The sequence below is a fragment of the Triticum urartu genome, chromosome 1, assembly GCF_003073215.2.
Source record: "Triticum urartu cultivar G1812 chromosome 1, Tu2.1, whole genome shotgun sequence".
In the NCBI taxonomy this organism is placed as follows: Eukaryota; Viridiplantae; Streptophyta; class Magnoliopsida; order Poales; family Poaceae; genus Triticum; species Triticum urartu.
The window spans coordinates 226,740,087-226,812,175 of NC_053022.1; positions in this window are offsets into that span (position 1 = coordinate 226,740,087).

Consider the following 72,089-nt stretch of genomic DNA (forward strand, 5'->3'; position numbering starts at 1 on the left):
TTCAACCCATGAAGGGTAACGGTTGCGCGAGTCCACACAGGGCTCCACCCAAGGGTAACGGTTGCGCGAGTCCAAAAAGGGCTCCACCCACGAAGGGTCCACGAAGAAGCAACCACCCACAAAGGGTCCACGAAGAAGCAACCTTGTCTATCCCACCATGGCCATCGCCCACACAGGACTTGCCCCACTAGCGGTAGATCTTCATGAAGTAGGCGATCTCCTTGCCCTTACAAACTCCTTGGTTCAACTCCACAATCTTGTCGGAGGCTCCCAAGTGACACCTAGCCAATCTAGGAGACACCACTCTCCAAGAAGTAACAAATGGTGTGTAGGTAATGAACTCCTTGCTCTTGTGCTTCAAATGATAGTCTCCCCAACACTTAACTCTCTCTCATAGGATTTGGATTTCGTGGAAAGAAAGTTTGTGTGGAAAGCAACTTGGGAAGGCCAGAGATCAAGATTCATATGGTAGGAATGGAATATCTTGGTCTCAACACATGAGTAGGTGGTTCTCTCTTAGAACATATGAGTTGGAATGGTGTGTGCGTCCTGATAGCTCTCTCATCGAATGAGAAGGAGGTGGAGGGGTATATATAGCCTCCACACAAAATCCAACCGTTACACAGTTTTCCAATCTCGGTGGGACCGAATCAATAAACTCGGTCGGAGCGAAAATTTAAACCTAGTGACCGTTAGTGATTTCGGTGGGACCGACTGGATCAACTCGGTGGGACCGATGTGCTAGGGTTAGGGTAAATCCAAAACTCGGTTTGACCGATTACTCAAACTCGGTGGGACCGATTTGGGTAATAAGTGAAACTGAGATTGGTTCAAGCAAACTCGGTGGGACCGATTGCATATCTCGGTGGGACCGAGAATATTGCAATGGGTAACAGAGAGTTTGCAAGCCCATCTCGGTGAGACCGAGATCCCATCGGTGAGACCGAACTAATTAGGGTTTGGCAGTGGCTTATGACAAGTGAAACGCGGTGGCGCCGGATAGGAAGAATCGGTAGGACCGAGTTTGGCTTAGGGTTTAGATCATATGTGGATATGGGAATGTAGTTGAGGATTCTGAAGCATATCATTAAGCACATGAAGCAAGAGGCTCATTAAGAAACACCTGATCCCTCCTTGATAGTATTGGCTTTTCCTAAAGACTCAATGTGATCTTGGGTCACTAAAATATAAAATGAAGAGTCTTGAGCTTGAAGCTTTAGCCAATCCTTTGTCCTTAGCATCTTGAAGGAGTTCCCACAACCTTTAGTCCATGCCACTCCATTGTTGAACTTATCTGAAACATGGTAGATCGAAATGTTAGTCCAATAAGAGATATGTTGTCATCAATTATCTAAACCACCTAGGGAGCACTTGTGCTTTCAGCGGCTGGCCCACACCGTCTGGTGAAATGTCAAGTTTTTCATCCCCGACTCGCCTCCCACCCCCGCTCCCTTGGCCGCCACTAGCTCTATCCCGGCGCCGCCCGCCGCCCTTCACCGCTAGATAGCCAATCCCCGCAGGAAAAATAGCAGAGGTTCGTCGAGGCAGCCCCTCCACCAACAGCTGGGCATTTCCGGCCGCCATTTCCGGCCGCGGAGGGGCAGTTTAACGGCGGGTACATGCCCGCTGGGTCCAAGGTGTTCAGCAAGTTGCCTGCCTTTGCGATGGAATCAGATGACGAGGAAGCCCTCGCCACGCTACTGGAGGAGGAAGCCGAGGCCGACGTCCAGGAAGAAGAACACCTCATGTTGCTCGCCGCCCCTCGCCCAGCTGCTGGCGAGCAATGAAAATCTGCGGCGAGGTGGCTCGGCACCGGGGCAGGTGAAAGCAAAGAACCGGCATCATCTCGAAGGCTACTGCATGCTCTACTCCGACTACTTTGCCGACACTCCACTGCATGGGGACAAAACATTTCGGCGCCGTTATTGGATGAGCCAAAAGCTTTTCCCCAGGCTTGTGAATTCCATCCGAGAGTTCGACAACTACTTCAAGTGCAAGAAGGATTGCACCGGCAAACTTGGATTCACCTGGATCCAGAAGTGCACGACAGCGATGAGGATTCTTGCATATGGAGCTCCCGGTGATTCGCTCGACGACTATGGGTGCATGGGCGAGTCCACCATCATTGAGTGTTTCTACAAGTTCTGTCGGGCAGTCGTGGCATTGTTTGGACCACTTGCGAACACCCAATGCGGAAGACAATACTCGGATCCTAGCATAAAATGCAACAAGAGGATTTCCTGGGATGCTTGGAAGCATCGTATACATGTATTTGGAATGGAAGTACTACCCATTTTCTTGGCAGGGGATGTACAAAGGAGCCAAAGGCGGTTGCAGTGTGGTACTTGAGGTGGTGGCCACACAGGACCTCTGGATTTGGCACCCCTTCTTTGGTATGCCAGGAACTCACAATGACATCAACATGCTGCAGTGCTCCCCTGTTTTTGCCAAGATTGTTGAAGGTCATTCTCCTCTGGTGATCTCCAAGGTCAACGGGCGACACTACAACAAGGGGTACTACCTATCTGATGGCATCTATCCGAGATGGTCTACATTTGTGGAGACTATCTCAAACGTTGTGCCAGGAGGTGTCACATCCCTAGTTCTGGTCTGCTCTGGGTTAGCTAGTCTTGTGTTGCATCATGTTTAAATTTCTCTTAAACCTGAAATGGGGATCAACAAACCCCAGCACCCCCCTGAAAATACCAGGTTCAACTAAAAAACATTTCAATGAACCCAAAATGCCCTTCATAAAAGTTCATCATTTTTGATTTGGTATAGAACCTCTCCCAAAAATGGTGCACATTTTCTAGGCCATTTTGGATTTTTGAATTAAATTATATAGTATTTGCATTTGGGCATTTAATTGCTAATAATATTTTAAATGCTCAAATAATCACAAACTGAAATGTTTGCTGTTGGAAATATTCCAAACAGTGACATTGGGAAGTTTCATGATTTTTGGAAATACCCTGGAATTTTTATTAAAGCCAAACACAATTACATAAGATAGAAAAACAGAAATAAAAGAGAGAGAGGCTCACCTAGCGCAACTTAACTGTCGCCCACCAACCGGCCCAGCACTGTAGCTGGTCGGCCCAGCCCACCACCACCTCCTCTCTGTCGTCTTTCCCCATGCCAGAAGGACGAGTGCTTGGCCGGCGCGCATGAGCACGCGTCTGTGAAAGCACAAGTGCTCCCTAGGTGGTTTTGATAATTGATGACAACATATCTCCTGTTGGACTAACATTTCTATCTAGCATGTTTCAGATAAGTTCAACAATGGAGTGGCATGGACTAAAGGTTGTGGGAACTCCTTCAAGATGCTAAGGACAAAGGATTGGCTAAAGCTTCAAGCTCAAGACTCTTCATTTTACATTTTAGTGATCCAAGATCACATTGAGTCCATAGGAAAAGCCAATACTATCAAGGAGGGATGAGGTGTTGCTTAATGAGCCTCTTGCTTCATGTGCTTAATGTTATGCTCCAAAATCCTCAGCTACTTTCCCACTTCCACAAATGACCTAAACCCTAAGCCAAACTCGGTCATACCGATTCTCTCTATCCGGCGCCACCGAGTTTCACTTGTCATAAGCCACTGCCAAACCCTAGCAATTCAGTTCTACCGATAGGGATCTCGGTCTCACCGAGATGGGATTGCAAACTCTCTGTTTCCCTTTCGTAACTTTTCGGTCTCACCGAAAAAGCGAATCGGTCCCACCGAGATTGCAATGTAAATTCAGTGTTTCCTTTTTGTAACTTTTCGGTCTCACTGAAAGAGCAAATCGGTCCCACCGAGTTTGCCTGACCAACTCTCTGGTTAGCTAATTACCAAAATCGGTCTCACCGAGTTTGTGTAATCGGTCTCACCGAGATTACGTTATGCCCAAACCCTAACCATATCGGTCCTACCGAGTTGCATGTCAGTCCCACCGAAAATCTCTAACGGTCACTAGGTTTACCTTTTCGGTCCGACCGAGTTTGTTGATTCGGTCCCACCAAGATTGGAAAACTGTGTGTAACGGTTGGATTTTGTGTGGAGGCTATATATACCCCTCCACCTCCTCTTCATTCGGGAGAGAGCCATCAGACTAAGCCTACACTTCCAGCATCCTATTTATGAGAGAGAACTACCTACTCATGTGTTGAGACCAAGATATTCCATTCCTACCATATGAATCTTGATCTCTAGCCTTCCCCAAGTTGCTTTCCACTCAAATCTTCTTTCCACAAAATCCAAATCCTATGAGAGAGAGTTGAGTGTTGGGGAGACTATCATTTGAAGCACAAGAGCAAAGAGTTCATTACCTACACACCATTTGTTACTTCTTGGAGAGTGGTGTCTCCTAGATTGGCTAGGTGTCACTTGGGAGCCTCCGACAAGATTGTGGAGTTGAACCAAGGAGTTTGTAAGGGCAAGGAGATCGCCTACTTCGTGAAGATCTACTGCTAGTGAGGCAAGTCCTGTGTGGGCGATGGCCATGGTGGGATAGACAAGGTTGCTTCTTCGTGGACCCTTTGTGGGTGGTTGCTTCTTCGTGGACCCTTCGTGGGTGGAGCCCTTTGTGGATTCGCGCAACCGTTACCCTTTGTGGGTGGAGCCCTTTGTGGACTCGCGCAACCGTTACCCTTTGTGGGTTGAAGTCTCCATCAACGTGGATGTAGGATAGCACCACCTATCTGAACCACGGGAAAAACATCCGTGTCTCCAATTGCGTTTGAATTCTCCAAACCCTTCCCCTTACATTCTTGCAAGTTGCATGCTTTACATTCCGCTGCTCATATACTCTTTGCATGCTTGCTTGATATGTATTGTGTATGTTGAAATTGTGCCTAAAACTCCACTCAAACCAAAAAGGCCTAAAAATTGCAACTTTAGCACTAAGTGTCTAATCACCCCCCCTCTAGACACATCTACTTCAAGGTCCTACAGTCTGGCCACCTCTTGCCTACTTGCCGCTGCTGGAGTCGGCCCCGAGCGCCACGTGCATCGGCCCGACCTCTCCCTGGACCTCTCTCACTCTCCCTCGGCCTCCTCCCCCTCCTCTGCTCTCTTCCCGCAGCACCACCGAGCACGGACGCCGCTGCCGCTCGCCGTAGCCGCAGCCACCGTCGTCCTCTCGTCGCCTCGCCGTGTCTAAGAGCTCTGCTGTCGCCCACATCTACTAGCAGGCCGAGCCCCGAGCGCTCGCATGCCCTGTAATGCCTTCACCGAGCCGTCTCCGACCTCGCGTTGTCGGAGATCCCCTTCGCCACCCCGACCGCTCCGGTTCCTCCCCGACCTCGCCGACCCGTTCATCATGACCGCTGTGTGCTACTGGCGGTTCTCCCCATCTCCTTTCTCTTCCTCCCACTCCGTAGCGACTTCAGCAAGCTTGGCCGCACCAGCCACAGCCTGCGCTCGTCGTCAATGATGCTCTGGTGACCATCTGGTCCCGGGCGTGTGACCAACGCGCTCCCCGCAAGGCGTAGAGCCTTCGTAGCACCTCGCCTCGCTCATTTGCGCACCGCTGCCCCATACCCGCTTGCACCCGAGCTCCGGTTGCCGCAGCCAAGCTCGCCGGCGTCAACTCCGGCCACCCCAGCACCCGCCGTTGCCATTGTCCAACACGCCTCGCCCCACCGGCCCCGCAGAACCCATCCACACGGCCTCTCGTCGCCGGAAACGGCCGGACGAGGACCTCCGCCGAGTCCTGCTTAGCGTCGGCGGCTAATCGCCGGTTAGCCGACGTGGCCGTCATTAGATTAGGGACTAACTAACCCTATTACTTTAACCCCTAGACACTTACAGCCGGGATCCACCGGTTCAATTAATAGGCTAACTAAATTAGTTAGATTTAATCTAATCCGATGGACCCACGGGTCAGCATTGACTTTGCTGACATGGCGTTTGACTGGTCCCACCTGTCTGTGAGAATGACTAGCCCTGAGTCACTGACAAGTGGGACCCGCACGTCAGGTTTGACCTGGAGTGACCCTGTTGACTGCTGACATCACAATGAAGTCATGCTGACGCAGTTAATTATTTTCTGGATTTATTCTTATTCAGGAAATTCCAGAAAATGCCCAAAACTTCTAAAATTCATTGGAACTTATCTATAACTCCAAATAAGATAAGTTATATATGAAAAATGATCATAAAAATGCAATCTATCCATCTGTAGCATTTCCATGCATGTTTAAACAAATTAACCTTACTGTTTAGATCAAGACATGATAATGCACTTTATAAGTTCTTAGTTTGAATTTGAATTTGAACCTTTGGTTCAAATCAACTCAGACCCTTCTGTTCTTAGCTGCATTATCTCAAATCACAGCATATCGACCTGTCATGATCATGCAGCATATTGTGCATTGCATTGATTGTGTTCTTTCTGTGTTTGCCGGTGGTTGTCCCCTCTCGATAGATGTGGTTCCTACAATGAGTTCGATGACACCGATGAAGAGCTATATTATCTTCAGAAGTGTCAGGCAACCAAAACCCCCTTGTTCATTCCGATACAATCCCACTCTCTCGCTCCTGCTCTCTTTTACTGCATTAGGACAACAACGATTCAACTGTTACCTGCTGCTATAGTTGAACCCTTTCCTCTACATGACCTGTCATTGCCACAGTAAAAAGATGAAACCCACTAGCATGAGTAGGAGTTGTTTGAGACCTGATGTGCCTACTCATTCATGCTTGTTTGTCATGCCTGCTACTCCTTAGAGTTGTGTCAGGTCTGATTCATCGGGGATGAATTGGAATGGCGATGAACATGTCCTACTGTGTGTGAGCTAAGTGTGTGAACATGATTTGGTAAAAGTAGCGGTGAGAGGCCATGTAGGAGTACATGGTGGGTTGTCTCATTGAAACCGTCCTCATGAACTGAGTTCTGTGTTTGTGATCCATGAACAACTACTACCACTCATTGGGATCCTTAATTGACCCTCTCGACTTATTAACTACCCTAGTCCTTTGTCTAGGAGTTGCAACTAGTTTCTGGTGTCTGTGTTGGCGGCCGTGCGCAGCGCTGACCCTAGGGGTGGGCTATGATGCAGTAGATACACCATGGCACGGTGTACCGGGCGCCCGTTTGGTGTCTCGGGAACCCTGCACACATCGTTTGGGGCTATGAGCGAAACTCCGGCTGGATGTCATTGCAGATGGAACCTGAATAGGCAATAAACCGGGACTAGAGACTTGTGTGGTTAGTCAGGTCATGGCGGACTCTCTCGCTAGGCTTCTGCTTGAAGGTTGCCGAGATACATGATGTGTACATTGTGGTAAGTGGCGAGAGCATGTGTGAAGAAGTACACCCCTGCAGGGTTATAAATGAACTATTCGAATAGTCGTGTCCGCGGTAAAGGACTTATGGGTTGCCTATAACAGTTCATAGACAAGTGAAAGTGGATACTCTAAAATGCGCAAGATAAGCGTGAGTAGTATGGATGGCGTTCTCGTAGGGAGACGGGAGCGGATCCATAGTGGTGTATTGATATGGTGAATATGAGGACTCGTGTGCGCCACCTCAAAAGAGTTGCCTGCAGTCGTAGTTCAGGTTAGCCACGGAGTCAGAGCTGGCTTGCTGTACTTAAACTCCACTACCCCCATTGTTGATACCGATGCATATGTAGTTAGTTCTGATATAAGTCTTGCTGGGGACATCTGTACTCATGTTTGCCTATCTTATGTTTTTGCAGAGAGACGTTAGTCTCGCTAGTAGTTCCGTGTGGACTTCGAAGTTTAGCTTTTTACCCCAGCTACGATCTTGTGCCCTCGGCAGAGTCTTGTAGATAGTCAGGCTTCTCAGCCTTCTTCATTTGTAGTTGTCTGTACTCAGACAAGTTAAGCTTCCGCGGGTTCTTGTTGCTTGTATGCTCTGTATGTTGGGTCATGAGACCCACATTTGTAATCCTTGGCTCCTCGGAGCCTAATGAATAAATACTTGAGTCGTAGAGTTATGTTGTGATGCCATGTTGTATTTACACATATCGAGCATATTATGTGTATGATTGAAATGCTTGGTATGTGTGGGATCCGACAACCTAGTTGTTTATCCTTGGTAGCCTTTCTTATGGGGAAATGTAGCCTTGTGCTTCCATGAGCCATAGTAGTCCGCTACAGCCCGGTTCACCGGAGTCCTGCTAGCCCAGCACTGCTGCTCCGAAACACTTGACTGTCCGGCATGTGATTCACCTCGTTCCTGTGTCTGTCCCTTCAGGGAAATGTCACGCGGTGACATCCGAAGTCCTTCCTAGCCTGCTATAGCCCGGGTTCCCGGAGTCCTGTTAGCCCAGTGCTACATCCCGGATTCGCACGCTGCGGACCGACATGCTCGATGTTGATTCATATATGCCTGTCCCCGTAAGTCAGTGCAACTTTGGGTTCATGACTAGTCATGTCAGCCCAGGTTCTTTGTCATATGGATGCTAGCGACACTATCATATACGTGAGCCAAAAGGCGCAAATTGTCCCGGGCCTTGGTAAGGCGACACCCGTGGGAATACCGTGCGTGAGGCCGCAAAGTGATATGAGGTTTTACAGGCTAGATCGGTGTGACTTAGAATCGGGGTCCTGACAGGAGGCAAGAAGTCCCTCTTTACCAAGGTGCAGGAGGCTTCCAGGAAGGATGTCGAGCGGGCTTTTGGTGTGCTCCAATCTCGATTTGCTATTGTCCACTACCTTTCTCAGATCTGGTCGGAAGATCAAATGTGGGAGATCATGACTTCCTGTGTCATCTTGCACAACATGATCATCGAGAGCGAGCAGGAAGAGCCAGTCTTTGACACTGAACCATACAACAGGCAGGGTCCTCTAGCCGAAGTTGATCACCAGCTACCAGCAACCTGGACTGCCTACCTCATTGTGCGTCAGGAGATCCGAGACCCACAGGTGCATCATCAACTGCAGCAGGATCTGGTGGAGCACCTATGGAGGCTCAAGGGCGACGCCGGGCTCGACGTGTGATGAAATATGAGGTTTTATTTGTTGAACTATATAATTTTTATTGAACTACTTGTTGTTGCACTATTTTGTTGAACTATTTGATTTTCTGTGATGGACTATGTGATAAAAAAATATTTATGTTCATAATTGAACGCCGAGCCACAACAAACCACGACGAATATGGGTCGATTCTCGCCCATATGGGACCTTTATTTGCCGAAAGTGGGCTGAAAACTGGGCCAATCTCGGCGCCTGGGGGCGACCTGGGGGTGATGACTGGATGCCCCAGCGCCCCCAGCGCCGATTGTACCGCCGGCTCGCCCTAGGGGCGATTTTTATGCCTCCTGGGGGCCAACGGCTGGAGATTCTTTTACGACGGAGGAGTGTGAAACATGGAGGCCACTTGAACATACACAGTGCTCCTACTACTAGGCATGTGCAGTGGTTCATACGCCAGTACTACATAATCTTGTTGCTACTGTAGTAAGATATGATGATAACAAATGATGGTGTGCACATGTCAACTATATGAATAGTAATGTAACATGGTACCGCTATTTCGACTGTCCGGTCGAGAATGAATGGTGAGATCGATGTTAACAGAACTAGGTCTACAGCGCACGGAGAGTATGGTGCTACAGTACTCCATGAAACACGAACCATATGAAGCATGAATCAGTGTTAGGCAGGGTGTATGAAGGGTGCACGGGACGGGAGCAAAAATTCCCTTATTGACCCACTTTTGGGTGTTTGGCAGAGTGCATGAAGGGTGCATGAGTCCACAATAGTAGGTTAACACAAATACACAAAGAGGGAACAACTATATTGAGATGAGAATGCAATCAAATACACCCACATGCTCTGTGCTACAGTGCTTGATCTGCACCATCTGAGTTTGATCCAACGGTCATGTCGCACGGAGACATGGACATGGACATGCAGAGGACACCTAAACACCACTGAAGTCCCTCTGCTTCTCGAGGCGCACGACGTTGGTGATGTAGGATGCAACCGCCCGCAGAGCCCGCTCCTGGTGGACGGGAGCCCGCTGATCAATGATGGCATCCAATGTCACGAATGGTTTCTAGTGACGTAGCCCTGAGAGGATTCGCCTAGCAACGGCGACGGCAGCCCACAACCCCTCCTTGTCCAGCTCTACCCCAACCATCGCGTGGAGACGGCTCAACTCCTCAGAGATAAAGGTGAAGAAGGAGACCAGGTCAGGAAGCCGCAGCTCGTTGAAGTCGAAGGGGTGGTCGAATGGGTTTAGCCCGACGACCGGCATGGTCGCCCTGGCACGATGGTAGGCATGGCGCAGCCACAACATGTGTGTGGCAACTTGGTCCACGAAGTGGCTGAGGCGATCCTGGACCTCGTCACGATCGGCCCGCTCGTTCTCCAGCCGGTTCCCCTGACGGCCTATCGTAGCTCTTGCTTTCTGCAGCAATGCCACCGACGCCTCGAGCATCTTTTTGGTGGACGCCTGCCGCTTTTGAAGCTCCGTGAACTCCCCCACATATCGGAGGAGCATGACACTCCTCTCCTCCTTGAGCTCATGGAGCTCCACGTCCTTGGCCCTCCGCATCCTTGGCCTAGAGCTCATGTGTCAGGCGCCTCACCTCAGACTCTGTGATCTGCTACGCCGCCATGGCACCAGGTTGAAGCAATGGGGAGAGGAATCAAAGGGGGCGAAACGGCTGAAAGGCAATGCAATCTACGGGAAGTCATCGTGACTAAATTGCTGTCGTGCCTGCTCCCGTCAATCAAAAAATTAAAAATACTGCCGCGCCTGCCGCACCCGAACACCAGAGCAACACCGCGGTGGATATTTAAATTCACCTGCCGGCAAGGAGATAAAAAAAGGGGTGAAAAAAGAAATGTGTTGGCGGCCTAGCTAATCGGTCGCACTAGCCCAACTAGCTAGCCACGGTGCTTCAGTGATGTACTCGGTGGGAAAGGTGGCCTTTCGTGATTTGACGACTCATTTACTTGCTTCGGTGCTATGACCGAGGAGGACCCAGAAAACGTGCGGTAGGGCGTCCCACGTCTCGGCAAGGAAGAATATATGTGTGCACCACCTGAGAGTTCCCCGAAACCACGCGGTAGGGTGTGCCACGTCTCGGCACGGAGGAAAAAAGTGCGTGTAAAAATATAATGTATCAGACGTAGTACCTATGGTTCGACCTTGGGACCCAGCCAGTTGGTCGAAACTACCCCACTAGCCATATAGCATCATCATGCTAACGTGGTACAGGGGATAGGTGTGGTTAGCTCCATCTCGACCAGCCATAACGTCTCTTGTTCTAGGCGTTTCTTCTATTTTCCAAGCTTTTTTAGTTATAATAACACCACGGCAAGGTAGTGCCGCTCTTCGTGTGTGCCCCTGTGTCTAAAGGAGAGGAGAGAGAGATCGCAGACCTGGGACCCACGAGTAAGTGGGTGAACGGTCATGCACCTATTGACGAGCCACTCCCTCTACTCTACTCAATGTAATACTGTATAAAATCAAGTTATGGGACAAATCCAACAACCGTTGTTGTTTCAGGCTATTGACTTACGCTTTGTAGTGCAGGTTGCCAGTTCGAATCTCGTCTTTCAGATTTGTTAGTTTTAGGTCCAAATTTGATCAATGACAAGTGGGAGCCCCATGTGTTGTTACGATATTCCAGTGTAGGATGTTTTTTTGAACAAACACTTTGCACGGTTAGACAAGTAACGGCACGAGTTACACGTATTTTGCAAGTTTACGAACAAAAATGACAGCGGCATAGAATATCACATCCACCCTGCAGCTTAGATGCTATGGTGATACGAGTTTTTTCATCGTTGGAACTAAGATCCAATGGCTTTGGAGTAGTCTTTGTAATTATGCGCAATTTCCAAACTCTCAAAGGTTTTTTTGCAAATAAAACATTCACGCCTCGTGTGTGCCGCTGCATCTTGGATCCAATGGCTCACCGTTGCTCATATTAGGTGCTCCCCATAGATTCATTAGCCGCTACGATGATACAAGCATCTAGGTTGTATGATCTGTGATCAGATGCCACATGCGTAGTACTTGTACTTTCTACGCAATTCCCAAACTCTCTTAGGCGTATATGCAGAAACACTCAAACCTCCTACCGTGATCTGTTAGATCTCCGTGAAATCGTATCACCATAGAATCTACGGTGCGGGAGCACCTCATATTCTCCCGTGCGAGAAAACATTAGGTGCTCTCGCAGCTTGTATGCTATGGTCGTTTGATCTGAGATCCAATGGCATCTGAGCAGTCTTTGCGCTTGTAAGCAGTGGCCAAACTCTTTGGGGGCTTTTCTATAAAAAACATTCGAACCACCCAGGAGTTGTTGGGTCACAAATCCAACGGGTCCGAAGAGCTTGTATCACCAAAGCATCTACGGTTTGGTAGCACAAGATATTCTTACATACATGAGAATATGATGTCCTCCTTCATCTTAGATGCCACAGTGATACGAGCTTCGAGGTCGTTGGATATGGGATCCAAGGGCATCTGAGTAGTTTTTGTACAAATTGTGTGCAATTCTCAAACTCATTAAGGTTTCCTATAAAAATATTAAGACATCATGTGATCTGCTATATCTCATATCTACAAGCTCCAAGCAACTCCTATCAGCATATATCATCTAAGGTGTAGGGGCACATGATATTCTCTCGGGAAGGAGGGGGCATGCAGAACCAATCGGTGTTACGGAGTGTGGGGACAAATATAATCTAAACAATCCTAAAGACAGCTTCACAATTTTATCTAAGGTCGAGGGGTTAACCCCCAAAAATCTACATAGCTCTGCCTGACGATGACATGTACCTACGGTAGGGTAATGGGCCTGACCTAGACGCCATTCCCAAGGGCACTACCTAGAGATCAACGGCATTCAGAGCACAGTAATTTCCACCGACTGGAATCTCCTTAGAGTGCAACTCACTTGACCAACAACTCCACTCGGATAACCCAATTCCAATCGACCAGTATATCACCATTCGACCATACAAGAAACCATTCGGAAGATAGAAGACCTAAAGTCACTCGGGATGGCAACGGTCATGCATTCACTCCATAGTGTTAATGATCATGTATATGTCATTATTACTGGCGTTACCAATAACGCCCCATCTTTATGTAGATTGAACTCTATATAACTGAGGGCTGGAGGGGTCTGGCACACTCTATATAAGCCACCACCCCTCCCTAGGTACAAGGGTTCGCACCCCCTGTAATTTCACACATAATCCAGTCGACCGCCTCAGGGCACCGAGACGTAGGGCTATTACTTCCTCTGTGAAGGGCCTCAACTTGTAAATATTGCATGCACAACCGCATCGTAACTAGGATCTTGCCTCCTCTTACGTACCCCCTAATCTACTGTCAGACTTAGAACCACAACACCGCCTAAACACAACGTTTTCATGTACTCTAGTACTAGAATTAATACTCATGTTTCAGTTTCCTATTCATTTTGAATATTGAATTGACGACCATGCATGTCTTACATTTTGCTCCCATCGTTCCTAAATATTAGGCCTTCTTTGGTTCATAGGGTAGGAAAATCGTAGGAATTGGATAGTCATAGGAAATGAGATGACATGTATCTCAAATCCTATGAGTAGGAATAGGAAAGGAGACGGCCTTTGATTCACATCATAGGATTTTTTCCATTAAGACTAGGCTAATGTTTATTTTCCCATGAAATATGGAGGATAGGAAGAATTTCTTTATAGGAATAGGAGTCTATCCGTACAAGCCAAAGGGCTCTAAAGGAATTTTTCCTATAAAAATCATATCCTATGAAATTCGTACAAGATTCCTCTAAACCAAAGGAGGCCTTAATCTTTTTAGAGATTTCAAATGGATTGCCACATACGGATGTATATAGACATATTTTAGAGTGTAGATTCACTCATTTTGCTCCGTATGTAGTCACTTGTTGAAATCTCTCAAAGACTAATATTTAGGAACAAAAGGAGTATTTTCGAATGCGTGTCATAAATGCATGGTTTGGAAAAATAGATGCACTATACTTATTGGATTGTTGTTGTGGTCGTGTTCGTGTGTGTGTGTGTGCATGCGCGCGCGTGCGTGTGTGTGTGGACGTATGCTTGATACATACAAAGGTTGTTGGTGTCCTAGGAACGGTGGTACCCAGACTTGCCTACCTACGGCCTAGGGCGTGGCTCCACCAGCGGCCTCGTACGGCCCATCTTCATCAGCAACCATTCAAGACCCTCGTGAGGGGCCAAGCCTCACGAGGCAGACAACGCAAGACCTCCTCAGGGGCAGCCTCCCTAGGCTGGATCCCGAGGCACACAACGCAAGACCTCCTCAGGGACGACCAAGGCCAGGTGGTCGCCAGTGGGCGCAGAGTACGCATTGCCTCTTTGGTGTTAAAGGGGCAAGCACAGGCGAGGAGTCCCGAGGCATCATGCAAAGGTTTCCATATTGGTGCAACAAGACCAAGACCAGGAGGATGACATGACAGAGGTCACCGCGGAGCCCACGATGGCATCACCACCAGAGCCTTTGGCAGGCGAAGACCACCTTTTGTCAGGATAGCTTTTACTAGTTGTAACCCTTCAAATTGGCCATTGTGGGATCCCTTCCCACCTAATATTTGGGAAGAGGACCATGGCCTCTATAGATAGGGCTAGCCACCACTTTTGCAAGGACGGATCATCCAGACCATCCACAGACACACACAAGCTCATCGAGCTCAATAACACCTCTCCTCAGGAGGTTGTTCATCCCTTGTACTTGTTCATCCTTAGCCTACAAGGCAATCCACCACACCACACTAGAGTAGGGTATTACACCATGATGGTGGCCCAAACCAGTATAAACCCATGTGTCCATTGTTCTTCTGGTTCGGCGAGCTAGGCTTAGTGATCGTTGCAAGAGTGGGCTCGCGGGGAAGAGAGATCTTCGTGCGCACCCTAGTGTTTGAACCTCAAGGGTTTGCCGGAACCTGTAATCTGACATTTGGCGTGCCAGGTAGGGGTGAGCTAAAGTTCCGCTCCTCCACCGGCTCCACTTCCCCGTAGTCCGACATCTGCAATGTCGCCATGAACAAGACTCTCATCCACGGCAGAGTAAGCCTCAACGTGCTCTGCATGGAAGCTTTCGGCTTGCTTCACGTACCGTACGACCGACTCTACCCCACCAAGCCTTTCTCGGGAGTCGGTAGTGGGTCCACCAGCCCCCTAGGGAAAATACGCCTCCCGGTCACCTTCGGGACCCGGGACAACTACCGCATTGAGCTAATCGACTTCGACATCGCCTGCATTGACCTTCCATACAACGCCAACCTCGGGTACCCTTCCTTAGCTCGGTTCATGGCAGCGACCCATCCGGCCTACAACATCATGAAGATGCCGGGCAGTAGCGGCGTACTCACCTTGGCTGGAGACACCAAGGAGGACTGAAGGCCGTCAAGCTCACCTTCAGGGCCGCAGCGGCAGCACGCCCAGCCGACGAAGCCGCCCCGGGGATTAAGGAGGCTGCACTGACGAAAAGGAAGTAGTTAATCACTCAGGATTGGGCCGAAACGAAGCAAGTTCAGGTCGAGGAAGATGGGTCGTCCGGAGCCACCTTCACCATAGGTTCCAACCTCGACCTGGGCCAAGAGGAGGCGTTGGTAAAGTTCTTGCGCATGAACAAGGAGGTATTCGCCTGGGAGACCAAGAAGCTGGTGGGAGTCCCTAGGGGGGTAATCGAGCATCATTTAAGGGTGTGCCCCAATGTGCGCCCCGTGAAGCAGAAGGCGCGACGGCAATCCACGGAGAAGCAGGCCTTCATCGTCCAATAAACTCGCAAGCTAGAAGCAGTGGGTGTCATTCGCGAGGTACGGTACCAGGAGGGGCTGGCGAACCCCGTCATTGTGCCCAAGAAGGGCGGGAAGGAATGCATGTGTGTCGACTTCACCAACCTCAACAAAGCCTATCCCCAAGACCCGTTCCCGCTCCCGCGCATCAACCAGATCGTCGATTCCACCACCGAGTGTGACCTGCTGTGCTTCCTGGACGCATTCTCGGGCTACCACCAGAGCAAGATGGCGGTGGAGGACGTGGAGAAGACGACCTTATTGACCCTGTGCGGGGTATATTGCTACACCTGCATGCCGTTCGGACGACGCAACGAAGGGCCGACCTTCTAGCAGCTGATGCACATCGCCCTGGGCGAGCAGCTAGGGATGAACGCAGAAGCCTATGTTGATGACATCGTGGGAAAATCTAGGGAAGCAAGAACCCTCATTCAGGACTTGGAGGAGACTTTCACCAGCATGTGTCTTTGGTGTCCCTTCCGGCAAGCTGTTGGGCTTCCTTGTGTCGCACCGCGGGATTAAGGCCAATCTGGAGAAGGTCCAGGCAATAGAAGACATGAGCCTGCCGCAAACCCTAAAGGAAATGCAGAAGCTCGTGGGCTGTGTGACCTTGTTGGCGCGCTTCATTTCGAAGTTGGGTGAGCGCGCCCTGCCATTCTTCAAGCTGATGCATTGGAGGAGCTCGATCGAATGGACCCCAGAAGCCGACCTGGCATTTCAAGACCTCAAGAGATACTTGACTAGCCCACCAGTGATGGTCGTGTCTTGTCCCCTCGAGCCTCTCGTGCTCTACCTGGCTGCCACACCCCACTCCACCAGCACGGCGCTTGTGGCTGTCCAGGAGGAGCTCCAAGCCAAGAGCCCGCCGAGAAACACTGCACCTTCGGCGGGTACGATGTGGCGCCAAGGCGGCATCACCGAAGCCACGACAACATCAGTTGATGATCAGGCCTTGCGAGACGGCACTCCCAGGCCTGAGGAGGCCCTGATGGGTGACCGGGCTCCTGAGGTCCCCCCACCTCAGGAGGCACCATAACCTCAGGAGGACACAAGCTCCATCGACTCTCTCGCCCTCGTCGAGCACCCAGTATACTTCATCAGCACTGTGCTACGGAATGCGAGAGCACGGTATCCCATGCCATAGAAGCTCGTACTCACGCTATTGGTTGCCTCACGCAAGCTACGCCATTATTTCCAAGGCCACCCAATCAAGGTCGTCTCAGCCTACCCCCTGGAAAGGGTGCTCCGGATCCCCAATGCCACGGGGGAGAGAGATCTTCATGCGCAACCCAGTGTTCGAACATCAAGGGTTTTCCGGAACCCGTAATTGGGGAGAGTCGCAGAATGGAACATTGAACTACAAGCGTTTCAGTTGGAGTTCAGCACGACCAGGGTCAACAAGGGAGCCGCACTCGCTGACTTCATTGCGGAATGGACCGACGCTCGGGAGCCCGAAGTGGGCGAGAGCCGATCCCTCTCGCCTGGACATGAAGCACCGAATGGCTAGGTCATGTACTTTGATGGAGCTTTTGCACGGCAAGGCATGGGTGCTGGCGTTGTGCTCATCTCGCCCACCCAAGACAAGTTATACAATGTCGTGCAACTTTTCTTCTAGTGGGGTGAGAATTTCTCCAACAACATCACATAATATGATGGGTTGATCACTGGCCTCAAGGCCACCGCATCCTTTGGGGTGAGGCGTCTTACCATCAAGGGTGACTCGCAGCTCCTCGTCAACTTCTCCAACAAGGTGTACGAACGAAGGGACGAGCATATGGAGGCGTACCTCGCAGAGGTGCGCAAGATGGAGAAGCAATTCTTGGGCCTAGAGCTACAACATGTGCCACGCGGCGCCAACAAGGAGGCTGATGAGATTGCCAAGAGGGCGTCAAGGCGTCTACCCCAAGAACCTGGTGTCTTCGAAGAGCGACTCATCAAGCCTTCGGCGACCCCCGTGGCTGTGGAGACTACATCATCTCGAGAGGAACTCCCCCAGCCACAAGCCTCGGGAGCCCCCACTTGCGGTCCAACCTCAGGAGCACGTCTGCTCCTGGTGCTCGAGCTTCAGGAGGGTTGCTAGACTGAGGAGTTCAACGCATACATGGTGTAAGGGACACTTCGAGAAGGAGGAGGACGTGGAGCATGTGGCCCGGCAGGCTACGACATACTGCATATAGGATGGTGAGCCATACAGAAAGCGACCAAATGATGTTTCCTTGCAATGCATCTGCAGGGAGCAGGGGAACAAGCTGCTAGCTGACATACATAGTGGAGACTGTGGGCACCACTCTTCGTCATGTATCTTGGTTGGCAAGGCGTTCCGCAGCGGGTTCTACTGGCCCACGACACTCAGCGACACGACCGAGCTGGTGAGGTCCTGCGAAGCCTGCCAATTCCATGCCAAGTAAATCCACCAGCCATCCCAGGGCCTCCAGACTATCCCGCTCTCGTGGACATTCGCGGTCTGGGGGCTAGATATATTGGATCCCTTCCCGTGAGTGACATGTTCACCAAGTGGGCACCGGTGGAGGCCACCCGCACCATCCCAGCCAGGTCGGCAATTAAGTTCATTAAGGGCCTCGTGAGCCGGTTCGGGGACCATAACTGCATCATCACTAACAACGGCTCGCAGTTCAATAGCAATCTCTTCAAGACCTATTGTGCTAACCTTGGAACGCAGATTTGCTACGCTTCGATGGCACACCCAAGGAGCAATGGCCAAGCCGAGCACGCCAACGTCGAGGTCTTGAAAGGCCTCAAGACCTGGACCTTCAAAAGAAGCTTGAAGCCTATGGCAGGGGCTGGCAGGACGAGCTCCAGTCCGTGCTGTGGTCCATCCACACCACCGCCACCAAGCCAAAAGGCGAGACCCTGTTCTTCCTCATCTATGGAGCAGAAGCGGTTCTCCCTCATGAGGACAGGCATCGCTCCGCACGGGTCCTGGCGTTTGATGAGATGCAGCAGGATGCCATGCGGGTGATGGACCCTTGTGTTGGGGGAGGAACGCCTCCGTGAAGCCTCACTCCGAGCGGCAAGATACCAGCAGGCGCTATGATGGTACCACGGTCGCGGCGTCCGCTCCAAGACGCTCGACGTGGGCGATCTCATCCTGAGGCGTGTGCTCTCTAGGGAAGGGCTGCATAAGCCCTCACCCATGTGGGAGGACCTGTTTAGGATCGCCCGTGTGTCCAGGCCTGGAGACGCAGGACGGGATCCCCATCCAGAATGCTTGGAACATCCAGCACCTCGAGAAGTTCTACCCATGAAGCAAGGCCCAGTGCCTATGAAGGTCTCCGCTCGTGACACTCTCACGTAATAATGAGTGGGGCTGTACACGTCCCGGAGTCTTCGGAGTGCCGCCCTCGGGCCTCGGGGGCTCCCTCCCATGTCCTAGTGGCAGCACTTAGCTCCGCGCTGGTGAGAAGACTAGACTAGGTGCCGGACATGGCTGTTCATTTGCTTTCGATAGTTGGCTTGCCTCTTTTCCTTTAATGAAATTTGGAGTTCGGGCATTTCTCGTTGGCTTCGTTGAACCCCCTCTTCTTTCCAATTCTCCCCTCGATTCTTTGTTTTGCACTAGGGTGGGCTGCAGTTGCCCAACGCTCTCCCTCGCGTGCCTTGCGAGGGGACTGGACAAGTTTGCAAGCGTGCGCACTCCCCTTGTCTCCGCGAGGCGTCCTCGTTTGAGCTCATGATAGGCGCATCCCATTTTTAGTCCGTGCCCCACGGGTATCACGACGCGGTGCGTTTGGCCATGACCAACCAATGCCTCAGGCTTCGCGCGAGAAGGGATAAGGATTTCTTAACGAATTTTTGTAGCTTCGCGATATCCCTCAAGCCGACAGCGGGGAAGCACCACCAGGTGCCTAGAGGTATGTGCCACCACGAGGTCAAGTCTACCCCGGATACATCAAGCTAAGTTACCCCTCTACACCCGGATGAGGCACAGATTTCACAACACAACCCGAAAACAACAAACACACCACAATAGCAACATAAGCACCATGGTACAATACTGTGGGGACCCGACTCATAAGTCGTGATCACCTAATGCACGTGTACATTGATCCCAGAGATCAATTCTCACTGAACACACAGAAGCTAAATAACAAGAGTCTTACATCCATACATACCATCTTACATAAATTATGACCATTATGGTCGAGTCTTGAGTATAACTTCGCAGCGGAAATCTTCGTCGATAACTTAGACCCATGCCATCTGCCTTAACCCTACAGGCATTCTGACTGGGAAGCGTCCTAGCTCGCATGTTCGTCACCGAAGTATTCTTCATCATATCCTGTTCTTTCATGCCTGGCCAATAAAATAACCAGTGGCAAGCCAATGAGTACTTTGAATGTACTCGCAAGCAACCCAAGGGTGATAACATAATAATTATGCAAGGCTCTACTGCTAATTTGGCATTTTTGCGAAAAGCTAGTTTTTCTCATGCAAGTTTGATCATCATTTATCAAGGACATGAATGTGTCCGCAACCAGTATCAGGAGGTTACAGACATCAACATCGAGAAAGGGTTATGAACAACTCATGCTCAAGCTCACCGTGACTTTCTGATGAATCACGTCAACAGATTTACCAAACCCTGTTGTTTTCTAGAAACTTATGGACATAGTCTAAGAAGCACCACCCAACTGTCCTTGACCGTGGACACGGCTATTCGAATAGTTTTACACTCTTCAGAGGTTGCATACTTTACCCACAAGATCCGGGGAACTTCCGTGTCATCCACGACCCGCAGTACCTCAAGTACCCGGGGTATGCACCCGATCACTATCTTTCCCTAGACGACACTAACATAGAGTCCACTCGATTGGTAGTAACCCCCGTGTCCAACATTTCACATCTCAAAATTGTGGAGCCTCGCTCCCATATTCATCACATACCACAAGCACGGGGTACCAACGGTGTGTCCGCTGCCTTGTGAAAACAGTCATGGCCGCCCTACCTGGCACGACCCCGTCCCGAGAGAGCGCAACAACGACTCCAAGCTAGTATCAGCCTACATAATCAATAATGCCCTTTCCCATATAAGGTTAGAGTGGTCGTGCATGTTCGGTTGGGATGGTCGACAAATCTTAAATCTAATCCATATCTGTAAACAACACTTTTATCAAGCCTCGGTACACTACTTCTCCACCAAGTAGTGACCTAGTTCATCATCATCTCCCAGGGGCATCAGTGGCACCCACTGGGGCTATTTGCAAGTATGTCAAACCACACTTGTTTCTTTCCATGCATAACCCTGACCCACTTTGCGTAGCCATTTACTATAGCATATTTCTACAATCCATCAACACAACTCTAAACAAGGATAGAGTCATGAACAATGCAAGTATCAACGAGTATGCAACAGAGGCAAGCCCATCAAGGTTGCCATTCAAGAACCATCATGCACTTGATGAAATAGTGAAAATGTTCTCATGATATAAAAGGGTTCAACATGGTCAAAGGGCTGCTTGCCTGGTTCATCAGAGTCTTCAAATCTTCTGGTCCATCTCCGAGTATTTTGTCTACTTCGTTAACTAACGTCGGAAACAATCATAGTAAGCAACACAACAAGGCAAAAAATAAAAGTGCTCCAAAAATATTAATTGGACTTTTCTAGGATACCTTTGGTCATATGAGGAATGACCAAAGTTGTTCCATTGGGAATGGGTCAGTGGATATTTCTGAACATTACAATATGATGGAATCAATGGATTTATGGATTTGCAAGAAGTGTACAGAAATATATTTTTGAAAAATGATCAGAGGCACCCATTTAACAAAGGATTATTTTAGAAGCATCTAGGATTTGGTTTCACTGGATTGGGAGTTAAAATTAATATTCTATGGATTTGCAAAGTTGAGAAACATGAAGAAATGGCTCATTATTTTGTAGGGCACGAAAAGTATTAATAAAAATGTTCATAACCTAAGTTATGAACTTAGATATATCTGCAAATTTGAATCATGGCATTTAGATAAAATTTGAGCTCTCTGTGATTTTCGAAAGTTCATCACAGAAATGAAAAATGGGGTTTTAATAAATATTTATGAAGAGAAAGTTTCTGGAAAAATGTGCAAATAGCACCATGTGATAGATTGGGATTTATGGATCCCCTAGAAACTTGAATCATCAAATTTGGAGTTAATTTGAATTATTTACGTGCTTTCGAAGTCTACTGGGAAAAAGAAAAAGAAAAATGAAAAAAGGGGCCTTTAGCCTTATCCTGCGCGCAAGGCGAGAGATAGGCGGCGGGGCCGGCCCAGCTGCACGACCGCGCACAGGCTGTCGATGCAGGAGGCGTATTCTCATGAATACGCATTCCTTCGGCGAAGGCGGCACCTGGCGGAGCCTGTATCCACTTAAACGCGGTGGGGCCCTCATGTTAGTGGCTCAGCCACGCTGCCTGGCCAACAGGCGGGGCCTGCTGGTAGGTTCGTCCTCCACCTCCTGTGCGGGTGCGACAAGAGATAGAGGAGGCGCTCGACGCCGGTCATCGGCGCTACAGGGCGTCTCCGGCGATGTTCTACCTACCGGCGTGCTCAGGAGACCCGGCCGCGTCCAACCGTGGGTGGCACGGTTGCCCAGGGGCACCGGGTAGAGCAGGGTGCTGGCCGCGGCGGACGGGACCGGCGATGAGATCTGGGCACGGTGAGGCAGGCACGGGGAGGAAGGACTGATGTGCGGGGAGAGTTGGCGGTGGTGCTGGTGCTGCTCTGGAACAAAGAGGTCGGGAGGAGGGGCTCTCAGTGCCGTGAATTTAGGCGGAGGCCGACGGCATTGCTCCGGCCATGGAGATGCAAGGAGGGCACGAGGAGGGGAGTGGGTTGGTCCAGGGGCTGCACGGGAGGGAGAGAGAGCCAAAGGAGTAGAGAGGGGGCTCAGGGGCGGCCTTAAGTAGCCGACCCGTGGCTCACCATGGACGCGGCGCACGGGTGGCCGTGGCAACAGCTCGGCCGGCAAGGGGAGAGAAAGAGGGGTTGTCTGCGGTGCTCGTGGAGGTGGAGTAGGGCACCAGGAAGAGAGAGAGAAAGGGAGCGGGGCGAGCTCCGGGTTGAGCCATGAGCTCGCATGTGCATTGGCGGGCTCGTGCGGCTCTGGGCACACGCAGCACGGGCAGGATAGAGAGGGAAAGGAGGGGGCCAGCGCGGCGGCGTGTTGCGGACGTCGAGGCACCTCGACTGGCGCAAGGGGGAGGCTCGAGGTGGTCGAGGGACGCGGTGTCAACGGTCGAACGCCCTGCCAGGCGCTCCAGAGCGCGTTTCTAGACGGCATCCATGGCTTTTCTGCACGCAGCAGCGCGCCAGTTGTGTCTGGCAGATGCATGGGGGAGTAAACAATGTGGAAATGGCATCGGATGCCCTGGGGATCCACTAGAGGAGAGAGGGTGTTGAGAGAGAGTGGGAATGATGATGTCCAGAGAAGAAAAATGGGTCTCTACCCCCTTAATCATTTCTCCTTGGGCAGCAAGGCATGCAGGAGGTAGAGGACGAGCAGGTGAGCCCGTGGGAAAAGCTTCAGCTCATGGAGATTAGTGGAAGGGGTTGAAACTTGCATTTTGAAATTCTACCACAAGGTGTTTGATGTAGGTTTGGGCAAGAAATTTAATTTCACTTGACATGAAAATTAACAGGATGAAATGGTACATAGAAGTAGAGTGTTCCACCAAGTTTGAGCTCAGTTGGGCAAAGTTGCCAATGTAACTTTGGTAAACCGTAGAAACCAACAGAAACAACTTTACCAAGATTTAGTCATGCAAATCTATTCTCCTTGATGCACCACTTGGTGTAGAGTCATCATTTGAGGACTTGAACATGTCCACAAAAATTCAGATCACAAGGACACACTTGGCAATGTAGAGTTGTTCAAATTTGGTTCTGGGCAGAAAGGGTTTTAGAACACTTTGATCATGATACCCTTCTCTCCAACTTGTGCAATTTGGTCTAGATGCATTATTACACCATTTGAGCATGTGCACCAAGTTTTAGAGCATTTGGACATGTTTGGCGGTGCAAAGCTATTCAAACTTGAAAAAAGGACAGAAATTGCTTTGAGATGGTTTGGTGGGGCTATATTGTTCTCCATGACATGAGACTTTGTAGGATCCTCAAGTAGGTCATTTTGGACATGATAGAATTTGCCTGTATTTAATGGAGAATATTTCCTTTGTAAACTTTTCAAAAGCTTGAAATGTCCAGAAATAGTTTTTGATGGATTTGACCAATAATTTGAACCTATCCATGTGTTGAAACTCTTACATATGGACAATATATGTCTACTAAGCTTCCCTAAAGTTTCTCAAATATTTTTGAATCTTTAAAATAATTTTAACCTATTAAAGACCATTTCAGGACTTAAGAAAAAGCCCTTAAATAAAATAGGAAAATAACTTTTAAAATTATATTTTTGTGGTTTCTGGGTGTCCTATATCTAATAGGAGTCAAATATATTTTTAAAGGAATTTTACTGCCCTTAATTAAGTACTTGCAGTGCAAATCTCAATTTAGGGGTTTTTGGAAAACTAATTTTAGAAAATACTATTTGGCCAAATTATTTTTCTAAGAAATCATTTTTATGTCCTATACACATGGCATGATCATTGGGCAAGGTTTTGGATCAAAGAAAAGGGTATAAGATTTTGAGGATTTATTTGATTTTTAGAGCACTTGCAAACAGGGTGTGACAATTACGCGCCCTCGCAGGGCCCCATATTCATTTCTGACGATGCAGGGTAAAGGGAAGGAGAGGACAGGCAAAAGAGGCTCCTACGATGCGGCTGCTCACGAGTATCGGCCCCTCGGACTCAGACAGATTCCTCCTCATGCTTCACCAGGGCGCGATGACGGGATGACCCACCACCATCCTCGAAGCGAGCCCGACGGCGTGGCGGCTGGTCGTAGCCGCCGCTGCTGGAGCTCTCGCCAGAGGAGAAGCTGCAGTAGCTGGGCGAACCGCGGCCGCCTCCGACGGCGAGTTCACCCTCATGCTCGTAACGGCCATCGCCAAGGCCAAGCACCTCGCCACCATCGTCGTCGTCTTCAGGGCAGCATCCGCCGCGGCGACCGTCTTCCCCGAACACCCGCATGAAGAGGGTCGTTGCACCGTCGTACTTGAAGTGTAGGGTGCACCGCCTATTCAGACCGCGCGCACGGGCGAACGTCTGCCAGCCGCGGGCCAGGGCTACGTTGCCCGCAACGGAGACCTCCACCGTGACTCATGAAGCCTCGCTGCAGCAGCTGTCGGCCTGCAGCCAGAGGCCGCCAGGACCGGGGGTCGGCAGCTCACCAGCAAAGGTGCGTGGAGGCTGAAGCCAGGTGCCGGCCAGGTTCTCCGACCACATGACGAACTCCGGCAGCACCTCCGCCGAGTGGAAGCGTGGCCGAGGAGACCGAGCGACCATGACGTGCCTCCCCTGATCGACGGGGCTGCCACAACCTAGGTGGCTCCCACCGCACGAAGAGGCACCGCCATGGCTGCCAAAGAGGGCGCCGGACCCGGAGGAGGTTTGCCCACGCCCACGAGGGACCACATCAGGGGGCGCGGCAAGCTTGCGAGGGCGACCACGCCCCTTCTTAGGCGGTGGCGAGCCAGGCCCCTCCTGGCGAGCTTTCCCCTTCTCGGCGGTCGAGAACCTCTTCAATTGCGCCACGAGTGTCGCGACAAGGAGGTAGAAGAAGAAGTGGGCGGAATGGAGGAAGAAATGAGTGACGGGGGCTCTGACCCTCTCCTCATTTATAGCCAGAGGGAGGCCAACTGCCGGCCTCCATGATCATAGGTAGTGATGGTTTTTCTGCATGCAGCAGGGACTCATCCAGTCAGGCAGTTGCCAAGGCAGCATGGGGAAGCGGAGACGCCCACGACTTGTCAATCGCTATTGGGGCACACGGCACTCCACACTTGACCCTTGGCTTCGCCGTGAAGCCAAGTACAAGAGCGCCTTAGGCTCGGGGGCTACTATCGGCGTCCTGGGAACGGGGGTACCCAGACTTGCCTGCCTGCGGCCCAGGGCGTTGCTCCACCAGCGGCCTAGTACGGCCCATCTTCATCAGCAACCATTCAAGACCCTCGCGAGGGGCCAAGCCTCGCGAGGCGGACGAGGCCGGACCTCCTCAAGGGCAGCCTCCCTAGGTTGGATCCCGAGGGCCGGAGATATCTATGCAAGGGGCACCTCGCGAGGATCACGTGACATGAGCCATGACGACTAAGGACAGGCGGGCGCCAGCGGGTGCAAAGTACTTGTTCCCTCTTTGGTGTTATAGGGGGAAACATAGGCGAGGAGTCCCGAGGCATGAGGCAAAGGTTTGATATTGATGCAACGAGACCAAGACCAGTAGGACGGCAGGACGGAGGTCACCGCGGAGCCCACAACGGCGTCACCACCAGAACCTTTGGCAGGAGAAGACCACCTTTTGTCAGGATAGCCAGTACTAGTTGCCCCCGTTCAAATTGTCCATTGTGGGATCCCTTCTCGCCTAATATTTGGGAAGAGGACTAGGGCCTCTATACATAGGGCTAGCCACCACCTTAGCAAGGACGGATCATCCAGACCATCCACACACACACAAGCTCATCGAGCTCAAGAACACCTCTCCTCAGGAGGCTGTTCATCCCTTGTACTTGTTCATCCTCAGCCTACAAGGAAATCCACCACACCACCCTGTAGTAGGGTATTAGACCACGACGGTGGCCTGAACCAGTATAAACCCCTGTGTCCCTTGTTCTTTGGGTTCGGTGAGCTAGGCTTAGAGATCGTTGTGAGAGTGATCTCGCGGGGGAGAGATATTTTCGTGCGCACCCCAGTGTTCGGACCTCAAGGGTTTGCCGGAACACATAATCCAACAAAGTGTTCTCACCAGCATACCGTTCATCTATTAAATTAGAATTTGCAATGAAAAACTTACTAGGGATACTATGAAATGTGAAATCCATGTTGAGATCACTATATCACAAACTCACTCTAATTCAAGAACTCGTCATAAATCAATTACCACGTTGAGATTACTATTTGCAAGGAAAATACGGGCATTGTAATACACATAGATTCATTCGGCAATTTAAAAGATTCATTTCGTATTCTCGAATGGTAGGACCCAACGGCGTACCAGCCAGACCGTGGCTCGTGTTGATCCTAGAAAAAAGGGCTCGTGTCCTTCTGGTGGCATGTGTGGTACGCACATTAGCCAACCCCAACCAGTCGAGCCATCGCATTTCGGGTCGAAATATCTGGCGGCCAGAATTCCAGCCCTAGGAAATTCCCCTCATGTCCCCGGTCCATAATGACTACCAAAGAACAATGGAGGGATGCTTTAGTAACTAGACAACATTACCTACCATGCCAAGCACAGTTCAATTCCCTTGGTCGCTGCTACCCAAGGTCACCCGTCAACTGCATTGCCTAGTACTAATAGGAGTACTAAACAAGGATGAGCATAGAATTGAGCCCGTTTGTTCGTCCATAGTACTTAGTTAATATATCAGGCAATGCACTGGTACGGAGGGATTATCCTTTTACTCTTCATATACAACTTGTTTGAAGTCTAACTAAGCAAAATGTTTGACCAAATCCTTTCTTAAGAAATACAATAGGAAAGATGTAATTCTTGAAAATTTATTGCATGATGTGGGTTATGATATTGTTTCAAATCCTGGATTGTAGATTTCAGAAAATCCAAAAAGTGACCAGAAATTCATGAAACTGAGCATGGTCACGTGATATGGCACAAATATTCCTACGTGATTTTTTTCTTCAATTTGAGACAAGCTGCTTATGAGAAGTTGCACAAATGAAGATCCAAGGTATTTTGGAACAAAGACCTGTCACGTTAAGGAGAATGCTTTCACTATTGAAACCATGGGCGTTTACGTGCCGCCACGAGTCCCGCTTCTCATCAGTAGGTGCCGTCCGAGCAAGGGTGTAAGTCGAAGGGAGGCATGCGAGCAGACCGCTGCACGGGCTAACAGGGAGGCATGCGAGCAGACCGCTGCGCAGGCTCACCGGGAGGCGAGCCCTTTGACCAGGCTCCGCCGCCCACCTTCGTCCCAACTGCTCCCACTTTTAATGTCACCGGCACTGCAGTTTAAAATCAACCACACACTACCCAGTATCGCTACAATCTTCTCCCTTCCTCTCCGATTCTCCTGCCGTCTACCTCCAACCAGCTTGACCTAACCATACGCCATGCCGCATCACGATGGCCTCCCTTAATCTTCTAGTTTCATGAGGAAGACACCCAGTCGGAGCCTCAAGACCATAAGGAGCTTTGGGACGAGCTTGAACTGACCTTGCAGGACGACGCCGTGCCTGTCCCCACTCCCATCGCCCTGACTACGCCAGCGCCCATCCCCATGGCATTGATGGGCTGGGAGCCGCACATTGTCGCCGAGCTTGATGCCACAAGGCTCCACGAGGTCCCCGCCGACTTTCACGCGCCCGTGCACCTGCCAGCGCATGTGCCTGTGAGTGCCCTGACGTGCACACCCGTGCACCTGCGCATACACTGACGTGCGCGCTCGTGCCGGTGCCCGTGCACACGAATGTCTCCGTTCCGCCATTGCCAGCGCATGTCCCCATGCTTGTGCTATTGCCCCCCTTAGCGGCATGGATGGCTGCCATCGACCGCTTCCTTGCACCAATGCTAGTCGCCTCCTCCCACCAATTGACTCTCTCCTGGAGAACAAGTCCAGAACATTGTGGCCATCCTTGAAGCTAGGGCCAACATCCACGAGTATGCCAACGTCCAAGAGTACGCCAACAATGGCCCAAGACGCCGCCGTTGTCGGTTTCAAAACCGGCAGATCTCGAGTAGGGGGTCCTGAACTATGCGTCTAAGGATCGAAGCTAACAGGAGGTAGGGGACACAATATTTACCCAGGTTCGGGCCCTCTTGATGGAGGTAAAACCCTACGTCCTGCTTGTTTGACTTTGATGAGTATAGGGGTTACAAGAATTGATCTACCTCGAGATCGTAATGGCTAAACCCTATATGTCTAGCCAGTATGATTATGGCTACCTCTACGGACTAAACCCTCCGATTTATATAGACCCCCGAGGGGGCTAGAGTTTGTACAGAGTCGGTTTACAGAGAAAGAAATCTTCATATTCGAACGCCAAGCTTGCCTTCCATGCCAAGGAGAGTCCCATCCGGATACGAGGGGAAGCCTTCTATCGTGTATCTTCACGGCCCACCAGTACGACCCACGTCACATAGCCCGGATGCCTGAGGAACCCCTAATCCATGACTCCCTCAGTAGCCCCTGAACTAGGCTTCAATGATGATGTGTCCGGCGCGCAGATTGTCTTCGACATTGCAAGGCGGGTTCCTCCTCCAAATACTCCAAAGTAGTTGATCAAAAGAACTATATCCGGCTATGTACAACAGTTACAACCCTGGACCACGAGGTCGAAACACTTTAAACAAAAATAGGTTATGTCTTCTGACAACTTTTTCGGCGAGGTATTGCGGTCCGGCCTTATTATTATTTCGAACCATTTTCCAGCCACCCACTCCGTGTTTCGAGACGCGGTATTCATTGACATGTCTTGTCAAAGAAGAGATCATGTCCCCTTATTGCAGGATTCTCATCAATACGGATTTGGGTAATCCAACCGTGCCACTCGCACGACTCGTAGGGAATAGGCGAGTTTTAAGGCTCGTGGGGAGGGGGGCGCTTGATATTCACTACCTTTATAAGGAGACAAGGATACACTTTTTAACCCCACGCCTTCTTCCTCCTCAGCCCATCTGCTCTCAAGCTCCAGTGCCCAAGCTTCAACCCTTTCCGTCCCCATCAAATACTCAAACCATGTCCGGATCTGGAGCGCAGGGTAAGTGGATGGCCTCCTCCATCACGAAGGAGCACATCAAAGAACTCCGGGAAGCGGGGTATTTAGCCAAGGAAATCGCCCAATCGCTCTATGCCAAAAAGTAGATCATTCCCACACCAGAGCCCAATGAGAGGGTAATATTCATCCCACACTTCCGTCGCGTGCTAGGGTTTCCTCTCCACTCTTTCGTCCGCGGACTCACGTACTATTACGGGCTAGATTTCCATGATCTAGCCCCAAATTCATCCATCAACATCTCGGTGTTCATCGTTGTGTGCGTGGCGTTCCTGTGCATCCCCCCCAATTCGGCCTATGGCTCAAGGTCTTTAATGTGAAGCCGAAGGTGGTCGAGGGTCAACACGTGGAGTGCAGTGGCGCCATGGTGAGTAAGCTCCCTAACGTCACCTGGCCCAAGGGGACCTTCGTAGAGATCGTGAAGGGTGGCAACAGGAGTGGTTCTACATTACTAAACCTCGCGACCCAACATGGGACACCACTCCTGAGTTCCAAACTGGTCCACCAATGCGGCTCACATCATGGCTCAAGAAGGGACTAGATTGGGCATCATCTGACGAGGTGATGATGATGCAAAAGCGCATCAAGTGCATGGTGGACAAAAACACCGGCCTTGCCAGCGTGATCCAGGTGATGCTGCCGGATTCTCCCCTACCAACGCCGGGCTCTCCATATGTGGGAATTTGACCTGGCAAGTCCCCGTACCTTGCAGCGGTTCTTCGGCATGAGGCACGAAGATATATGGAAGATTCTTTTTAAGACCCAAGAGATGTGGCCACCGGCGACCAAAGACCTTCACTACAAAAAAAAATACACTTCCGTGATGATACATGTTTGTCATAGAAGGTCGCGTTTTTTGTCATGCATGTACATCCATGACAAATTTATGACAAAATCAAGATAGTCATACCTGTGCTGTCATAGAAGTGTTCCATGACATTACCAAAATTATCATCACGGAAGTGTGCACTTCCATGACGATAAATCGCGCGTCACAGAAGTGCTTTCGTTAAGGGTGACCGACATGTGGCATCCACCGTAATGCAACGCCGTTAAGCTATCGGGTTGGGTTTTGTACTCGATAACCCATTAACAACCCCAATCAATGGGGATTTTCCACGTGTAAAATCATCATTGGCTGGAGGAAACACGTGTCGGCTCATCGTTGGGACAGATGTCATCCACTCATTGGACAGAAGGCGCCTATGATACGTCGACACGTGGCACGGCCCAACAGAGGCCCATTCCTGTGAAAAGGCTGGCCTGTTTGACTTGGTTAAAAGGTGGCGGGCCGGCCCATGGAAAGCCTGTTAACGGCCTGTTCGCATATTGCCCATTTACATCCCGCTAACCCAAGGCCCATTACGCCCTATCCGAATTAGGCCCAGTAGCGTCATCTGGGCCATCCAATATGATTCCAGCCCATTTTCACTTCTGGCCCATGTATGGCCCACGACGACTTTCGGCCCATATGAGGCCCTATGTAACTCTCGGACTATTAACGGCCCATGGTGAAATTGGCCCGTAATGAATAGTGTATCACTTTACACCCATTAACGGCGCTTGGTGAAACTGTCCCGTAATGAATAGTGTATAACTTTATACCCATTAACGGCCTGTTATTCCGTTGGGCCGTTTCCAGCCCATGTTATCTTTCGGCCTTCTCAGAGCCCATTTATTCTTGGGCTCATTTCCAGCATTCGTTTACTTATGGCCCGTTATTGTCATTTTCAGCTTGTGAGCCAAATTCAGCCCGTGGTTACAGTCGGCCCGTTTATGGTCCGTTAATACGTTGGGCCATTTTCATAGCATCATCAAATACAACCTATTAATGATGGCCCGTTTACGGCCATAATGCGGCCTGTTATTGGCCCATGTTTGGCCAATCGATCATACGTCCCGTATAAGGCCCATTGATGATACGGCCCGTAGAAGGCCCATTGTTTTTACGGCCCGTAGAAAGCCCATTGTTTCTATGGCCCGTAGAAGGCCTACTATTTCTACGGCCTGTAGAAGGCCCACTATTTCTATGACCCGTAGGAGGCCTAGTGTCACTACAGTAAATATTAGCCCATTGTTATTGTGGCCTGGTTTTAAAAAATAGGTTATTGCAGCACTAGCAAACCGCAGAAAAAGAACTCCACTGACTACAAGCAAACAAATAAACAAGACAACAAGGAAATAAATAAGCAAGCAGCTTATGGTAGGCTATCACAGCTATTACACATATTACATTCACTCGGCATCAAAGTTCGCCACCAGTGCAAATATAGGTTACAAAGAAGCATATAAACGCCTTAGCAAAACAAGTCCAGAAGTGAAACCACTTCAGAAGAGTTCAAGAAACAATATCCTAGGTACCCATAATGCTGGCAAGATGCTTAGCAAGCTTATTAACTTTCTCTTGTTTGGCGCTCAAATCCTCCAGCGCTTGCTGTTGCACAATAAAGGACTAGTGTTTATCAGCCATAGTAACTTGCTGTTCGAGTTACTGGCCAGTACCGCTGGCACAAGCACTTGTAGCTAGCCAGTACCGTTGTCTTGTTCAAGAACCCCCTCCAATTCAAATGGCTGATAAACAAGAAAAGAAATTGAACGTACAGACATTGTATGATAGACATATGTGGTAATTCACATATATGTTGTCTAACCAAACAAGATAGCATGACACCATTTCACATATATGATGCCTAACTAAACAGGATAGCATGACACAGTTTTAGATATATGATGGATAAATTAACAGGATATAATGGCATAATTCAACATATGATGAATACCTAAACAGGATGACATGACACAACTATATGATGTCTTTCTAAAATAGGTTGGGATGAAATAATTCACATACATGTTGTCTAAGTATACAGGATGGCATGATATAATTGACATAATTGATTCACATACTAAGCAGCTGGCACTCGCATGTATGATCTCTAAACTAAGCAGATAGAATTCAATATTGTGCATATGATGTCTAAACTAAGCAATGCAAGACACCATATGCATCATATGAGAAATATAAACATTGCAACTTAGAACATACACCTCAGGTGGGATATAAGACTGGTCATCTATCTCTGAATCCTCCTCTAAGGAGCTCCCTATAACCATCGAGATATATGCTTCAACAGGTACCATTGCCTGCTCTGAAGACCTTGTTTTCACTCCAGATTTTTCCATAACTGGCTCAAATGGCTGATACACATGAAGAGTAGTTCAATATACATAGATTGTCGACAAATGGAATACGTAATGAAAAAAAAGATGGCATGAGATAATTCACATATATGTTGCCTCGCTCCATGGCGGTGCATAATTCACATATATGATAACTGGCTGAAAAACATGGCATTGCATAATTCACATATCTGATATAGAAAGCAAACAGGAGGCATTCACACAAAGCATGTCTAATCTAAGCAGATGGCATGGCAATGCAAGACACCATATGCATGATATGAGCAATATAACCCAGCCAAGTTAGAGCATGCACCTCGGGGGGGGGGGGAATACGACCAGTCATCTCTCTCTGAATCCTCCTCTAAGGAGCTATCTGTAACCAGCAAGAAATCTGCATCGACTGGTAGCACTGACTGCTCAAAAGACCTTGTTTTCACTCCAGATTTTCCCATGACTGACTCAAATGGCTGATGCACAGGAAGAGTAGATGACTATATAAACATTGTTGACGAATGGAATACATTATGGAAAAAATATGGCACGATACAGTTCACATATATGATGACTGGCTAAACAGGATGGCATTGCATGATTCACGTATATGATGCCTGGCTAAAGAAGATGGCATTGCATAATTCCCATATACTCCCTTCGTTCCTAAATATTTGTCTTTTTAGAGATTTGAAATGGACTACCACATACGGATGTATATAGACACATTTTAGAGTATAGATTCACTCATTTTGTTTCATATGTAGTCACTTGTTGAAATCTCTAAAAAGACAAATATTTAGAAATGGTGGGAGTATGATATAGAAACCAAACAGGTGGCATTCACACAAAGCAAATCTAAACTAAGCTGATGACATATAAGATGTATAACATAATCAATGCAAGGCGTCATATGCATGATATGACCAACATCAGCATGCCAGGTAAGAGAAAACACCTCAGGTGGTAAACAGGCGTGGTCGGCTCCTTCTGAATCTCCATCTGAATCTCCATCTGAACAGTTATCTTCCTCTAGAATACAATCTGGAAATGCAAGAGGGGGGGGGGCACTTCGCCCACCATGGAGCAGCGTCTGCATGACATTATATTTGCATGCAACGGTCTTCTCTTTTTCTCTACATGTTCAGTACGATTGTGTACAATATTTGATATGCATAATAAAAAAATAGTTAGATTTTGTAAGGCCTAAGGGGTGAATGCAAAAATCAAGACTGATGGTAGCAAACGAGTGGATGGATCCAAAACTAATGATAGCAGGTAGATTATAGCTTCAGTTTAAAAAGATAGACAATGGATCATCTATTGTTTGTTGCCCACCCAACATGAACCACATAGAAGACCCAGATGAACCAGATAGTAGACAGATACTATTCGTTGCTGGCTCGATATGAGACCCATGGGCAATTCAAAACTCAAGATTGAACGATAAAGTAGCAGGTAATAATAACCAATGTATAACGTAAGCAAACATGAAACACTGTGACCTCTCTTCTGGAATTGTGTAGTCCTTAGGTTCATCTGCTCAAGTCGATGATGGTAATGCAGTTGGCGTGGCTGCCGGCAACGGGGAAGATGATCTGAGGCGGTGAAAGGAAGTCTGCAGGGGGGATCTCTGCTATAGTGAACGCTTGTGTCGATGGTGCACCTTAGGTGGGGTGGATGACGGCACGGCAGGAGCAGGACATAACACACATAGTTTTCTTTGACGCCTATCTGAAAATGAAGTAAATTTGTAAGGGCTCCTTAGAATTGGAGGATTCTATAAATGCAGGGACAGGAAAAACACAGGAATAGGATAGGAATGCATGTGCAAAACAGAGCATTTGGAAACATAGGATTTCAGTCAACCTGGGTGTTTGGCTCACATGAATTGGAAGAAGAGAGGATTGGAGAAACAAAGTGATGCGACGAGTGTACAACCTCTTAGGCATAGACTTGTGGACCTCAGCATCATTGGGTTGGACGTGGAGGATGGTGATGATGCTGGTGTGACTGTCAGAGGCGGGGAAAAAGATCTGAGGCCTCTGGAAACGGCGCCGAGGGTACTGCTCCACTATGATGGACGGTTCCGTCGTTGGAGCAGCTCCGCTAAGGTGTACGATGAAGAGGTTGAAGCATGACAAGACAGACAACGTTAATCTGAAGTGGGACCCTAATATCATCTGCAATAGATGATGTAAAATACATCACCAAAAAGTGCTAGTTGTAAAACGCATCAGCCGCGCCACGGCCTCCGACAGATGTTGTAAGTACTGTTCACTCTGAACTTAACTGAAGAAAATGAACTTCACAGTCGAAACTGAATTTTACTGTCGAAACTGATTGAACTAGTAACAGAGCATTGCAATAGATGTTTAGGGCATTCGAGCACTAGTAGCAGAGAAGCAGTGATCTAAATCAGCAGACGTTCGAGCAGGGAACGCACTAGGCGAGCAAGTCGTGCAGTAGCACCGCGAGCGAGTGCTAAAGCAGTAACTCCTTTAGCTTCCGGAGGTCGTGCAGCAGCAGCGCAAGCGAGAGCAAGAGCAGAGCAGCAACACGAATGAAAGCAGGAGCAGTGCTGCAGCGTGACAGACAACAAGAATAGAGTCGCGGCTCGATCCAGAGCCGGAGCAGCTGCAGCTAGTGCCGTTGTGGAAGTCGCCGCCGAGGAAGCAACGACATGGGGAGAGACGTCGTGGATGATGTGGCCGGTGATGGCGCCGTCGATGGAGACACGCCATGTCTGCTTAGTATCGAGCACCGGCAGCCCCGTGAGATCGAATAAAAGATAAAATGCAACAGTGAGTGCAGAACCTCCTTGGTGGCGTCGAGCTGGCCTCGGCTTCATCGGAGGAATTGGTGAGGGTGTTGCGGTTCCGGTGGGGCAGGTCAAGACGGTGCTGTGGGGATTGAGGTGGCGCGATACACGAGGCGAACGTCGGGGTAGCTCCTTGGAGGTGGAGGACGGGGTGGCTGATCCGGCGGGATGACGAGATTGACAATGGATCCTCATCCGGTGCGGTGGATGAGGGACGGCGAGATGTTGCGGTGGACGACGTAGTCGGGGAAGAGTCTCCGGCTGGGCGGCGGTCGGGAGGGCGACGAAGGAGCGTGGGGTTTCGCGGGTTTTGGCGGCCTCGGTGTACGAATGGGGGGCAAAGGGGGAGGGGTCAGATAAGCTTAGGGACGCGCTTGTCCGAAATATAGGGTAAGTTACCAGCGTACCCCCACCGGTTTTGACACCGCGACATGGAACTTCATTTCCGGTTGAGGGGTAGAAGGGGGATTTCGCGTGTCTGGGATGCGGGAGCGATTTTGGATGAGGAGGGAGTTCTCGCGCGCGTCCAAATTTTGGGATAACAAGGTGCGGCGCAGGTTGAAGAAGCGGCAGTTTCAAAGCAGGTGAGGCAAAAGATACTCGAGCTTGAAAATTTTGGGATAACAAGGTGCGGATTCCTTGTTCGGCAGAACAAACTTAACGTGTAAAGAAAACAATTCATACAAGACACAAGAGAGTCATGTCCCCTTTTACTATATTGCTATAGATGCCATTGAAAAAACTACAAGAAAAATGTAAAAAAAATCGGGAGAACAAGATTACCCTGCACAGTACCAGATCGATTCGCACTTCCCTCAACAACAACAAAAAACAAATCAATTCCCACCAAAGAAAGAGTAATGTCCCTTTTTATATGATTACAGATGCCATGATATCGAATTTCAATTTTTGAATCCACGTTATGTTGAATTCGAATATATTGTTATGTGCCCTTGCGGTTTATAATTGATGTAGTCATACATTTTGATCTTCCATCATATATGAACATTTTACTCCACCGTCTGAACATATATATTGCCGTCTACCATATGGACTAAATTTGAATCAATTTTCCTTACTTGAATACAATTGTTGTCAAGTTATACAATAACTTAAATATTATCTTGATAACAAAAAACATACATATAGCAGTAATCATATTTCAGTATGAACTACATGTACCATACGCTCTCCAATTCAAATATTGGTCTAGGTAAAGAGATGTTTGGGATAATCTAAACCCTGTTTTCATACATATAATTTTTGGCTGAATTGGGACAAGTTTTGGTATAAGCCTCATGCAAAACCAGAGATTCTCTCAACAAGCCTCGTGGTTCCGAGAGGGAACGTGTCACCTTTGTGTGCGAAACGATATACGCTGCCTCCCCCCTAATTTTATTTAGAGAGGCAACATAGAACTATATGAGTGCCCTGTTAAATTTTGGAATTATTTCGGGTTCATTTGGCCTTTTTATACATTAGTTGAGTTTCTGGACTTTTAATGTGCATAATCTAAATATGAATTGCATGCACATGCTCCGGTGCACCAAAGTGGGTTGAAAAATCACATGTGTGTCCCTGGTTGAATTTCTAGGTCCCATGGAAGAAATGAGAATGAAATTCAAACATCTGGGCGTCATGACTCGGCCGAGAACATCGAGAAACTTTGATTTTAAATCCATGTAAATCAAACTCGCCTGGAAATCATGAAACTTGGCATGGTGTCATGTCATGGCACTAACATGTTGTGGTAAAAAATTGGGCCGATTTGGGAAGCTCGTGGTTCTAAGAGGGAACGTGCCACCTTTGTGTGAAATGATATACGCTGCCCCCCCTTGAGTTTCTTAACAAAGGCAACATAGGACTACATTAGTGTCCTGTTAAATTCTGGAATTATTCCGGGTTCCTTTGTCATTTTTTATACATTAATTGAGTTTCTGGTCATTTAATGTGCATAAGTCAAATTTGAACTACAAGCACATGCTCTCGTGCACCAAAGTTGGTTGAAAAATCACATTTTGTCCTTGGGTGAATTTCTAGGTCCCATGCAAGAAATGAGAATAAAATTAAAACATCTGGGAATCGTGGCTCGGCCGAGAACATTGAGAATCTTGGTTTTAAAATTCTTGCAAATCCAAAACACGTCTGAAAATGATGAAACTTGGCATGGATGTCATGTCATGGTACTACCATGTTGTGGTAAAAAAATTGGCCGAATAGGAATAGATTTTGGTATAAGCTTTTGCAAACCGAAGCTTCTCTCAAGAAGGCTCGTGGTTTTAAGAGTGAACGTGCCACCTTTGAGTGTGAAACGATATACATTGTCCCCCTTGAGCTTATTTACAAAGGCAACATAGAACTACATGAGTGCCCTGTTAAATTTTGGAACTATTCCGGCTTCGTTTGGCTTTATTTACAAATTTGAACTACAAGCACATGCTCCCGTGCACCGAAGTTGGTTGAAAAATCACATTTGTGTCTTCGGGTGAATTTCTACTCCCTCCTTCCATCTATATAGGTCCTAATGCGTTTTTTGAGGCTAACTTTGTCCAAAGTTAGAGCAATAATATATGACATGCAACTTACACAAAGCATACCTTCAATTTTATATGTCAAAGGAGCTTCCAATAATATAATTTTCATAGTATACATATCATGTGCTATTAATCTTGTCAATAGTCAAAGACTGTCTTGAAAAACACATTAGGCCCTATATAGATGGAAGGAGGGAGTAGGTCCCATGCAAAAAATGAGAATAAAATTCAAACATCTGGGCATCGTGGTTCGGTCGAGAACATTGAGAAACTTGGTTTTAAAATCACGAAAATTGGCATGGTGTCATGTCATGGTAGTACCATGCCGTGGTAAAAAAATTGGCCGAATAGGAACAAATTTTGGTATAAGCTTCTTGCAAATCGGAGCTTCTCTCAAGAAGGCTCGTGGTTCTGGGAGGGAACGTGTCACCTTTGTGTGCACAATTCAAATTTGAAATACAAGCACATGTTCTAGTGCACCAAAGTTGGTTGAAAAATCACATGTGTGTCCTTGGGTAAATTTCTAGGTTCCATGCAAGAAATGGGAATGAAATTCAAAATTCTGGGCGTCGTGGCTGGGTTGGAAACATTGAGAAACTTAGTTTTTCAATTCCTGTAAATCCAAAACACGCATGAAAATAATGAAACTTGGCTTGGTGCCATGACATGGCACCAACATGCTGTGGTAAATTTGCAGTCCGTTTTGCAAAGGCGCACACATTAACAATCAACAAAGTCATTTTGGAACAAGTGCTGTCACGTTACAATCGGAAACACAAGTATTATTGAAACAGTGGGCGTTCTACATACTAGTACCATTTACGTGCCGCCACGCGTCCCCAATTTTTATTAGCTAGGAGGCGCCATTCAGGGTAGCTATTTGAGTACGAGAGGCGTGCGATCAGACCCCTGCGCGTGCTTATCGAGAGGAGAGCCCTTTGACCTCCATCTACCGTCCACCTCTCTCCCAAGGTCTCCATTAATGGCGCCCGAGCCTCTGTTTAATGGCGTGGCTATGTCTCACTCGACTGAGATTTAAGAGAGAAAAAAGAAAATCTGAAAGCACGGATCTTGATGTAAGATCCGACGGACCTATATAGCATCTACTGCGACTTATAGTAAGACTGATCAATATATAAGGACGATTAAATTTTTTTTTGATCAAAGAAGGGCTTGCCCCTTTTGATTTTTATTACTGAAAACCACCACAATTCACAAGAAGTTCAGCACAACTCCAGCCTAACACGAAGGACTAAAAGCTACCAGATTGAAATCGCAACATCCCAAGAGGCCAACAAAGGCCAAACATCCGCGCTAGAACCCAACATTTCACAACTGACGACACAATCCACATCCTAAACCGATTATTAAATCAAAAGAAACTAGGAAACTAGTCTCCGCGGCAAGCGGCGATGAGCTCTTTCGTGTCCTCAAGACGCTGCTTGAGAACATCCACGGATTCCTCCACCAGCCTTTGGCGCTTGTTGCGGAGCATGTCATTCTCGTCCATAAGTTTCTTCAACAAGGCACTGGTCTCCTCTTGCAAGTCTGCACTTCGGACAATCTTCTCCCTCAGCAGGTCGCGCTCGGCCCGGTAGCCTGTTCAAACGAGGCTATCATGTCGTCCTGCAACCTCGCCAAGCCAGAGATATGATCCATCTGGCTATGGTGGATCGCAAGCATGCGCCTGTAACAGTCGTCGCCTGCCTGCATGCAAGTATTAAGAGAAAATTGACCAATGCATGTACTTTATGCATGCATGCGTTGCAATTAATGCATTAAACCTATCTCTCGGGACTTCTCGCATGCACCATCGTGCCACCCACAAAAACTTGTACTCTGAATTTAGTAGTACGTTATACAGGAAGAGAAGAGGTGCACGCACGCACTCTTCCTCTCACACACGCGTCTTTTTTTCTTGAAAAGGAGGATGATGACCCCCGGCCTCTGCATCTGGGAGTCACACACGCAAATTATTGAAATGTATCTTGTGCAGTGCTTTGATGTGTCGCTTCAACTCATACATCAACGAGAAGTTTGATTATCCTCTCCCTCGCGGACTTAACTGCACCTGCCTTTGGCTGTATGACAGGTTGGCCACACACCTATAGGGCACACCTGTCATACACGCAAAGGCAGGAGCGTCCCTCCCTCGCCCATGAGCGTGGTGGCTAGCAAGACTAGGAGAAGCTTTCGCTACACGCTCTCCCACCCGCACACGGTAGACATGCAACAGTTCAATCGGTGTCAGATGGCCAAAAGCGTACTGTAGTACTCCTCCAGTGCAGTAGTATTCCATCATTGTTCGACTTCCGAAGAGGCAAAGAGCCAAGCGCAGCTCGGACGCTTGTGTGGCAGTTTCATGTGTATAGTAGTCTAGGATAGCGTGTACCGTGCCTGTAAGCTTCAAATCATTGGGGTCGGCTCCATGCTATGTGGCCGTCTCGACGTTTTTAAAAAAAATTAAAATAGTCTTCTAGCCCTACCCGAAAACTGCCGCGCGTACTGCCCGGGAAAAGCCCCGCCCTCAACTTTTAACTACACGAAATAGTTCGAGCTTGTTCGTTCTATATAAATACAGTACTTACTGTATGTTTATTCACCCGTGGGGTTGTTTAATGAATGGAGGGGCGGGAGCACAAGTGAACAATACTATAGTACTACTAGTAGTAAGTCGGAGTCGTACAGTACTCACCTTAAATAGAGAGTTTCTATTCTTTAATGCCACGTACACAAATTGAAACGCTTGTTGTGGAGAGAAAAAATATAATCACTCCATTATATATGGACGCAGGGGCCTGAGTGCTTGCTTTACTAGGGTTTCTCTCTTCATTCTCTCATCCTCTCCAGATATAACCAAGACAACGGTAGCGACATTTTCTCTCTGCTCACCGCTGGTCACAGATCCGGCCGGATCCCTTCGGCCGGTGTGTGTAGAGGTCTAAAAGGTGCATCATTCACGCGGTCATCGCCGCCGAGGGAGGAAACCCACAGCTCCCGGAGGGGCCCGATCCTCTGCCCGTGCCGTTCTCTCCGACACATGGCCGGCTCGGGAGGTCTTCTAACCCTTCTTCCTCCCTGCCGTATTGTCCGCAGATCCGACCTGCCGCCGCCGACATCCCGGCGACCCTCAGGTATAAGTTCTTCGAAAGCGGCCTTGCTCTGCTGCCTCAGCTCCCCACGTGTCTGCATGTGCATCTTTTTCTACTACCATTAGCTCTTCCAAAGCCACCTAAATTTTTAGTATTATTAGAGGTAAAGCTACGTCATGCATTCGAATCTAGGGCTTTGTTCAAACAACGAAGAAAGGGGGGAAAGTTGTAGCACGAATCTAGGACTTGATTCAAAGAGGAAATAATATGGTGAAAGTAGTAGAGACCGGATAGCCAACAGGTCTCTTGGTTGAATAGGGAAATAATGGGAAAACGCAATACAAACTGGATAAGGAACATATCTATTATTGGTTGAAAAAAGGATAGAAAGTGGCGGCTGGTGGACAAGTCAACTGAGTATGTCCAGGATTAGATTTGCTGTCATCACATAGTAAAAGGTCTCCAGGATTAGATTTTCTCCCCTCACATAGTAAAAGGTCTCAGGATTATATTTGCTGCCCTCACATAGTAAAAGGTCTCCAGGATTAGATTTGCTGCCCTCATAGTAAAAGGACTCCAGGATTAGATTTGCTGCCTTCACATAGTAAAAGGTCTTCAAGATTAGATTTGCTGCCTTCACATAGTACAATGGCACTCCTGCTATTTTCCCCAGTATGATAAGTAAGTTGCTCCTTTACGCTGCTGAGTGTCCTGGTGTCCCCACGGTCCCATGCCCTTAAACCAACTCTTTAGCTGCTGTTGATTTACTATGTCTATTAAACAAGCAATGCCACCATTAAAGTAATCCCATAGTTGAGGAATCTCATTGTTGATCGTAATGCTTCTGGTAACATGAAGCATTGCTGACGTTTTAAAATTTATACTGTCCTTGCGTGATTTCCATGAACATAATTAAGATGCTTCTTTTCATTTTGTATATGTTTCGTATAATCTTATTGACCAGTAACTGTTACTTTCTATCTTTTTGTGCAGATAGGGATATCCATTTCACCTTGTTGCTATTGTGACCATTTGGTGAACTACACAAAACACTTTTTTTGGAATGGAGAGCGACTAGCATATACGGTGGCTAGCTTATTCGCAAAGGAGAGTGAGAAGAGGAGGCAAGGCGCGAGCCAGAAACTAGAGAGCAACCTGCACAAACATTACTCCAACACCGTGTCCACTTCTCGGACTCCGCCGAGAAGAGGCCATCACGGTAACACACTCAGTTGATTCATTTTAATTAATTAAGGTTCAACTTATCTACAACCGGACATTAACAAATTCCCATCTGCCCATAACCGCGGGAACGGCTTTCGAAAGTTCAAATCCCTGCAGGGGAGTCCCAACTTAGCCCATGACAAGCTCTCACGGTCAACGAAGGAATAGACCTCCTCCCAAGACGTTCCGATCAGACTCGGTATTTCGGTAATTCAAGACACTTCGACAGGTTAAAACAAGACCAGCAACACCGCCCGAATGTGCCCGACAAATCCCGATAGGAGCTGCACATATCTCTTTCTCAGGGCACACTCAGATGAGCCAGACGTCGGGTAGGCCAGCCCACAGTTGCCCCTGGCAGCCCCGGACATCGCTCAGTTGGACCAATACTCAGAGGAGCACTGGCCCGGGGGGGAGTAAAATAAGATGACCCTTGAGTCTGCAGAACCCAAGGGAAAGAAATGGGCTAGGTGGCAAATGGTAAAACCAATGTTGGGCATTGCTGGAAAAGCTTTAATCAAGGCGAAATATCAAGGGGTTCCCATTATAACCCAACCGCGTAAGGAACGCAAAATCCGGGAACATAACACCGATATGACGGAAACTAGGGCGGCAAGAGTGGAACAAAACACTAGGCGAGAGGCCGAGCCTTCCACCCTTTACCAAGTATATATACGCATTAAGATAACATGGCAATATAATGATATCCCAACAAGTAAATAAAAGATGTTCCAATAGGGAACGGCCTCCAATCTTCACCTGCAACTACCAACGCTATAAGAGGGGCTGAGCAAAGCGGTAACATAGCCAATCAACGGTTTGCTAGGACAATGGTGGGTTAGAGGTTTGACATGGAAATTTGAGAGGCTTGCAAGCAAGTGGTAGGCATCGTAGCATTGGCATAGCAAAGAGCGAGCAAACTAGCATAGCAAAGATAGTAGTGATTTCGAGGGTATGATCATCTTGCCTGCACAGTTGTCAGAGTTGACTGGATCCTCGAAAGCAAACTCAACGGGCTACTCATTAGCAAACTCGTCTCCCGGATCTACCCAAAAAAGACAAACAATCAACAAGGATACAATCAACAACGTGCAAGAACAAGCAATATGATGAAATGATGATATGCTATGCGAGATGCGATGCGGGATGGAGAATGCAAGATATGACAGGAAATGCATGAACCTGGCCTCAACATGGAAATCCAAGCGTGCCACTGGAAATATGAGATGAAATCGCTTGAAAACGATATAAAGAACGCCGGGATCGGAGTTACGGTTTGGAAATGTCAAGCGATTCAAAAATGACACCGGTCTGCGATTTATAGCAAGTAGGCCTCTAAATGCAATGAAATGAACATGCTACGGCACCCAAACATGACAACAAAATACATGGCATGGATGCACACAAGATGCTTAACAAAAGTCTAGCACTAAGCTACGGCCAAATCATCTATTAACAGGTTCAAACAAGCATGGCAAAAATGCAAATGGAAAACAGATCTCACACTTGGTGAAATCAACACTTGTCTGCAATTTCAGATCAGGTAGCCCTCTTCGGAGCAACAAAACGACATGCTACAGGACCTGAACATGGCAAAGTAAAGCATGGCATGGAGATACTCAAAGAGCTTAACAAAAGTCCCTTAGTGATGTTGAGCCAAAAGGGATCAGAAAATACAATTGCAAGCATGTGAACATAGCAAAAACATAATCAGTTTTCATACTTAGTGAAAACTGGCACATGCTGAAATATAACTCAAGTAGGCATGTTTACGAGCTCGATGCACTCACTACGGTGCAATTCATGGAAAGGCAAGCATACACCCAGCAAGAAGGCACAAAATGCAAGCTAGACATGGCAAGAACAATAGCACAACATCACCGGCAAAATTGCAAACAAGTTGACAATCTGCCCAGATTCACAAAGTAGCAAAAGTAGAGCTCGATTGACTCAAGCTAGGCTGCTCCATAATTGCAAACAATGACATGGATGGATAGATCACTACAATATTAACAAAACTCCCTTACTGATCATCCTCAAAAGAGGCACGAATCACTAGGAAACAACAAGAACATATGGAATCATGAGATAAACAGCTCCAGGACTTGGTGAAAACTAAGTCCCTGAAAACAGACTTAGCAAGTGCACCACTTTGCAAGCTTGCACAAGTCACCACACACATCCTAAAAATACATGGGTTGCACCTCTGAAAAGATGACAAAACCCTTAACAAAACACATGTAGAACTCACGGGCATATCATGCACACAATAATCATGGCAAAAATGACAAAAGTGCTAAACGGAGTAGCAGATCTGACAATTAACTCAAGTAGCCCTCTTCTAACAGCATTTCGGGCATCAAGATGAACTCAAATGAAAATTATGAAATGGAATGAAATACTGTCCTTTCCGAGATGAACATTTTGATATGCTATATGCATGAATCAGAGCTACGGATGCAAAGTTACGGAGCCGCGAACATGGGCATATGAACTAAAAATTCTGAGGACTTGGGAAAAATTCAACCTCCAGATCTGGATCTAGGGTTTCGGGGGCACGCAAAACGAGGTTCGCCGGGATCCCACCGGAGCTCTTGCCAGACGACAAGGGAGAGGACGGGCCGGCGCTTGGGGGCGACGCAGGCGCGCTCCATCGGCGGCGCGCGAGGCAGCGGCTCGGGGCGGCGAGCTCGCCGGGCGGCTAGGCGCGCGGCCGGGCGGCGGGAGGCGGCGCGGTCCGGGTGGCGGCAACCAGAGGAGGAGGCGAGGCGAGGCCGGGCTGCCGCGGCCGAGGAAGAAGGAGGCGCGGGCGGCGGCTCCACCGGGCGGCGGGGCGAGGCGAGATGGGCCTCGGGGGCCGGCCACGGGCCTCCCGGGCCTGGCGGCGGGGTGGAACGGCGGCGGAGGCGGGCCAATGGTGGCGTGCCACGTGGCGGCGGCGGGGCGGACCGGACAGTTCCATCGGTGGCGGAAGTGTCCGGCGGCGGCGGATCTGGAATTTAGGGTTAGGGACGAGGGGAGACCCGGGATTTGGAATGGGGGGTGTTTAAATAGGCATAGAGGGAGCTAGGATAGTCCAAATGAGGTGCGGTTTTCGGCCACGCGATCGTGATCGAACGCTCTAGATGATGGAGCAGAGTTTGGTGGGTTTTGGGACAAATTGGAGGGGTGTTGGGCTGCAACACACACGAGGCCTTTTCGGTCCCTCGGTTAACCGTTGGAGTATCAAACGAAGTCCAAATGGTACGAAACTTGACAGGCGGTATACCGGTAGTAAAACAAGGCCGCTTGGCAAGTCTCGGTCCAATCCGGAAATGTTTAATGCCCACACACGAAAAAAAGCTAGAAATGACCACCGAAGGAGAACGAAGCGCCGGAATGCAAAACGGACAACGGGGAAAATGCTCGAATGCATGAGACGAACACGTATGCAAATGCAATGCACATGATGACATGATATGAGATGTATGACAATGACAACAACACACGGAGACAAAAACCCGAACCCGAGGAAATAAATATAACTTAACGCCGGAAACGGCAGGAGTTGGAGTACAAATAGGGAAAGTTATATCCGGGGTGTTACAACACTCCACCACTACGAAAGGATGTCGTCCCGAGATCTGGGACTGAAAGAACGCCGGGTACTCAGAAGGGAGGTGATCCTCGCGTTCCCAGGTAGCTTCACGGTTGGAATGGTGTGACCACTTGACTTTGAGAAATTTGATTGACTTGTTGCGATTCTTGCGTTCAGTTTCTTCAAAAATAGCAACTGGGTGCTCACGATAAGAGAGATCTTCTTGGAGCTCAATGTCCTCGAAGTTGATGGTGCGGTCAGGAGTCTTGAAGCACTTTCGAAGCTGAGAAACATGGAACACGTCATGAACATTTGCAAAGTTTGAAGGAAGCTCGAGTTGATAGGCGAGGTCGCCTCTCTTGCTGACAATCTTGAAAGGTCCCACGTATCTCGGGGCAAGCTTCCCTTTGATACCGAAGCGACGAGTACCTTTCATAGGAGAGACGCAGAGGTAAACATGATCTCCGATCTCGAAAGCCAAATCACGGTGCTTACTATCATAGTAGCTCTTCTGACGGGATTGGGCTGCTTTGAGGTTATCATGAATGACTTTGCACATTTCTTCTGCCTCTGTGATTAAGTCGTTACCCAAAAGCTGACGTTCAGCGGTTTCAGACCAGTTGAGAGGGGTACGACACTTCCTGCCATACAGAATTTCAAAAGGGGCCTTGCCCGAACTTGCTTGAAAACTGTTGTTGTAGGAGAATTCAGCATAAGGAAGACAATCCTCCCACTTCATGCCGAAGGAGATCACACAAGCTCTGAGCATATCTTTAAGAATCTGGTTGACACGCTCGACTTGACCGCTAGTTTGAGGATGGAAAGCTGTGCTGAAGCGGATGTTGGTGCCCATGGCCTTCTGAAAAGAATCCCAAAACTTCGAGGTAAACATGCTGCCACGGTCTGAAGAGATCACTTGAGGAATACCGTGCAGAGAGACAATACGAGAGGTATAGAGTTCCGCCAATTGAGCTGCAGTGATCGACTCTTTGATAGGCAGAAAGTGAGCCACTTTGGTGAGTTTGTCGATGACAACGAATATAGCATCATTGCCACCCTTGGACTTTGGAAACCCAGTCACGAAGTCCATTTCAATGTGGTCAAACTTCCATTCTGGAATGGCAAGAGGTTGGAGGAGACCTGCTGGCCTTTGGTGTTCTGCCTTCACTCTTCTGCAGACATCACATTCATTCACGAATTGAGCGATCTCGCGCTTCATTCGAGTCCACCAATAAGCTTGCTTAAGGTCCTGATACATCTTCGTGCTCCCAGGGTGGATGGAAAGGAGAGAATTGTGAGCCTCGTTCATGATCACTTTACGGAGGTCACCTTTGGGTACAACAATACGATCCTCGAAGAAGAGAGTGTCCTTGTCATCAAGGCGGTAGCACTTGTACTTGGACTAGCTCTTGGCAATCTCAATCTTCACCTTTTCACCATAGCATCAAGAAGCTGGGCTTGGCGAATCTGGTCTTCTAAGGTAGGAGAAACTTGAAGGTTGGTGAGGAAACCTTGAGGAACAACTTGCAGATTAAGTTCGCGGAAAGCTTCACAAAGCTCGGGTTGATAAGGCTTGAGAACCAGACTATTGCAGTAAGCCTTTCTGCTCAAAGCGTCAGCAATCACATTGGCCTTACCTGGAGTATACTCGATACTCGGATTATACTCTTGAATCATTTTGACCCATCGAGTTTTCCTGAGGTTGAGATTAGGCTGAGTGAAGATGTACTTGAGACTCTTGTGATCAGTGAAAATGTCCACTTTTCTTCCCAATAGAAGATGTCTCCAAGTCAAAAGAGCATGCACAACTGCCGCCAACTCGAGATCATGAGTGGGGTAGTTCTTCTCATTTGGCTTTAACTGGCGAGATGTATAAGCAACAACTTTCTTATCTTGCATCAATACTGCGCCAAGACCTTGGAGAGAGGCATCACAAAAGACCTCGTATGGCTTGGATTCATCAGGCGGAATCAGAACTGGAGCAGTGATCAATTTCTCTTTCAAAGTGTTGAAAGAAATATCACACTCCGGAGACCAAACGTACTTGACGTACTTCTGGAGAAGATTAGAGAGAGGCTTCGCGATCTTAGAAAAGTTTTCAACGAATCTTCGGCAATATCTTGCGAGACCGAGGAAGCTACGGAGTTGCTTCACGTTCTGAGGAGGTTCCCAGTTCACAATTGCAGACACCTTCTCAGGATTCATGGCAATGCCCTTGGCAGAGATGATATGACCAAGATAAAGAACCTCATCGAGCCAAAATTTGCACTTGGAGAACTTGGCGTAGAACTTGTGTTCTCTGAGCTTATCGAGAACCAAACGCAAGTGCTTGGCATGATCTTCCTTGTTCTTGGAGAAAACCAGAATGTCGTCGAGATAGACCAAAACGAAGTCATTGGTGTTGGTGTTGAAGATGAAGCTCATCATGCGAGAGAACGTCGGAGGAGCATTGGCGAGGCCAAAAGACATGACAGTGTATTCATATGAACCAAAGCTTGTTCTGAATGCAGTCTTGGGAATATCTTCTTCACGAATGCGAATCTGGTGATAACCCATACGGAGATCAAGCTTGGAGAATACTTGGGCACCTTTGAGTTGTTCGAACAGCTCATTGATGTTGGGAAGTGGGTATTTGTTCTTGATGGTCTTCTTGTTCACTGGACGGTAATCAACACAAAGTCGGTCCGTTCCATCCTTCTTCTTCACAAAAAGAACACCACAACCCCACGGAGAAGAACTAGGCCGGATAAGACCCATTTTCTCTTGAATATCGAGTTGCTTCTTCAGCTCCTTCAACTCTTCAGGTCCGAGCTTGTAACGACGTTTGCACACAGGTTCCGTGCCAGGCTCATGATCAATAACAAATTCAACTGGCCGGTGCGGAGGCATTCCTGGGAGCTCTTCTGGAAAGACGTCTTGATATTCGCAAACGACTGGAATTTGCGAGATAGCATCAAATTCACCCTTCTCATTGAGATAAAACAGACGAATGGTATAATCACGAGCGGCAAAGACAATTACATCCTCAGACGAATGAGTCAATTGAATCTGCCTGGCTGCACAATCAAGATGTGCCTTGTGCTTAGAAAGCCAATCCATTCCGAGAATAAGATCAATATCCGAGTTACCAAGAACCACCGGAGAAGAGAGAAACTTGTAATCGCCCAATGTGATAGAAACATCTGGGGCAATAGCGCTTTCATTCATGAATTTACCTGGAGAAACAATAGATAACTGTCTAGGCAAATCTTGCAAAGGCAACTCATGCTTAGAAACAAATGGCCTCGAAATGAAACAATGCGAAGCACCCGTGTCAAAAAGAACTTTAGCTGGAATATCATTAACAGGAAGGTTACCCATGATCACATCTGACGAGTCCTCTGCCTGAGCTGCATTCATCAAGTTGACCTTGGCGGACTTGGGGTTATGCTTGACCACAGCTGTACTTGCTGATCTGACAGGAGGAGGAGGAAGACGCCTATGGTTGAAGCACTTGTTGGCATAGTGACCCTTCTGTTGGCACTTGTTGCACGTGACCTCTGAAAGCGGACGGTGATACGGAGCACTCGACCTTGGAGCTTGAGACGAAGTCTTGTTCTGAAAGCCAGGGTTGGGTGGGTGGGAAGAACCACTGCCACCTTTGCTCTTCTGCTGATACGGCTGACGAAACGGAGGAGGAGGAAGCGAATACTTCTGCTGCTTGGCCACTTGAGTAGAGGAAGAAGGAGTAACATCTCTGACTCGCTTCTTGGAAGCGTCGCACCTCAACTGAGCAGCCTCTTGCTTCAGTGCCATGTTGTAGAACTCATCGTATCTCAAGGGCTCGAAGAGAACAAGAGCTAGCTGGATTTCTTCTCTGAGATCACCCCTGAACTGATATATCATGCTCTTCTCATTAGGGACGTCCTGCTTGGCAAAGCGGGCGAGCTTCTGGAACAACTTGTTGTAGTCATAGACAGACAAAGAGCCTTGCTTCAGATTGCGGAATTCCTCACGCTTGCTTTCAACCACGCTCTGGGGAATATGATGAGCTCGGAAATCTCGACGGAAATCATCCCAACTGATAACACGTCCACCTCTGGAGTCCTTGTACTGCTGGAACCATTCTGCAGCTTGATCTTTGAGTTGGAAGGAAGCGAACTTGACAAAGTCCTCAGGCCTGACGTTACTGCACTTGAAATGCTTGCACAGATCCACAAGCCAATCGTCAGCATCGGTTGCCTCAACACAATTGCCGAAAGTCTTTGGCCCCTTAGCAAGGAACTGGTTGAGTGTAATAAAGTGATTCTGATTGCTGCCTTGATTCCCTTGGTTGCCTTGATTGCGCTCTTAAAGAATTTGCATGATCAACTATGTGTTTGCATTGGTTGCGGCCATCACAGCTTGCCATGCCTCTAGAGGAGGTGGAGGTGGTGGCGGATCAGGATTCGGAGTCGTGCGCGTTGGAGGAGCCATCCTGAAGAGGTTGAACACCATTAGCACATTGACAGACAAATATTGAAGCTGAATCCAACGGAATGAAAATTGCAACATATAGTCTTCACATCCGAACAAAATGAACGAATGCATTTCTCTTGAAATGGTCACATATCCATAAATTGAGAAGCCACGTAGAATTAACGTAGAGAAATAAATCAACAAGGTACGGATCAAGAACGAACAATCGGTAAGAAATCCCAATCTCAAACCAATATCCGTGCAAGAAGAACTAAAGCTACAAGAATTCCCACCTATGAAACTCCCGAACCTTTCCGGTTATGCAATCAGGTGTTGGGGATACAGGGGAAGCATAATATCTCACCCAAACTAGCAATTCCTACATCCAGCTGTATACGTCATTCAACACATAACCAAGAAACCTTCGGAAACCATCTACCTCAACCTTCGAAAAGCATCCGTTATACAAGTTATGGCGATACTCCCGAACTCCCGCCCCAGTACTGGGTGGCGTCGAGGTTATCTCACCAACAAACTGCATAAAAGAGATTTTCGATGTCAGCTTACTAAACTCAGGTATTCCAGAACTGCAACGATAAAATTATGTTGACAACACCTTAGAGCTCAACTCCCCGGGACACTTCCACTCAACCCCTGACAGGAGGCACCAAGACAATGTTCTCATCATAAAACCATCGGAACGATTCCAAGATACCCGCGTGATCCTAAAAAAAAATTTAGTGAAATTTGAGAAGAGAAGAGTCAAAACTCTACGTCAGGATGCCTTACTAGAGCGATGAGGAGACTCGGAAGTAAAAAGAATTCCTAAATTCTCCGATATATAATTCCTAAATGACTCAAAACATTTTTCTAGACACAACTCGGCCGCTAAAAACGATCAAGCAATGGGGCTCCTAAGGTCGGGGAAGGCTCTGATTACCAACTTGTAACACCCTCGATGCGACTATATCTCCCACGTGTTGAGGCACGACTTAGAGGCATAACCGCATTGAAGGCATATGTCGCAAGTTAGGCAATCTTCACAACATCCCATGTAATATAAATAATAAAGGGGAGATAACAATAGTTGGCTTACACTCGCCACGTCAAACAAGTACATAAATAACATTACATCATCCAAACACTCATGGCCCGACTACGGCGCCAAAATAAAAGAAAACCCAACATGCGACACGGTCCCAATCACCCCCAACTGGGCACCACTACTGATCATCGGGAAAGGAAACATAGTAACGTTGGGAGTCTTCGTCGAACTCCCACTTGAGCTCATACGCGTCTGCTAGAGCGGAATCATCAGGCCCTGCATCTGGTGTAATAGTAATCTGTGAGCCACAGGGACTCAGCAATCTCGCACCCTCGCGATCAAGACTATTTATGCTCGTAGGTAAGGCAAGGTAAAATATGTGGAGCTGCAGCAAGCGACTAGCATATATGGTGGCTAACTTATTCGCAAAGGAGAGCGAGAAGAGGAGGCAAGGCACGAGCGAGAAACTAGAGAGCAACCTGCACAAACATTACTCCAACACCGTGTCCACTTCCCGGACTCCACCGAGAAGAGGCCTTCACGGTAACACACTCAGTTGATTCATTTTAATTAATTAAGGTTCAAGTTATCTACAACCGGACATTAACAAATTCCCATCTTCCCATAACCGTGGGCACGGCTTTCGAAAGTTCAAATCCCTGCAGGGGAGTCCCAACTTAGCCCATGACAAGCTCTCACGGTCAACGAAGGAATAGACCTCCTCCCAAGATGTTCCGATCAGACTCGGTATCTCGGTAATTCAAGACACTTCGACAGGTTAAAACAAGACCAGCAACACCGCCCGAATGTGCCGACAAATCCCGATAGGAGCTGCACATATCTCTTTCTCAGGGAACACTCAGATGAGCCAGACGTCGGGTAGGCCAGCCCAGAGTTGCCCCTGGTAGCCCCGGACATCGCTCAGTTGGACCAACACTCAGAGGAGCACTGGCCCGGGGGGGGGGTAAAATAAGATGACCCTTGAGTCTGCAGAACCCAGGGAAAGAAAAGGGCTAGGTGGCGAATGGTAAAACCAATGTTGGGCATTGCTGGAAAAGCTTTAATCAAGGTGAAATATCAAGGGGTTCCCATTATAACCCAACCATGTAAGGAACGCAAAATCCGGGAACATAACACCGATATGACGGAAACTAGGGCGGCAAGAGTGGAACAAAACACTAGGCGAGAGGCCAAGCGTTCCACCCTTTACCAAGTAGATAGATGCATTAAGATAACATGGCAATATAATGATATCCCAACAAGTAAATAAAAGATGTTCCAATACGGACCGGCCTCCAATCTTCACCTACAACTAGCAACGCTATAAGAGGGGCTGAGCAAAGCGGTAACATAGCCAATCAACGGTTTGCTAGGACAATGGTGGGTTAGAGGTTTGACATGGCAATTTGGGAGGCTTGCAAGCAAGTGTTAGGCATCATAGCATTGTCATAGCAAAGAGCGAGCAAACTAGCATAGCAAAGATAGTAGTGATTTCGAGGGTATGATCATCTTGCCTGCAAAGTTGTCAGAGTTGACTGGATCCTCGAAAGCAAACTCAACGGGCTCCTCGTTAGCGAACTCGTCTCCCGGATCTACCCAAACAAGACAAACAAGCAACAAGGATACAATCAACCACGTGCAAGAACAAGCAATATGATGAAATGATGATATGCTATGCGAGATGCGATGCGGGATGCAGAATGCAAGAACCTGGTCTCAACTTGGAAATCCAAGTGTGCCACTGGAAAGATGAGATGAAATCGCCTGAAAACGATATAAAGAACGCCGGAATCGGAGTTACGGTTTGGAAATGGCAAGCGGTTCAAAAATGACATCGGTCTACGATTTACAGCAAGTAGGCCTCTAAATGCAATGAAATGAACATGCTACAGCACCCAAACATGACAACAAAATACATGGCAGGGATGAACACAAGATGCTTAACAAAAGTCTAGCACTGAGCTACGGCCAAATCATCCATTAACAGGTGCAAACAAGCATGGCAAAAATGCAAATGGCAAACAGATCTCAGACTTAGTGAAATCAACACTTGTCTGGAATTTCAGATCAGGTAGCCCTCTTCGGAGCAACAAAACTACATGCTACGGGACCTGAACATGGCAAAGTAAAGCATGGCATGGAGATACTCAAAGAGCTTAACAAAAGTCCCTTAGTGACCTTGAGCCAAAAGGGAACAGAAAATACAATTGCAAGCATGTGAACATAGCAAAAACATAATCAGTTTTCATACTTAGTGAAAACTGGCACATGCTGAAATATAACTCAAGTAGGCATGTTTACGAGCTCGATGCACTCACTACGGTGCAAGTCATGGCAAGGCAAGCATACACCCATCAAGAAGGCACAAAATGCAAGCTAGACATGGCAAGAACAATAGCATAGCATGCACGGATCAACTACAACATCACCGACAAAATTGCAAACAAGTTGACAATCTGCCCAGATTCACAAAGTAGCAAAAGTAGAGTTCGATTGACTCAACCTGGGCTGCTCCATAATTGCAAACAAAGACATGGATGGATAGAGCACTACAATATTAACAAAACTCCCTTACTGATCATCCTCAAAAGAGCCACGGATCACTAGGAAATAACAAGAACATATGGAATCATGAGATAAACAGCTCCAGGACTTGGTGAAAACTAAGTCCCTGAAAATAGACTTAGCAAGTGCACCACTTTGCAAGCTTGCACAAGTCACCACACACATCCTAAAAATACATGGGTTGCACCTCTGAAAAGATGACAAAACCCTTAACAAAACACATGTAGAACTCATGGGCATATCATGCACACAATAATCATGGCAAAAATGACAAAAGTGCTAAACGGAGTAGCAGATCTGACAATTAACTCAAGAAGCCCTCTTCTAACAGCATTTCGGACATCAAGATGAACTCAAATGAAAATGATGCAATGGAAAGAAATGATGTACTATCCGAGATGGACATTTTCATATGCTATATGCATGAATCGGAGGTACGGATTAAAAGTTACGGAGCCACGAACATGGGCATATGAACTAAAAATTCTGAGGACTTGGGAAAAATTCAACCTCCAAATCTGGATCTAGGGTTTCGGGGGCACGCGAAACGAGGTTCGCCGGGATCCCACCGGAGCTATTGCCGGACGACGAGGGAGAGGACGGGCCGGCGCTTGGGGGCGACGCCGGCGTGCTCCGGCGGCGGCGCGCGAGGCGGCAGCTCGGGGCGGCGAGCTCGCCGTGCGACTGGGCGCGCGGCCGGGCGGCGGGGCCGGGCTCCCGCGTCCGAGGAAGAAGGAGGCGCGGGCGGCGGGGCGAGGCGAGATGCGCCTCGGGGGCCGGCCACGGGCCTCCCGGGCCTAGCGGCGGGGTGGAACGGCGGCGGAGGCGGGCCAATGGTGGCGTGCCACGTGGCGGCGGCGGGCGGACCGGAAGTGTCCGTCGGTGGCGAAAGTGTCTGGCGACGGCGGATCTGGAATTTAGGGTTAGGGACGAGGGGAGACCCGGGACTTGGAATGGGGGGGGTGTTTAAATAGGCATAGAGGGAGCTAGGAGAGTCCAAATGAGGTGCGGTTTTCGGCCACGCGATCGTGATCGAACGCTCTAGATGATGGAGCAGAGTTTGGTGGGTTTTGGGCCAAATTGGAGGGTGTTGGGCTGCAACACACACGAGGCCTTTTCGATCCCTCGGTTAACCGTTGGAGTATCAAACGAAGTCCAAATGGTACGAAACTTGACAGGCGGTCTACCGGTAGTAAACCAAGGCCGCTTGGAAAGTCTCGGTCCAATCCAGAAATGTTTAATCCCCACACACGAAAGAAAGCTAGAAATGACCACCGGAGGAGAATGAAGCGCCGGAATGCAAAACGGACAACGGGGAAAATGCTCGAATGCATGAGACGAACACGTATGCAAATACAATGCACATGATGACATGATATGAGATGCATGAAAATGACAACAACACACGGAGACAAAAACCCGAACCCGAGGAAATAAATATAACTTAACGCCGGAAACGGCAAGAGTTGGAGTACAAATAGGGAAAGTTATATCCGGGGTGTTACACGAGGACAAGGTTCTCTTGAGCTTGGAGGCCTTGTCCGGTGAGGAGCTGTCCGCAGCCCTCTGCCTCTTGGTTGGGGACGATCAGGAGTATCCTCCGAATGTCTTCACTCCCTTGTTGCACCACAAGGACAGTGCGCTGATCGTGGCCTCCAAGATGACCTTTGATGGGCATGGACTGGTGCCGCCGGTGCCCACTGGGGCCCCAGCGGCGCCGGCACCGGTGGAGCTGTCTTCTAGTAAGTCCCATGAGGAAGATGAGGAGGAGGAAGACTCGGAGGTGACCCCCGAAGGGACGGGGGAGACCTCCCCTTGAGTAAGGTTGGCATCCTCTGCGCCTTCCCTGACGATGACGTGGCCAATGCTTCTCAGTAGAAGGAGGAACTGTCCGTGATCCTGACGAGGAACAGGTCGCGGCAGGTCCTCCGAGATTCTGCTGCTGCTCCGGTGCCAATTGGAGCCGCTCCATGTTCAACTGCTGCTCCTGCTTCAGCTTCCGGAGCAGGTGCGCCGGCGCCTCCGGCTTCAAGCTCACCAAGCGGAAGGTGGACTATGTTGTTGTAGACCAGTAAGTGCCCTGCCTCGCATTGTTCCTACTATCGATGCTCGTTTCTGACTCTCTTTCCTTGCTGCGTAACCAGGCTATCGTCACTAATGAGGATGGCCCTGCTCAACTGCTTCCCTCCTTGGTGAAGGTGCTCGAGGAAGTCGTGGAGGGCATTGGTCCCATGGTGGAGGTCGAGGTTCGTGTCCTTTCCTCAGCCGCACTGACACGGGTCCTCAGCCACCTGCACCTTCGTGCCCCCAGTGCTCGTCTTGACGAGCTGCTAGAACCTATAGCTGGCGAACACTACGTGGCTGACGCCGCTACCGTGAAGGGTCAAGTGGAGGCCCTGCTAAAGAAGTTCGACGCCTTCGGCCCCTAGCCCTCGACCAGTGACGCACGTGAAGGCGATTCTACCTAGGAGGGGGTACCTTTTGTAGGTGCTGGCGGTGTCCGAGGGTGACTTGCGGCTGCTTTTTTGCTTCATTCCTGCAACATGCACCATGCCTCGCGGAGGCGTTAAACTCGCGTTTGATATTGTGAAAACAATATGTATTCTAATATTTGCTTTGAGATTTTGCGATTTTCTTCCTATTTGCTTTGTGTTCTGCATCGCCAGAGCCCGGCCCTGCGCATACCTCAACCGTCGTTGGGCCGACTGGGAAATAGGAGGGACCAAGGAGTGAGGGGCTACGTGACCAGTTAGGCTCCTGAGTCGCAATGCTCAGGAGTCCCCCTTGACGCGCAAACAGCCAATAGGAAGGGTATGCGTCGCCAGAGCCAGGCCCCACGCATACCTGAACCGCCATTGGGCCGACCGGAAACCAGGACGGACCAAGGTGTGAGGGGCTAAGTGACCAGTTAGGCTCCTGAGTCGCGATGCTTAGAAGTCCCCCTTGACGTGCAGACATTCTTCATACCTTTGCCCTCGCCGAGGCTCGGCTCGGGAGGGGCGTGCGACGACCAGGTCCAGGGGACCTGGTTGGGTGGTGTACACTTGGGCGTGACCCAAGCGCAGCCCCCGTGCCCAGCCCCCTCGCGTGGCTCTCCCGAGGGGAGGCGTTGCGGTGAGGCCGGACATTGAGCTCTGGGGCTCCCTGAGGTTAGTACGGCCGTGGGGCCGCCCTCAGTTGTTTATCACCAGCGTGGAGCATAGTGCTTCCGCTTGTGCACGGGCATAGCCGCTCCTCGGTAGCGTCGACGGCCAGCGCGGAGCATGGTGCTTCCACTAGCATGTGGGAGGGGGACTCCCTACTACGGATAGCCCCCGGGGCGTGTACAACCCCGCCGTGACACGTGGCTTGCACGACAGGGCTAGCCGAGGTGTATCTGGGCACTCGTGAGCCAGCGCGGGACTCACGAGGCCCTACCTCAAGGCGGGTTGCGCCTGGTCTTGATTCTTGGTCGCTGTCTTGGTCCTACGAAATAGTTAGACAACGCGAAGGGTTCTAAAGAATGGCGGCCGGCGCGTGGCTCCCATGGTGGGTGACAATCAAGCAGGTGATAGTCATAGATAGATTAAGCATGGGAAGCAACCTAGCTCAGGTAAATGCAGGGAAGATGCATGACACTTGGTCCGGCCAGAGCGGCTTGGGGATGATGTAGCCTGAGGGGCACCCCCAACAGGGTAAGCTAAAGACATAAAAGGAAAGATACATGCCACAGGGACAGACCCACGCGGCCTGGGAATGATGTAGCCCTGGGGGCGCTCCCAGTTGAATGAACTTTGGAAAATGTTACCTGGTCCTGTTGATGAAGGAGAGCTGGGGGAGCTGAGGGCGTGCGGTGAAGGGACTGCCCCTCATTTGCCACCAGGGCCCTGGGCCTCGGGAGGCTCTGGGGGTCTAGGGGGTTCCTTGCAGACCGTCTTCATCTCCGTCAGCACAGCATGGTGCCTGGCCTCCTGAGCCGCCAGGATGCTCTGCAGATTGCGCCGACAAGCGGCCACCATGCTTGGTAGGACAAAGGGCATGCGAACGTAGCTGTGAGGTGGGCCCTCGGAGCATCCCACGCGTGAAGGCCAAAGAAGCTACTGAGAGGCGGCCCCATTGAGCCCTGGGACATCGATGCAGACGCGCAGCCCTGCATCCTCGCCTAGATGGGGAGTTGCGCCTGGTGAGCGGCGGCTGCCGTGCATGCCCCTCGCCTCTTGCATTTCCTGAGTGGTCTTGGTGATGAACTCCTGAGCAGCGGGCAATCCTTGCCCTGTGCTCTCCTGAGGGAACCGTGCCGCGAAGCACGCCTCCGAGTGGTGCCCAAGCGCCTCCCTCGTGATGCTGGCAAAGCCTGAGGCCCTCTGGAAGAGAGCCCTCGAGCCCTGCCCGAGAGGGGCGCTGGGCGCGTTTCCCTATGCGATGGAGGGAGGCGCCCCAGGCGCGGGCGCCGATCCTGACGAGGCGCCACTTGCCTGAGGCCTTGCGTGACGCAGTTGCTTCTTCTTGGGGGTGACCTCTGATAAGCCACAAGTATAGGGGATCGCAACAGTTTTCGATAAGTAAGAGTGTCAAACCCAACGAGGAGCTAAAGGTAGAACAAATATTCCCTGAAGTTCTATTGACCACCGATACAACTCTACGCACGCTTGACGTTCGCTTTATCTAGAACAAGTATGAAACTAGAAGTACTTTGTTGGTGTTGTTGGATAGGTTTGCAAGATAATAAAGAGTACATAAATAAAAAGTGGGAGCTGTTTAGATAAAGAAACAATAAAGTAAATATAGCGAGTGTGGAAAAGTGGTGGTAGGAGTTGCGAAATTGCCCCTTAAGCAATTGACTACTTTACTAGACCGATAGCAAGTATTATGTGGGAGAGGCCACTGCTAGCATGTCATCCCTGACTTGGAATTCTATGCACTTATGATTGGAATTATTAGCAAGCATTCACAACTACTAATGTTCATTAAGGTAAAACCCAACCATAGCATTAAGGTATATTGGTCCCCCTTCAATCCCGTATGCATCAATTTCTATACTAGGTTGAAGCTTCTGTCACTCTTCCCCGCCAATACATAGTCTTATCAACATACAACTAACCCTAGGGTGTGATCCACGCACGCAATCATATGATGGGCACAAAAGGACAGCAACATAACCACAAGCAAATTAAATCAATCATAGCAATTCATCAACCACCGATAGGACAATGAAAATCTACTCAGACATCATAGGATGGCAACACATCATTGGATAATAATATGAAGTGTAAAGCACCATGTTCAAGTAGAGGGTACAGCTGGTTACGGGAGAGTGGACCGTTGCAGATAGAGGGAGAAGGTGATGGAGATGTTGGTGAAGATGGCGGAGGTGTTGGTGTAGATCGCGGTGATGATGATGGCCCCCGGTGGCACTCCGGTGCCACCGGGAGCGAGGGGGAGAGAGCCCCCCTCCTTCTTCTTCTTCCCTGACCTTCTCCCTAGATGGGAGAAGGGTTTCCCTTCTGGTCCATGGCCTCCATGGCACGGGAGGGGCGAGAGCCCCTCCGAGATTGGATCTGTCTCTCTGTCTCTCTCTGTTTCTGCGTTCCCAGATTCTTCCCTTTCACCGTTTCTTATATAACCGGAGATCCCTAACTCCGATTGGGATGAAATTTTGACACGATCTCTATCCGGAAATTAGCTTTCTTGCGGCGAAAGAAGGGCACCAACCGCCTTACGGGTGGCCCACAAGGGTCAGGGGCGCGCCTGGGGGGGGGGGGGCAGGCGTGCCCTCCTGCCTCGTGGCCACCTCGGGCACCGTCTCGCGTGGATTTTTCTTCCCAAAAATCATATATATTCCAAAAAAATCTCTGTCAGTTTTTATTCCGTTTGGACTCCGTTTGATATGGATATTCTGCGAAACAAAAAATATGCAACAAACAGGAATTGGCACTAGGCACTGGATCAATATGTTAGTCCCAAAAATAGTATAAAAAGTTGCCAAAAGTATATGAAAGTTGTAGAATATTTGCATGGAACAATAAAAAATTATAGATACGACGGAGACGTATCAGCATCCCCAAGCTTAATTCCTGCTTGTCCTCGAGTAGTTAAGTGATAAAAAATATAATTTTTGATGTGGAATGCTACCTAGCATAATCTTGATCACGTAATCTAATCATGGCATGAGTATTAACATACGAGTGATTCAACATAAAAAGAAATAATACTTCAAGCCTACTAATAAAGCAATCATGTCTTTTCAAAATAACATGGCTAAAGAAAGTTATCCCTACAAAATCATATAGTCTCGCTATGCTCCATATTCACCACACAAAATATTCACATCATGCACAACCCCGATGACAAGCCAAGGAATTGTTTCATAGTTTTGACGTTGTCAAACCTTTTCAACTTTCACGCAATACATGAGCATGAGCCCTGGACATAGCACTATAGGTGGAATAGAATATGATGGTGGAGAAGACAAAAAGGAGAAGATAGTCTCACATCAACTAGGCGTATCAACGGGCTATGGAGATGCCCATCAATAGATATCAATGTGAGTGAGTAGGGATTGCCATGCAACGGATGCACTAAAGCTATAAGTGTACGAAAGCTCCAACTGAAACTAGGTGGGTGTGCATCATGAAGACCTCGGGCATTTGAGGAAGCCCATCATCGGAATATACAAGCCAAGTTCTATAATGAAAATTCCCACTAGTATATGAAAGTAATAACTCAAGAGACTCTCTATATGAACAACATGGTGCTACTTTGTAGCACAAGTGTGGTAAAAGGATAGTAACATTGCCCCTTCTCTCTTTTTCTCTCATTTTTTTTTCTTTTTTTCTTTTTTTGTAGGCTTCTTTGGCCTCTCTCTTTTTTTGGGTGGGGGGGGGCTTCTTTGGCCACTTTTATTTTGATAACCTCACATGGGACAATGTTCTAATAATGATGATCATCACACTTTTATTTACTTACAACTCAATATTAAAACTCGATATCTAGAACAAAGATATGACTCTATATGAATGCCTCCAGCGGTGTACCGGGATGTGCAATGATCTAGCATAGCAATGACATCAAAAACGGACAAGCCATGAAAACATCATGCTAGCTATCTTACGATCATGCAAAGCAATATGACAATGAATGCTCAAGTCATGTATATGATGATGATGAAGGTTGCATGGCAATATATCTCGGAATGGCTATGGAAATGCCATGATAGGTAGGTATGGTGGCTGTTTTGAGGAAGGTATATGGTGGGATTATGGTACCGGCGAAAGTTGCACGTTACTAGAGAGGCTAGCAATGGTGGAAGGGTGAGAGTGCGTATAATCCATGGACTCAACATTAGTCATAAAGAACTCACATACTTATTGCAAAAATCTATTAGTCATCGAAACAAAGTACTACGCGCATGCTCCTAGGGGGGTAGATTGGTAGGAAAAGACCATCGCTCGTCCCCGACCGCCATTCATAAGGAAGACAATCAATAAATACCTCATGCTTCAACTTCGTTACATAACGGTTCACCATACGTGCATGCTACGGGAATCACAAACCTCAACACAACTATTCTACAATCCACAACTACCCACTAGCATGACTCTAATATCACCATCTTTATATCGCAAAACTATTGCAAGGAATCAAACACATCATATTTAGTGATCTACAAGTTTTATGTAGGATTTTATGACTAACCATGTGAATGACCAGTTCCTGTCATCTCTCTAAATAGATATAAGTGAAGCAAGAGAGTTTAATTCTTTCTACAAAAGATATGCCTATGCTCTAACAAATCTAAGTGAAGCAAAAGAGCATTCTACAAATGGCGGTTGTCTATGTAAAGAGAAACAGGCAATCCAAACTTGAAATGATATAAGTGAAGCACATGAAGCATTCTATAAAGCCATATTCAAAAGATATAAGTGAAGTGCAATGAGCATTCTATAACTCAACCAAGGACTATCTCATACCAGCATGGTGCATAAAAGAAAAATGAAAACTTAATGCAAAAGACGCTCCAAGATTGCACATATCGCATGAACGAAGCGAATTCGAAAACATACCGATACTTGTTGAAGAAAGACGGGATGCCTTCCGGGGCATCCCCATGCTTAGACGCTCCAGTATCCTTGAATATTTACTTGGAGTGCCTCGGGCATCCCCAAGCTTGAGCTCTTGCCTCTCATCCTTCTTCTCACATCGAGACCTTCTCGATCATAGAACACTTCATCCACACAAAACTTCAACAGAAAACTGGGTAAGATCCATTAGTATAATAAAGCAAATCACTACACTAAGTACTGTTGCAAACCAATTCATATTTTGTTTTTTCCTTGTGTCTATTATAATATAACTTTTTCATGGCTTAATACACTAATATAAATTGATAGTTTCATCAAAATAATTCTGATACTTAATTCTGATACTTAAAATATTCTACAAAAATTAGGAAAAATAAACAATTTGTGTTGGAAGATAGTGCAGAAAGAATCAGAACCATTTGACGTTCCAGCTAAAAATGTAAAATCGCGCACTACAGCCAAAGTTTCTGTCCTGCACCGTACAAATCATCAAGCAAATGTAAACATCCTAAAGGCAAACCTTGGCACATTATTTTTATATTTAAACTTTATAAAAGCACACAACAGAAATAAATGACTCTCTAAAACTTCCAGGTTGTCTCCCTGGCAGCGCTTCCTTTAAAGCCATTAAGCTAGGCATATAGTGCTCAAGTAATGAATCCACCCGGATCCCAAGGTATATCAAAGCCAATTTTAATTAACAGTGATTTGTAATTTAGTGGTGAGCACAAGGTAACGTATATCATGTAATGACGAATTATAACTCTCTTCCTATGCATCGGCATGTCATAAAAGAACAATTCATGCACACAAAGTAAAGGCCAATGCATAGTAAAAACAGTTTCTTGCAATTTTATCATGTGGGAAGCATAGAGAGGTGGAGATATAGTTCCTCTCTCATAATAATTGCAGGTAGGAGCAGAAAGCACATGCATATTATATTCATCAAAATCATCATGTGCAACGGTAAAAGGCAACCCATCAATATAATCCTTAATAAGTGCAAACTTCTCCGATATAGTGTAGTTGGGAGAATTCAAAAAGATAATAGGACTATCATGCATGGGTGCAATAGCAACAATTTCATGTTTAACATAAGGAACTATAGCAAGTTCATCTCCATAAGCATAATTCATATTGGCATCTTGGACACAAGCATAACAAGCATCATCAAAAAGGGATATTTCAAAAGAATCGACCGGATCATAGCAATTATCATAATATTTATCCTTCGGTAAGCATGAAGGGGAATTAAACAATGTATGAGTTGAAGAGTTACTCTCATAAGAAGGTGGGAATGGGTGATCAATCCGCTCTTCCTCCTTTTGTTCTTCGCTCTCTTCCTCATCTTTTTCATCCAATGAGCTCACAGTTTCATCAATTTCTTCTTCCATAGACTCCTGCAAAATATTAGTCTCTTCTTGGACAGCGGAGACTTTCTCAATAAGTGCATTAATTTCGGAATTGTATTCATAATTCTCATAGCAATATTTTAGGATAGCTAAATTTTCAGATCTATAAACAGCATCATCAAAATCTTCAAACTCTTTACACATAGATTCAATTTCATAAGCACCCATAAAAGCAACAAATTCTTCTATTTGTTCCACATCATAGTAATCATATATACCATTAGCATAAGAAGCTAAGGTTTTATTATCATTGAATTTGCATGAAAAGGGAAGGTGTGGAGCCTTCATCCTAGAGAAACAAGTATAATCATAACTCACGCATAATTGCCAAGCATACCACTTCAATATATGAATTTGATCCCATAATAGTTTCCCTTTTTGTGTCAAGCGATAATCCCTAAAGTATTCACGTTGATCCACTTTACTCCCATTACATAATTAAATGGGGTTTTCTCAGGATTATTAAGGTAGTACATAATATCTTTCACATAACTAGCATCGAGGGTTTTAGGAGGTTCCCCATCTCCATGAGCAGAAAGTACACCTAAATTTTTTTTGTATTTCGTGTTCCATAAACATAAATAAAGATAAAGAACAACTAAGAACAACAAATACAAATTACTTAGTGATAAACCAAACAAGCACACACGAAAATATTCACCCCACACTATTGCTCCCCGGCAACGGCGCCAGAAAAAGGTCTTGATAAACCACAAGTATAGGGGATCGCAACAGTTTTCGCTAAGTAAGAGTGTCGAACCCAACGAGGATCTAAAGGTAGAAAAAATATTCCCTTAAGTTCTATCGACCACTGATACAACTCTACGAATGCTTGACGCTCGCTTTACCTAGAATAAGTATGAAACTAGAAGTACTTTGTAGGTGTTGTTGGATAGGTTTGCAAGATAATAAAGAGTACATAAATAAAAAGTAGGGGCTGTTTAGATAAAGAGACAATAAAGTAAATATAGGATTGTGCAAAAGTGGTGGTAGGAGTTGCAAAATTGCCCTTTAAGCAATTGACTACTTTACTAGACCGATAGCAAGTATTATGTGGGAGAGGCCACTGCTAGCATGTCATCCCTGACTTGGAATTCTATGCACTTATGATTGGAACTATTAGCAAGCATCCGAAACTACTAATGTTCATTAAGGTAAAACCCAACCATAGCATTAAGGTATATTGGTCCCCCTTCAATCCCGTATGCATCAATTTCTATGCTAGGTTGAAGCTTCTGTCACTCTTGCCCTCCAATACATAGTCCTATCAACATACAACTAACCATAGGGTGTGATCCACCCACGCAATCATATGATGGGCACCAAAGGATAGCAACATAACCACAAGCAAATTAAATCAATCATAGCAATTCATCAACCACCAATAGGACAATGAAAATCTACTCAGACATCATAGGATGGCAACACATCACTAGATAATAATATGAAGCATAAAGCACCATGTTCAAGTAGATGGTGCAGCGGGTTGCAGGAGAGTGCACCGCTGTAGATAGAGGGGGTAAGGTGATGGAGATGTTGGTGAAGATGGCAGAGGTGTTGGTGTAGATCGCGGTGATGATGATGGCCCCCGGTGCAACTCCGGTGCCACCGGAAGCGAGGGGGAGAGAGCCCCCCTCCTTCTTCTTCTTCCTTGACCTTCTCCCTAGATGGGAGAAGGGTTTCCCCTCGGGTCCATGGCCTCCATGGCATGGGAGGGGTGAGATCCCCTCCGAGATTGGATCTGTCTCTCTGTCTCTCTCTGTTTCTGCGTTCCCAGATTCTAACCTTTCACCATTTCTTATATTCCCGGAGATCCGTAACTCCGATTGCGCTGAAATTTTGACATGGTCTCTATCCGGAAATTAGCTTTCTTGCGGCGAAAGAAGAGCACCAACCGCTGTACGGGTGGCCCACTAGGGTCAGGGGCACGCCTAGGGGGCAGGCGCGCCCTCCTGCCTCGTGGGCACCTCGGGCACCGTCTCGAGTGGAATTTTCTTCCCAAAAATCATATATTTTCCAAAAAATCTCCGTCTGTTTCTGTTTGGACTCTGTTTGATATGGATATTCTGCGAAACAAAAAACATGCAACAAACAGGAACTGGCACTGGGCACTGGATCAATATGTTAGTCCCAAAAATAGTATAAAAAGTTGCCAAAGTATATGAAAGTTGTAGAATATTGCATTGGAACAATTAAAAATTATAGATACGACGGAGACGTATCAACCTCAATAGAGCGTTTGCCCTGGCTATCGAGGTCGTCGATTGCTGGAGATTGGAAGGCACGCTCTAGGGAGCACACCGCGTCTCTTTCTTCGCATGGGACCATGATGATTCCGCCGCTCCCCGGCATCTTGAGGACATTGTAGCCATGATGGGTCACCATCATAAACTTGGCAAGGGATGGATACCCGAGGATGGCATTGTATGGAAGGTGGATGTAGGCGATGTCGAAGTCGATGAGTTCGGTGATGTAGTTGTTGCGTTCTCCGAAGGTAACGGGGAGGCAAACCTGTCCGATCGGGGTAGCAGAGCCGTCGGTCACTCCTGAGAACGGTAGAAGATCGAACAACTCACGATCAACTTATGGGGTGAGATGTGGGAACATCTCTCGAGCTGATACACAAAACACACATCGAGAGAGATGGAAGGTAATAGATGACAAGGGTTCAAATTGGTAGGCAACAATTCCACGCTGGAGTAGGATGGTGCATGGTTTCAAAGTAGCGAGGAGGTAATTGCCATGATTCCATAACGGGACACCTTAGGGAAAGGTGACTCGTAGAGCATTTCCCTTAAGTGGAAAAAGGAATTACTTTTGATACAAAGATCATTGAAACTCTTTATACCAGCCTGAGGTAATCACAATCGATCGTTGGAAGGGTTCGAAAGAATGGCATACTCCTACTAGGATGGATGATGTGGACTACCTTGTTGAAGACAATGCAATGGATGATTTTTAGCTTATCATCAGAAATAGATGGTACCCATGGTAAGTCCACTTTTAAAGATCATGTTGGACAGCAACTGCTGAGAAGGCCAGCCCATGGGGAATTGGCACCATGGCGGTGCAAGCTGGGAACAAAAATGCAAATGGTGGGAATGTTCCAACCATCATATCTGCCTGAGATTCAGATCTAGTTAGAAACATGATACTTCAGACTCAACATGTCTGAAAAGAAGAGTTGCAACACAAATCGACAAGATGATGTTGCGAGATTCTCGGGAGATGAACAACAATAGCAAGCTCCAAGACATGAGCGGGTTCTGCTACTCGCATGTGAACACGATGTCCCGGACAACATGACCACATAGTAGTCTTATAATAAAATGCTACCGAGTTCAGGTGGGGAACCATTATCGAGGATATCAAAGTTTTGTGCACTTAAATTAGACTTCTTTACCTAGAACAAGTCAATCAGTGGCTTGGTGTGCTAGGAAACACATATGGAATGGAGGCGGCCAACCTATCATACCATAGAGTACTTCGCACATTGGAGTGACTGACTTGGGATGATTCCAGAGGGAGCAAAAGCAATCTTTCTCGAATTCACGGTGGCAACTTGCATCGAATGCACATGAATTAGGGGAAGTCTCTTCTTTCATCCAAACATATACCTCATGAGCGGAACACGAAGGCATTTTTTAAAAAGTTTCCAACACTAACTTAGATGTTCAACCCGAATCATGGACAAGATGAAATTGTTGTCAATGGGCTCAACAACAACCATCCAGGCTTCCATATAGATGGAATTCCATAATTAGGTGAACACGATGATAGCATTGGTCAGACCATAGGATGTAATGGTGTATGCCCGAGGAATCAACCACGAGTAAGACAACATTACGAACATCGTTGGGTCTGATTTGATTTGAGAATAGCCCACACTCAAATCAAAGTTTGGACAATATAATATATCCAATAGCTAATCACGAGGACCAATCGATGGAGATATCTTTTTTTGTCAACACACACACACAAAAAGATATCCCTTAACATGAACTAAGTGAGACAAGATTCCCTCTTCCAACTCTCCAAGTTGTTGTTTAGCTTAACCAACTAGCTCGGGGGTATCCAACACAAATTCTTGGAGAACGGATGGTTTAGAGAAAAACCAACATGATCACGAACTCAGCATAGCGATCAGGGAACAACCTGGTAATACTTCACAGAAGATATTCGGAAAATCACAAACGACCGATATGTTACTTAGCTCGAGCACAATCTTGCTTTTCAGGGCAAGACGATATGATCAAGGGAGCGAGGGATTGACACAATCCTAACTCATTGATCGAAGATTGCACCAGGAAATATGGACTAGGTAGCACGATCAATCTTAGGATGATGATTCAATAACCAGCATGCTAAGAATGAGAGTATTGTCCATTTACTACCAAGCAACGAGGTTGCTAGGAGTATTGATTTCACACATCACAGTTCACTTGTCGGCATTCCGGTTACAACAACACGGGACCAAAGAATGAATAATGATGGCAATAAGTATCACTTCATCAAGAATTCATAAGAGGTGGTGCAATTCTCATGACATTCATGACATAAATATGGTAACACTCCAAGGTAGAACAGAGCAAAAGCTGGGTTCGCATTTAGATCTGTGGAATACAACTACTTTGACCCAATCCTAGAAATGGATGAGGTACTGGAGTTTGTTTCTCCTAGTCATTCCAGAATAGAATGGCTTGACAGACCACAAGAATAAGAGGTATCGATGAGCATGAATGCAAGACATGTTCTTAACTATCAAGTGATAGACGAAGATCATGATACCACTAAAAAGAGGGACAACTCAAAGGAACATATATATTTCTGAGTTGTAGATGCATAGATTAGCATGTCGAACGAGTTCAACATAATTCTTCCGGATAACCCATTCAGAAAGGTAGAATTGGCAGAATCACAATTATTAATGGAGAACTCCTCAAGAGTACTCTAATTGTGATCTTTTGATCCAACAAACTTCTGCCATAAGTGGTTCATAGTATTTTTAAGAAGGAAATACCACAGACCTCGAGGACTAATGCAAAGGTTAATAATAACCTAAAGGAACGAGCAAACACTATCAACATGAAGTAAGTAGGGTGAATCTCGGGTTCAAAACCCAGAAACAGAAGGCCTACTAACTAAATGGCATCACGAGATGCTTTTGGGGATGGTGGCCAAAATCATCACACCAGGAACACAAAACCTGGCTAGATTACTTGGTGACTCCCTAAAACACCTAGGGTCATAATAATAGCCCCGACATATATACCGAGGCAATAGAGTACATCAACTCACCGATTTGTGTGATTAATCTGGCCCAAATGGACATCAGGAACATGGAGGAATGATTGCAAGTGCATCAATCTATCTAGAAACCTGGGATGACTCGGACAGCATAATGGTTGTAAATGCTCAAAAAGATTTGAGACAACCTGCAAAAATGGTGGCATAACCACTCAACATCACAATATCAAGGTTCTGAGGCCAGCTATGAACACACGGAAGTAGTAGGAACTGAACTGAGGCTTAAACTCAACATTCCTATGCAACTACGGTTTAGTAACACGTCATCGTAAGAGATAGAAGAGAAGCCTAGTTCTTAACCCCGTAGAAAAGATAAGAGGACTCAGATTAGAAGGTCATGAGGATAAGGAGTAAAAAGAGCCTTACGTTCCCTTCCACAATCAATTCCCTTATATAACTAAAGCATTTCTAGACTCAACTTCGACCAGCTTGGCTTGGTAATCCTACAGGCAGTCAGGCTCTGATACCAAAGCTCAGGACCCCGATTCCAAGTCACATCGATCTAGCCGGTAACACCACATATCACTTTGCGGCCTCACGCACGGTATTCCCATGGGTGTCGCCTTACCATGGCCCGGGACCATTTGCGCCTTTTGGCTCACGTATATGATAGTGTCGCTAGCATCCATATGACAGAGAACCCGGGCCGACATGACTAGTCGTGAACCCAAAGTGGCACTAACTTACGGGGACAGGCATACATGAATCAACATTGAGCATGTTGGTCAGCAGTGTGCGAACCCGGGCTATAGCACTGGGCTAACAGGACTCCGGGAACCCGGGCTGTAGCAGGCTAGGCAGGACTCCGGATGTCACCGCGTGACATTTCCCCGAAGGGCCAGACACAGGAACGAAGTGAATCACATGTCGGCCAGTCAAGTGCTCCGGAGCAGTAGTGCTGGGCTAGCAGGACTCCGGTGAACCGGGCTGTAGCGGACTACTATGGCTCATGGAAGCCCAAGACTACATTTCCCCATAAGAGAGGCTACCAAGGTTAAACAACTGGGTTGTCGGATCCCACACATACCAAGCATTTCAGTCATACACACAATATGCTCAATATGTGCAATACAACATGGCATCACAACAAGACTCTACGACTCAGAGTATTTATTCATTAGACTCCGAGGAGCGAGATATTACAAACATGGGTTTCAGGACCCAACATACAGAGCATACAAGCAACAAGCACATGCGGAAGCTTAACTTGTCTGAGTACAGACAACTACAAATGAAGAAGGCTCAGAAGCCTGACTATCTACAAGACCCTCCCAAGGTACACGATCGTAGCTGAGGTAACAAGCTAAATGTCGAAGTCCACGTGGAACTACTAGCGAGACTGAAGTCTCTCTACAAAACATAAATTAAGCAAACGTGAGTACAAATGTACCCAGCAAGACTTACATCAGACCTATCTACATATGCATCGGTATCAACAAAGGGGGTGGTGGAGTTTAACTACAGCAAGCCAGCTTTGACTCAGTGGCTAACATGAACTACGACTGCAAGTAACTCTTTTGAGGTGGCGCACACGAGTCCACAAATTCACCATATCAATACACCACTATGGATCCGCTCCCATCTCCCTAGAGAACGCCATACATAGCACTCACGCTTATCTTGCGCATTTTAGAGTATCCACTTTCACTTGTCTATGAACTATGCAAGGGGTCCAAGTTTCTGTTTCTGAGGAATCCGGCTATTCGAATATATAATGATAACCCTGTAGGGGTGTACTTCTTCACACACGCTCTCGCCACTTATCGCCCTGTACACGTCATGTACCTCGGCAACCTTCAAGCGGAAGCGGGGCGAGGGAGTCGGCCACGACCTGACTAACCAACAAGTCTCTAGTCTAGGTTTATCGCCTATTCGGGTTCCATCCGCAAGGAGATCCGGCCGGGGTGTCGCTCACGGCCCCAAACGATGTGTGCAGGGTTCCCAAGCCCACCATCCGGGTGCCACTTGGTACACCGTGCCACTGTGCCTAGTCTGTCCCAAGCCCACCTGTACCGGGTGCCACTTGGTAGACTACTAACACTACCTACAAACACCAAAAACTAGTTGCAACTCCTGGACAGAGATCGAGTTGATTAATAAGCCGAGAGGGGCCGAGTTACCGGAACCCAGTGTGTGGTAGTAACTGTTCATGGATCACAAACACAAAACTCAGTTCCTGAGAACGGTTGTAATGAGACAAGCCACCATGTACTCCTACATGGTCTCTCACCGCTACCTTTACCAAACCATGTTCACACACTTAGCTCTCAACAGTAGGACATGTTCACCACATTCCAATTCATCCCCGATGAATCAGACCAGACTCAAATCTAAGCAGTTGCAGGCATGACAAACAAACATGAATGAGTAGGCACATCAGGGCTCAAACAACTCCTACTCATGCTAGTGGGTTTCATCTATTTACTTTGGCAATGATAGGTCATGCAGAGGAAAGGGGTTCAGCTACCGCAGCATGTAATAGTTGAAACGTTGTTGTCCTAATGCAGTAAAAGGGAGCAGGAGCGAGAGTGTAGGATTGTATCAGAATGAACAAGGGGGTTTTGCTTGCCTGGCACTTCTGAAGATAACATTGAGTCTTCATCAGTGTCAACGATCACAGCGTTGGAGCAGCGTCTACCGAGAGGGGCAATTACCGACAAACAAGGAAGAGCACAATCAATGCAATGCACAATATGATGCATGATCATGACATGACAATATGTTGTGATTTGAGCTAATGCAACTAGTAACATAAAGGTTTGGGTTGATTTGAACTCAAGGTTCAAATTCAAATTCAAACTATGAATTCAAATAGTGCATTATCATGTTTTGGACTAAACAGTGAGGTTAAGTTGTTCAAACATGCATGAAAATGGTACAGATGGATAGATTGAATTTTTTTGATCATTTTTCATATATATAAATTATTTCATTTGGAGTTACGGTTGAATTTATATGAATTTTAGAAGTTTTGGATATTTTCTGAAATAAATAAATCATTTAAGATTTATTTAAATTCCAGAAAAGGATTACTGCGTCAGCCTGACATCATCATGACGTCAGCAGGTCAACAGGGCACGGTCCAGGTCAAACCTGACCAGTGGGACCTGCACGTCAGTGAAACAGGGAAGGGATAGGGGCCGACCAGTGGGTCCGGGTCAACGTTGACGTGGGATGGTCAAAATGACATGTGGGGCCGGCTATGTTAACCTAAACTAAGCAGGGAATAAAT